The following is a 72,089-nucleotide window of genomic DNA, read 5'->3' as shown; positions in this document are numbered from 1 at the left end:
TCCATAGAACCAGCAGGTACCAAACTAGAAAAAAAAAAAAAAACACCAGCAATGGAGCCTCAATGATTCCAGTTAATGGACAAAGGCAGGATAAAACCAGCAGGTATAAAGACTCAATAATTAGTCATGGAGAAATAGGATAGAATTTCTCAGGTCTGTAGGAGATATATCCAAAGCTGATAACTATTGCCAAACAGGCAGAATGGCAGGAAAGGGAAGAAGGGAAGGAGGAAAGAAGGATGGAAGGAGGGAAGAAAGAAAGGAAGGAGGAAGGAAGGGAGGGAGAGAAGGAGGGAAAGAGGGTAATAGGAAGGGAGGGAGGGAGAGGAGGAGGAAGGGAGGGAAGGAGGAAGGCAGGAGGGAAGGGGGAGAGAGAGACTAAATTCATATACAGGGAATAGAGGAAGAAGAGATGTAGATCAGCTTTCAAAGCCATGATACTAAAACCTGTTCTTGATTTAATACATTCAGCAGGAGAAGTTGGTCATTTGAAAGATACCAGTTCTCAGCCTTCACCACTGTAGATTTTGATTGTTCGACAGCAGTCTTGGATTTGGGTGTTTTTATAAGCTCCCTGGGAGATTTTAAATTGCAGCCAGAGTTAAGAAGCACTAGTCTAAAAGAAGATACATAATAAGCAAGCCGGAATCAGAAAAGTAGCCAGAATTGTTTGCAGATTGGTTATGGCTTTTTATATTAAAAAATACACTGACAGATCCTTACTGAGAAATTTAAGATCTCTGTTAGCAGTCCAACTTGTTGGAGTCTGTGATGCTGTGATTTATAATAAGAAATCTATGTTCAGTCTTTATCCCAGTTCCTGACACAAAGCGCCTAAAACCCTTGAAATTTCCTAAGTGATAAGAGAGATAAAGGCGTCTTTTGTTTTTCATAAAAAGTTCCTCTCAGTCACACCTGAGTTTATTTTGGGACGCCATAAAGATGAAGGCTGGTTGCCAGGTTTGTTCCCCTGGCAACAAACCCTATATTTTGGGGGGTGGAACTTTCAACCCTACTCCACCCCAGCTGATCTCTGGGAAGAGAAGAGGTGTTGAGGGTTGAATCAATCATCAGTGACCAATGATTTAACCAATCATCCTGTATAGTGAAAGCTCCACAAGAACCCAAAAGGCTGGGCTTTGGAGAGCTTCAGTGTTAGTGATATGAAAGTAACCAGGTTATGCCCAAGATTGAGTCACTCGGCTAAACCCCACATCAGCACCCCAAGATTTAACTACACTCCTCTGCTCAGTTCTCCCAGAAAATGAAAGCCTAGGTCAACAGATCAGGGCTTGCCTACTCAGCATAAGGGAGATGTGGCTCTAAGGTGTCCCTTTGCTCCATATAAGGAAAGTAACCCTGTTCTAACGGATCAGCAAGTGTCCACTATGTCTCTCCCTTGTTCCCGACCACTTTGGTCTATTAAAATGTCTCCCCTGGCACACATCTCTTTGGAGTTCCTTTCTCTGCTAGGCTGTGTGCTGCCCAATTCACGAATGCTAAATAAAACTCTACTAGATCAGTCCATTTCTGTGAAAAATTTCAACCGTGAAGACACGAAATGCTGAGAGGGCGGGGTGCTTGAGGAGGGCGTGGGAGCTCCCAGCCCCTTCCCCATAACTCACCCTGTGCATCTCGTCCATCTGGCTGTTCCTGAGCCTTATCCTTTTATAACATATCCTCTATCCCCTTAAATACATGAAAGTCCATTTGTGGGATTCAGTCGTTTACCTATGGGATTTACTCGTGTGCTAAGTTTAGTGAAGCCGTGTGGTGATGCACTGACTTTCCATCAAAGTAATATAACCCTCCGAGATAACAGGCATTCTTGTTCGTGTAAGTCTTATACGCATGTTCAAACTGGACATCTCTCAGTGCCCACAGTTCTCCACACAAGCCAGTCTCCAACTGTGTTGCTTGGCCTTTGTTTCCCCTTCTCACCTTTCCCAACAAACCTCCCACTCTAATTCTCTCCTTTTCTCTTTCCTCCTCTCCAACTTCTCGTTATTCTTCTCATGATATAGCTATCTTTTTATTCCAATGTTCTGTTCAACCCAGGCCTTTGAGGATCGCAGATACCAACCCCAAGGAGCCTATGTAACTATCAAACTCCTTTAGAATCCATCTTAGGAGAGATCTTAGATCAGCTGTGAAAACTATACACATGTGTATCTAGATAATATAATTACATATAAGTATTCAGTGTGATACACCAGCAGCTTACTCCTATTGGACCAAAGAGAAGACTAAAGATCAGAGGACTAAAATAATTTGTCTAAAATTATCATACAGTAAGTGGCAAAGCCATAATTTGATGCCCAAATACCCTGCACTCCCTTAGTACAGCCCAGTAGAAGGGGGCAGTGGAGAGCACACCCTCCACCACCACCAAGCACACTCACCCACTGGACCAGGGACATAATCCATAAGGCTCAGAGCTAAATGAAATGAGGGGTCCCTTGTCCAAAAATGAAGAATTTCAAAACAGAAAGTGTAGAACGTTAAAGGAGTACAGGGATCTTCTGAGTGTGGAGCCCGGTATAACTGAGCTGGCCCCGATCTCACATCATCCATTGGAAACCCACTCTTCCTACTCAGGGGTATCGAATGTCCATGTATTTTTCAGCTACCTCTTTGGACATGTCCCATGTCTTCCTGTTAACTTCCAGTTTTACTGACTGCCCATATGCTTCCTGGTTTACGGTCAGCACTGGGATCTTCTAGCCTAGGAAACTTCTAGACAGTTTCCTATCTTGTTTGCTTCATGAATTCCCATTCATTTTCCCTCTTTCTTTACATAACCATACATCTCAAGGCCCCCATCCCGGCACTTCAACAAAATAAATGTGTCAGCTTTGCTGTATTTTATATAAAGTGAGCTAGGCCGGTCCAACTCTGAAGCCGTTACACAAGTTTTGCTCCTTCTACATGGAGCTATATAAAACTATACATTAAAATGCAAATAGTGGTGTAACCCAAACTCCTACTAATCCTGTGGAATAAGGCTATCAGTTACTTCCCCATAAATTTAATAATAGCTTTTCTGAAGGAAAAACACGTGCGTTTTTTGTTTTTTGTTTTTTTGGTAACCAACAATTCCATACTTGTTTGTCCTATGATTACATACCACTTGTCCCTTGTACCATCACGGCTAAAGTTTAAACCTAAGACAGTGTAACATTATAGAACCTCAGCACTCAGCTGAACCACGGTGGAGCTCAGTGGTCTTGCACTGCAAATTTACAAACGCAGCTTTTCATCGAGCACATGCATGATGTTGGACAGCTGTAGCTGTTTGAGGATTGAAGACATAACTTTGAGGCATTCGAAATAAAAACAGAGCTTTCCCTGCATTCCTGCTTGGAGAAATGTATAATTTTGTGCTTTTTTCCTTCACTTACGTACATTATATTGTTGAACTATTTAAGGAAACCCCCCTTTCCCCCAATGAAAAGCATCCCTTTTCCCTGAGTTCTGACACAATTGAGAAAAAATAATTTTTTTTAAATGCAACACACAATAACCCTTTATAATGAAAAAGTCTAGTCATAAGACATAGTTCTGAGCAAGTGAGAGCCCTCAGATTTGCAGATTGGTTGATACAGCTCCAGGGCAGGCCCTGATGTGGGGCCTCCCAGGTATCTAGTGTGATACAAAAATATCACCCCGAAACTTTGTACAGTACAACAATCAATTAGTACGGTCACAGATAATGGGAGACGGGCTTTGGGTCTCTTAACCCAATGGGTCTATCCATCTAGAGCTGTGGTCTACACTTCCACCTCCTGCAGAAGGAGGTAAATAAACAGTGTCATTGCCAAGTCCTGTTCCATTATGACCAGCTCCTCCATTGCCACTCGCTTTTTCTTTGGGTTTCTCCCGGGGATACGGATAGACAGATCAGTTCTGCTATCAGAAGTCTATGGGACAGGTCAGAACAGAATAAAAAACAAAAAATGAGAATTGACAAAACCAAGACACTCTACTTTATTACTTATCCCACATTTTGATAGTCCATGTAATCCAATATAATCTAGCATAAATTCTGTGGTGAGATCCAGGGTGACATTAGAATACCGCAATAATAAAATATCACCTTGATAGAGATCATCAAAATTTTCATCTACGCCTATTCCCATCATCTAATTCCATTTTCTCTAATACAGCCTCTCCCAGGCCCTTACTCTGCCCTGGAGGTAGAGAAATGAAAAGCCACAAATCGAACCTCTTTATAAGTTGAAGTCTAAAATAATTAGCAAAATCAAAATCTCTTCCCCCACGAATTCAATGTCCAAACAAATTAAAGACAGAAATACCCTCTTCAATTTCATACTTCGTGCAGTCTCAGCCAGAGATGGCTCTCACTGTTTGTGTGGGCTTATTAGGCACTCTCTCACGGGAATAAGATTTATTATAAAAGTTGTATGGCCTCACAACTTGAATTAATTGCATTCCAAATTTCTGCTGTACCTCACTTTTAAAGAACACTTAACAATGACAGCATATGCAAAATTAATATACAATCAGTTCCACACTCTCCAAATACAAAACAAGCCAACTCTTTTCCCAAAAGCAGTTTCTCGGGCAAAATTCTGTTCCTATAATTGGGGACATAGTGTTGCCAAAGACTGGCAGAAACTCAGTCATTTCTGAGAGAAGGGGGCTTGAGAGAATGAAATATCAGGTCCGTCCTCCCCAAGATGTTTTCAGACTATCATACTTGTGAATATAAATTCCACTGGGAGAAACTTCCTAGCAGAATTTTAATTCTGCCAATGCACAATAGCCATTTCCAAGATAAAAATGTCATTCTGCACAATATCCTCTTAGTGACTAAACACTGCTGACTACTCGCAAAGTTTGAAAAGCTAGAAGAATGGAAGTCCTTTTCATCAAGTTTCGGGTCAGTTTCCTTTTAAGCAGAAGCTGAGGTATGGAATCTTTCTCCCCAGCGTTACTGGGGTGTGTTCTCTGGTGAGAGAATGCAGAAACCAGGGAAGGTCGGGAGAGGAAGCTAGGTAGGCAAAGTCGTGGGTTCAGCTAAAGTGTAGATTTTGCTTGACCCAGTAGGCTGCTCTGGAGTGTCCCGGTGTAGGGGGCCACCTTAGCAGCAGACACTGGAGCATGGAGATCTGGGTGGGGCACGAAAAGCATCAACTACAAGGGATAAATGCAAGTTAGGAGCTGTGAGAACAGAGTTTCTAGCAATTGGGAAAGCCATGTTCCATCAGCAATTACCCATGAAGTAGGTGATCATTTTGATTTTGCAAATGTGTGAAAAGCTATCACCGAACACCTGAAAAATTTGATAGATTTTATTTTCTATCAAGGGAAAGTATGTGAATAAGGGATGCATGGATCCAGAATCCATTTCTTTCACCAGAAGATAATTTAAATATAACTATAACTTCACAGGACACGTGATTGAACTGGCTACTGGTCAAGGATTGGAGACAAAATTTACAAGTACTTGCATCTTTTTGATTAAAACTTAGAATGAATATCCAAGCTGCCAAAATTGCTTTAAAACTTTTTCTTCTATTCCTGTGAACCAGGTGAGACTGGTTTCTGCACTATTGGAGTTGAAAGTAAGAAAGAGGAGAAAAAAACAACGCTAAGCAAACCCATTTAGATAACATCCCCTGGAAGCCGCATCCATTCAACCTATATTAGTTACGTTCACAAGCAAAAAGCAAAAGAAGTCCATTTGTCACTCTCAACTTGGACCTGGATACCCCCTCTGATTTGCTCTGAGAATGACCTTGCATGCCGTGTATGGGGAACCCCTCGTTCACATGTAAGTTTCGTTGATTCACAATTCGGGAACAACAAAGGCTATAGGAGTGCTTGTCTATTTTAATCATGTGTACAAATATTTTCCATGAATAATACCTTCAAATGTGTCATTCTTTTTCACTATTTTCTGTTTGTTCTAATTAGATTTCTTATAGTCTTTTTTTACCTGCTGAATAGAATAACAAAAATTTGAGGTTTTTATGCTGCATGAATGTTCGTGCAATGTTTAAATAGTTGGTGTTGTATTTTCCAAAAGCATCAGTCCAAAAGGAATTCCCAGTTTTTTAAAAAATAACAAAACAAAACAAACAAAAAAAACGCTTTCACCAAAGCGAGTCTGACAAACGCTGCTCTGAGGGTGTACAAGATCAGCTGCCTTGAAGGTGAAAAACAGCTCCTGGCTCCAGTTTTGCCTGAAAGTTCAGGATGGAGCTGCCACAGCTTGTACCTTGAAGCTGTCCCCCACCCCCACCCCCAGGCAGAAAACTGACCTTTTGCTTAGGTAATGCTCCACCGAGGCAGCCAATTGAGCCCATCCACCTCCCGCACTAAAGGGGCCCCTTTCCTGCCCCCTAGTGACCTTCCTGCTTCTCCTGACTCCTACAAATCCTGGAGCCAGTACCGGAAACTGTGTAGCCTTCTTTGAAAAACATAATTTTCCATGTCTTGGCCACCGTAAACAAAGCTGCAATGAACATTGGAGTACACGTGTCTTTATAGAGAAAAGTTTTCAGATTTTTTGGGTAGATACGCAGGAGAGCGATTGCTGGGTCATATGGTAATTCTATTCGTAATTTCTTGAGGAACCTCCACACTGGATCTTGAGAGTATAATGCTAAGTGAAATAAGTCAGACAGAAAAAGCAGAGAACCCTATGATTTCACTGCTTTGTGGTATATAAACCAAAAACAACAAAAGAACAAGACAAACAAATGAGAAAGAAAAACTTATAGACACAGACAATAATTTAGTGGTTACCAGAGGATAAGGGGGGTGGGGGGTGGGAGATGAAGGTAAGGGGATCAAATATATGGTGATGGAAGGAGAACTGACTCTGGGTGGTGAACACACAATGGGATTTATAGTTGATGTAATACAGAATTGTACACCTGAAATCTATGTAAATTTACTAACAATTGTCACCCCAATAAATTTAATTTAAAAAAATTAAAAAAAGAAAAACATATTTTTCCTTTTCCCTCTCATCTCAAATGCCCACTCTTCACCCTACATGTCTTTTTCTTAGACAAAAAATGGAATGCATCAGGAAAGAGTGTCTATCTCCCCACCACATATCCACAAACCTAACTTTTTTCTTTTCCAAAAGGATGGACTCTCGAAGTCCAGCTCCCCTCGGAGGTACTGAAATTCCATCCTCTGTCTCCTCGACCACGTTCTGTCCTTTTCCTCTTGTCTTTTCAACTTTTCTCACTCTGCTGGACCGTTTACAAACATGCTGTCATACTTCCCTCCTTAATTTAGCTTCTCTCTTCTTCTCCCTCCAGCTAATGCCCATGTGGCTGCTTTAGTTTCTCTAAAACCAAATGATATCCAGCTTTTCTCTCGCCCTCTCCCAATTCCAAAGTCTCTGCTCTTGTTGAGGTGACAAATGGCCTTATTTAACTGAATTCAGTGCTTTACTCCTGGCCCTCAACTTATCTTTACTTTCTTTCTTTACTCGGAATTCAGGATTTACCAATCTTCCATTTTCCTCCTACCTCACTGACAGCTCGTTCTTAGATCCTTTGCCAGATTCTCCAGACTTCTTTCTAATGTGGAAATGCTCCGAGGTTTTGTCTCTTGCCCTTTTCTCTTGCCTAACTGTATACAATGCGTGGGTGAACTCATCTCATCCTGTAACTTTAAGTAATGTCTATTTCTTAATATCTCCTAAATTGATATCACCATCACTGATATTACCCCAAAAATCCAGACTTGTACATACAATGATCTAATTAATATCTCCACACAAATGTCTTTTAAGGATCTATCTCACAATTAATATGTGCAAATTGAACAGTTGCAGCCTTAGGCTCCAGACTTACTAAATCTCAGTCATTTCATTAACTGGCTCCTCAATCTGCCCAATTGTGCAGTCCAAACATTTGGGGAGTTACATCTGACTCTTCTCTTTCTCTCACAACCCAGTAAAACGTTAGTAGAAGCCATGAGCATGAACTACAGGCCTGGATAGTTAAAAATGAAAGCAGGATTTTTTCACTCCCTCTCTTTCTCTCTTTCCCATTGGCCAAGCGAGAGGCAACAAAGACAGCTTTGGAGTCACCTAGATCTGGTCACCGACTTGGAGGAAAACCTTTTCTGTGAGTCACCCAATAAAACGAACATTAGGTTCTTGTGTGAATGAGAAATAAACATGTATTGGCTTGAAGTACTGTCCTTTTGGAGTTGTTCATTAAGCAATGGCCTGTCCGTATGAACACAGAAGTTCCTACTTAGGACGGTATTAGTTTTGAACTAAATCAAAACCTATCATGTGCTATTGGTTTAATAGGTTAGGCAGCAAGAGACAAAGGAACTGAAAAAAGCAAGCTTGAAAGCTGGTGAGCCATAGGATTTTATGGCAAAACCCTTAGTAAAATTTTACCTACAATAATTTGAGATAAAGGCTGCATATTTACTGAGGCTCTAATGTTAAGGTACTACCTGGAAGGAGTCAGAGTGAAATTATCCATCAGCACTTATAAGTTGCTTTTTATAAGTTGCTTTTTATAAGTTGCTTTCTTATTACAAGAAAGAAGAGTGCCATGAAAGAAGTAGCTGATTTTTAGGGAGAGATCAAAGGGAATAGAGAAAGTCCACCAATCAAGGGCATGATAGGTTTGGAAAAGCTAACTGCTCTGGGCCATAAACAGTAAGAGATAAGATGGAAAAGGGAAGGGAGAGGAAGAGAGGAGGCGGGGGACGGGCAAGAGGGAAGGGAAGGCCTTGAGCAACAAAAGTCCAAGAAAGCTTTAAAATCAAGTGACTCAGTTTTGCAGGGAAAAAATCAGTTTAACAGTATTACCCAACACCCTTAGTCTCTTGAAGCCTCAAGATGGCTTCTCATTAATCAAAGAGGAGGTAGGTGGAGATAATGAAAGAAAAAGTAGAGCTTGGGAAATAATCTGAGGTACAAATTGGTGTTTATTGCCACCTGGAACTGTCTGGAAGCAAACAGATAAACAGCTTCCCCAGGTTTTGAGGAAATTGTCTTGCCAAACAAACAGCAAGCCTCATCTAAAATTAGTCTATGACTGTTTGCTGAGTCTGAAACCCTCCATGGAAATAAGCCAATCTGATGAGCCTCTGACAAGCAGCAGGTGCCACAGCGATGCTTCCCCAAGGAGGATATCGTCCTAATCATCCATGTTAGCTTTGGCTATGGAGGGTAATAGACCAAAAAAAGTAATTTCTGAAAAGGACCATCAAAAATATTGCTGAAGGGAGTATTAAGAGAGGACAAAACTAGAGGCTACAGGATCTTTTCCTCAGTAGGTCAGGAGGCTCTCGTAATGCGTGCCCAGAAGATTCTAACAACATCCAAGGAGCACTGACCTCTGTGGATGATCTATTCTGCTCTTTCTGGGCACATTTCATTACAATTACCACGTCCTGTTGTCGTGGTAGATTGAGTGCGGAGATGCATATAATTTTTACTCGCATATATTTTCAGTTCATACTACAGGCAACACCTAATGAGACAGAAATAACTGCTCACCCCTTGGAGAATGTGAACTAGTAGTTGAATGAGGATATTGGATGGGGTTTTAGGGTCACCTCTCTTAGGAAGGAGGCGATGAGTCCCAAGTTTGGAGGAGGAATGAAATGGATATTCAGTGACTAAACTGGCCTAAAGAGGCAGAGACTGGCTAGATTTTCAGTGTCCCCCTCCTCCACCCCCAGGCACCGATCTTGACTGTATTTCAGTTTTGCTTGCCGGAACAATGAGATTGAGTTCTGACCAATGGAATAAAGGTGGAAGTCATGGATACCCCTCTAGACCTGACTCCATCCCACCTCAGAAAAAACACTATGAAATCTTTCAACTCTTTCTTTCCCTGTCAGGGGTTGTAAGCAAAGGGCTCCAAGGTTCTTTGACAAGTCAAACGTTGCCAAGAACCAATAGTCCTGCTTGACAAAGAGAAACTGGGGGAAAGAAGGTCGACATGTCCAGGAAGCTCTCCCAACTGGACCAGCACTAGACGAGGCCTGGGAGGGCACATGAAATATGGTTATGTTACATGCCATAGCAATGCTGGCTTTATGTTACAGCAGTTCTCTTAGTGTGCTAATAAGATAGTGTTATTATTTGTGTTATTATTTTATACTCCTTATATTTTCAGCCAACACTTGACTAGGAGTTACTGAAAGACAACACAGAGGCTTAGTTCACACTCTGATCACTCATTAAACTATCTTCCAACATGCACTCACTAGGACTTAACCTGCTAGAGGAATAACACAGTCTATACCCCATTACACTAGAGTGGTAAATTCAGAGTCATTAGAAGATTAAAATCTGACAAAAGCGAACATTTATAGCTCTGCAATGTAGATTTTAGAAAGGTGCTACCATGAGTACTGCCTGTCCAGTATTCGGGCAAACTAGCTTTTGGTGTGATGATAGCTGGAAAAAAATTATCAAGCTCAACACAGTACCAGGTCAAGTGAAACAGAAATAAAAATACCCTGGGACTTATTTAACTGAAATGATTAGCATAATTCTTATTTCTCTAAGAAATGAAAACATTAAATCCTACTGATATATCATGAAGTTAGCTGTGAAGACTAAAAATGAAGTTAAACTCACCACTGTTTTATCTGCTGCAACAATCTTTATTCTTTTTAGTGCTACCACATACATGACAAATTCCTACGCATCATGCTATTGAATACATTTCTAGTTAAACTATCTGATTCCTATAAGAGAAGCAAATTGTCATTTACCTTTGTTTAAAGGGATATCGTATATTTTTCCAAATGTTCATGCCCATTAAAGTTTTGAACAATTTTTAAAAATATCCTGTCCTCTAGAGAAATTTTTTTTGTAACAATCTACAGCTTGAAGATACTCCATTAACTATTTTATATGAGAAAAGTGTGAATTCATTTCAAGTGATTCACTATTAATGATACACTGTTTCTCCCAATTGAGAAATCTGCCTAAAATAGCAGAATATGTTCTTGTAGTGAAAATGGAAGCTTGAAAATAAACAACTTCTGAGTCAATGATTCTGAACTACATACTTTCTTTTCAGTGTATTCTAATTCTCCATTCGAGTCAGAAGCGCAAGATGAAATAACTTTCAAATTCTTTTGTGTCATTTACTACTTCCACGAAAATGAGTTTTGGGGACACAGAATACAAGTGATCTGTGGCCTTAAGGTTAGTGTGAAAGAGAAGTGTCTGGAAACATAGTGGGCAGATTTTGAAGGCAGCAGTAATGCAGTCTATATGGTCATAACAACTGGTGACTGTTACGAATAAGTGTCCACACAGGCCACTTGGCATCATGGCACCCGGCTTACAGCCTAACCCTTGCCCAGCTGTTAGGAAACTATGAGCCACATTCCAAGTACACATCCTCCAGCCTCTCTGAGATCCTCTGAAAATGATCTTGGAAGATGCTCAAACCCTTATTCTGAAAAGTGGGAAGTGGGAGAAAACTGTCACTTAGAGGAAAGTCAAGTAGAATTGTGGGTATAAACTTCCTGTCTCTTGAAATTAACTTAAAGGTGCAACAGGGAAAATCTGTATGTACCTTTGAAGTACCCAGCGATGATGAGGTTTTCGTTCTACTCAACAGGCAGACACAGTCATGCAAACTTGGTTTTAAAACTAAGAAATAAGAAAGACATCTACTGCACAGGAGGGGTTCGACAGGACTGGATTCAGACTGCAGACTTGGTCAGCAGCGAAGGTGCTAATGACCAACAATCAGAGGAGAAAGCGAGGCTGGGCTTTAGTCTGGTGACCAGGCGTCCAGCTGGTGGTAGGGAGGAGGGTGTCTGAGAAATGCCCTTGACCAAAACAGTGCCTGGGGCTGAACATGGCATTGGCCTGAGGGCAGAAATTAAGAAGCTGAGGAAACATTAGCTGGACTCGATCAGAAAGAATACGAGCCCCAAATCAACTCCTTGACAGCAGGGCCCAGCCCTTCTTCATTTTCATATCCCTGGTGCTTTGTAAATTGCAATTATGCCTGTGAATGAATTCAGAAAAAAAAATTGGTGTTGTGCGGCAAAGATGGATCAGTTGGGACATGGCTTTCACTGGCAACCCCACTGGGGTGAGAAATCCACTTTGATCTTGCCAATAGCTCTCCTGAGAGCAGAACTGGGGTTTCAATGGAGTGGAGTCTTTAGTTCAGTCTCAAAAAACCTAGTATTTCCTTATCATGGAAAGATAAATTCATTAGGCGTGAGAAAGGACCTTTACTTGTCTTTTAAGGAAAATAAAATTGTGCCATGTGATGCTTTAAATAAAGACAAGGCCTGGGTAGTAATCACACAGGGGATTATAGGGAAAAAAAAATAGGAAGCAATGTTTCCACAACCACTGGCTTTTTGTCTCTCTCTCTGAGCTTGTGTCTGTGTAGGAATGTGTTTGTTTTTTGTTGCACAGAGGGTGTGGTGAGGCGATAAAGCAAACCCTGTTAACACAAGTAAAAAGAAAAAAAAGGTGTGTCTGGAGAACAAGTTTGGATTATTATCTGCAGGTTAATTTTCTTAAGAGAATCTACAAAGAAATTATACTAACATTGGAGTTCAATACGAGCATTTTTTGTTGTTGTTTTGCTAGAGTCCTTGAAGGATGTATCAGGTAGGGAACATAACAGATAAATAATTTAAAAATCTTATAAAATTCACAAACAAGTGCTTATCTTAGTAGCAGTGAAAGATACATAGACATTTCTACATTCAGAGCTAACAAAATTAAATTTCAAAGATTAACTTAATGTTGCCTAATCCTTGCATGTTTAGCTAGACAAAGAGAATTCACATCTTTTATTTGGAAATGTACTTGTAAGGCTTGTATAAATGTGGACAAAGCATCTGGACGAAGAGTAAAACATAGCGTGGCCATCCATCCATGTATTCCAGTTATCACAGAAATTATAATATATGCTGAAGTTCAGATATTAAAGAAAAATTTTTAAAAAGCCAAGGTAGACAGAAGAGCTCTCTAAGTGCATTATACTAGCTATCTCAAACATTTCCTTTTAGATACCCGGATTTGTAAATTTCCAGATGGAATTCTCACTCTCATCAAATATTTAGACATTAGTCAAAACTTATTAGTCCTAAAAACCAGACAGTAATGTACTCTATAAAGTCAGAAAAAAAATTCCCTGCTTGTTAGTGAACACTGCTGTACTCCTGAAAAGACACCTATAATCCTTTCTCTCTCTCTTTCAAAAACCATTCTCAATTTTTAATTCGTTTGCTGATTTTTTTAAAACAAATTCCCTTGGCTTCCATGATATCACTCTCTTTCCTCATCTCCTACTTGCACTGTTCACTCTCAGGCACCTGCTCTGCCTGTTTTTCTCTGCTTGCTTCATTTGTTTTTCCTCAGCATTTTACCCCTGGCCACATTGTTTTTTCTCCCGCTGTGTCATTTAGTCAGTAGTTCCCAGTACAAGTGGTGCATTTTGGGAATCTGTTGGGACATCAGTTGTTGTCACATGATTAGGAGCATGGTTAGCGGGCAGGGACCACTTATGACACATGTCCTGCTGTCTGGGATTGTCCTCGAAGATAGGAAATGGCTCACAGTCTGGATCTCTTTTAAAAGTTTCACCAGATTTTCATGGTAGTAACCACGCTTAAATATTCTCAGGTGAACATCGAACTCTGATTTACATGAAACCCAACAGATGTTTAACCTAGAGTACGATTGTAATTTCTTTTGTTTGAAACTTTACCAGTCAATAGCCTAACTTCTTTTATGCCTGGAATCCCTAAAGTCTCCATCCCTTTCCTCTTTTGCTCCCTGCAATGCAATTCAGATACAAACTACCCAGAATCGGGCCACACTTCACAAGTCTAAGGCACAGTCTTCCACAAAACTGCCCTCACTTCAGACGCCAGCCTTGAGCCCAGGGGATCTCAGAGCACCTGCTCTCTGACAAACTGGCAATACATTTTGGGGTTCCAACTACCCCCTAGCTTCAGTAATTCACTAAAACAACTCAAAGAAGGTAGGAACTGCTACACTTATGGTTATAGTTTATTATAGCAGAAAAGGACACACATTAGGAAGAAGAGATACAGAGGTGAGGTCTGGAAGGGTCCCAAATGCTAAGTCCCTCACCAAGTCAGGATATGTAACTCTCCTGTCACACTGATGCATGGCAATCTGCCGAATACTGTTAACCCGGGGACTCACCAACTTCCCAGGTTGGAGATTCTACTGGGACTTCATTACGCAGGCACTGAAACATCATCCTGGCAGTTGAACTCAGTCTGCTGGCCCCCGAGATCAAGTCACCCTCTCACTCACCTGGACCATTTCCAGAGCATCTTACATGCTCTCACCTCTTTACGTGGCACGTATCTGCCGAAGTTGAAGTGTTTCAAAAAGAATACGTCATTCCTCTACTTAGAACCAGGTATTTAATAAATGTTTCAAACAAATAAATCTGGATGGGAAAATTCTAAGTGAATATAGCTGAAGTGCAGCAGGTTTGGACTGGGTCAAATTTGGGCAAAACGATAAGTTCATATGCCACAACTGCTCCCTTTATGAAGCAGAAGCCATAAAATTGCACATAACCTCTTTGCAATTTTGGTCCACACAGGTGGCCTGCAATAGATACTCGATAGATGTTGAATACATATCAACATTACACTTTCCAGAGTGAGAAATCATAGATTTCAAAAAGTGTAACAGTACTAAAGATCAAGTTGGTTTTAAAAATTAAATATAGTGTCTATCTTTTTAATAATGTGAAATTCTATTATAGAAATTGAGTGATTATTCTAGTCTTGATATGAGGAAGATGAGAATTATAACACAGTTAAATCTAAAAAGATTAAACACCCCTCATGTATCACTCACACAAATTTGTAAAATATTATTACAACGTCAGCATTAAAGTCATAAGTTTTTTAAATCAATGGAGCAAGCTAGTGGACTGTGGTACATTTTCCCACAGTCACAGTGCGTCAAATTAAGGTTGTATCAAAAGGACAAAAATACTTTGAATCACATACTAACAATAAATGACACAGGTGACTTGGTTTCTCATTTATTGTTTTCTTATTAGTTTAATGTATTTCCCATTCAAACGTAGTAAAAAAAAATTTACCTCACTGAGGGGTTTTTCTTAGTGAAAAGATGCAATAAATTAAAAGAATTTCTTAAATACAGAACAGTGGAAATTAAACTTTCATGTTGTTTGTTTCATCTCAGAGATTGACTTCTCTAGAGGCGGTATGTTCCCTCTTCCTCTATGATCATATCATCATTGATTAACCTGAGAATCTCGATAAGCAAAGCTATCTAGTCCTCTATTTCTAGGTCAATTCTCTGTAATTGAGAAAAAGAAAAAAAAAAGTTCCCACTGCCTTCGTTTCCACTTGCTACTGAAATATTTTAGCACCCACTTCACGGCTAAACCAACACAGACTTATCGTACAATTCTGTAGTTCAGAAGTTTGAAAGGATCTCCCTGGGCTAAAACCAAGGTGTCTGCATGGATGTATTCTTTCTAGGAACTACAGGAGAGAGTCTGTTTCCTTGCCTTTTCCAGCTCCAAGGACACCTGCTTTCCTTGGCTCATGGTCCCCCTTCCTCCATATTCAAAGTCAGCCCCATCTGGCCAAGTGCCTGTCGTGTGCCACCTCCCAGGCTCCATCCTGTCCCCCTTTCACTGCTAAGGATCCTTGTGATTATACTGAACCTGTCTTAGTCTGTTGAGGCTGCTATAACAAAATACCACAGACTGGGGGTCTTATAAACAACAGCAATTTATTTCTCATAATTATGGAAGCTGAAAAGTTCAAGGTCAAGTCACTAGCAGATTTGGGGTCTTTTCGCTGCAACCTCACATGGCAAAAGGGGCAAGGGAGCTCTCTTGAAGCTCTTTTATGAGGGCACCGATGCCAAGCCCTCATGACCGAATCACTTCCCACAGGCCCACCTTCAGCAAAATCACGTTGGGTATTAGGGCGCAACATATGAATTGGTTGACACAAACATTCAGTCCATCCCAGGATCCAATGGGATAATCCAAGATGACCTCCTAGTTTAAAGTCAGCTGAGCAGCAATTTTAATTCCATCTGATCCCTTCATTCCCCTTTGCCACATCCACAGCCTTTGGCCTTGCCACGTGGACATCTCTGAGAAACCATCACTCTTCCTACCACATTCACCAATTGATGCACCACTCCCATAAATTGTCAGAGGATGGAGAGATGGATTTTAGAACTTAACCTTAAAAACTGAACATGACATGTTGAAAATTAATTTTCCCACTCCCTTATTAAACACACTTTTATCCATCCAACCACTCACTCAGCAAAACATTTACTAGGTCTACGTACTGAGGAGTCCTTAGGAAGCAAACTCACCCCCCACATACACAAACTTTGATGAAGTTTATAATTCTTTGGGGTAAAAGATATATTGTAATTGGTGTAAAATTACCAAGAGATATGCCCTCAATTTTGGGGTACCTTGGGGGACCCAAATAGGCAGCAGTGGTTAGTTCATTAAAAGAGGTAAAAAATTGTTTCATCTCTGCTAAAATATTAGACATTGAGATAGTTGGAGAAAATAATCTGAAGCTTTCCAGTACAGTTTGAATCACATGTAAAAATGTGTTCTGATTTTAGTACTTTCTGAGACAAAACTCAGTTCTTGAAAGAGAACTGGAATGTTTGTCTTAACCATGTCAGGTAAACACTCAGATTGTTCAAAGACACATCAACGATGTGAAGAGAAGAGTGATGTAGTTTTTACTCCAAGAACATAGCAGTATAGTTCATAGGCAATCTAGAGAGAACCGTAAGCTCTGTGCGAGCAGTGCTAGAATATGAAGCCATTTTCTTTGTTACTATAGAAACAGCAAAATGTCAACTATTTTTAGAGCTTTGTTCCAAGATTCAAGCAGCCATGCTAGTTATCAGTAGGTTTCAAGATTCCAGAAACATATGCCAAGTAACACAGCTAGAAATTTGAGTTTATAAGGTCTTTGATTTCCTCTAGAACCTTTCAACAATATACATGTCCCCTCACATTTAATGCTGTTTATGCAATATATATAACCAATGTTCTAAGAAATTAATTAAATAGTTACTATTTTTTAAACACATAGTTAATAAGTCACTTCCACATCTGGTTTCTCAAGTGTGAGCATAACATTATAGTGTGTGTACTATAAACCTCACGATGAACGTGGTACATAGAAAAGTTCAGTTAGTTGGCCTCTGTTATCACTTAGCTAATTTCTTTCACCTTCAATGAACATCTACTGAAAGCCAGACACCCCACAAGTTTATGGAAATATAAGGATGACAAAGGTGCCATATTTTTGCTCAAGTACCTATTACTAAACATGAGTTTGACCTTAACATGCATTGGATTATAAAACCTGACAAGAATTATGTAATTATTGAAAGCAATTCGAGAAGAAAGTGATCTGGCAAATTATTCTCACATTGAGACTTAGTTTCTTAGATTACTATTGACACCTCCTGAGTGTTACAGAGACAACTAAGAGAGTAACACCGTCAGAAGCTCTTTTCAGGAAAAATAGCCTATCATTCAGGGTGATTAGGAAGGGGTTAGTTTAATAAGACATGGAGACAGTGCCCGAAGAGGACGAAGAGTGTCCCAGGCAGATGTTCTAAGTAGAGGAAGTGTAGAGGTCTGGAGGTAAGAGAATATAGAGTGTAATGGGAACTCTGTGCATTTCCATTTTGTTGGTAATATTTATTACAGTGTCTCCCCGAAAATAAGACATAGCCGGACCATCAGCTCTAATGCATCTTTTGGAGCAAAACAAATATAAGACAGTCTTATTTTAATATAAGACCCAGTCTTATATAACATGAAACTGGGTCTTATTTTACTATAATATAAGACCAGGTCTTATATAAAACCGGGTCTTATATTAATTTTTGCTCCAAAAGACGCATTAGAGCTGATGGTCTGGCTAGGTCTTATTTCTGGGGAAACACAGTACGAGGAAAAGAAACCCACTCAGATCTAATCAAGGGAGAGGGATATGTGAGAAGTATCGAGGGGTGTCTACCAGAATCTAAGGGGAGAATAGCCAGGCCCTGGGAGGGACCGGAACTTGTCATGGACAAGCCTTCATGAGCTGATTCATTTTGGCCAGAGCTGAGGGCCTGTTTGTGTAGGAAGAGATTACAAAAGGAGGATGGCCCTCTGTGACTGAGGCTATAGTTTGAGGGTCAGGGTGGAGGAGAGGATGGGATCGAGTAGTGCAGAGAAATTATCTTGCAAGTTACAGTAAGGACTTTGGACTTTCTGTTAGGGGTATGAAAATTAGAGATTTGTCATTGACATACCAAGATCTTCTCTTTTAGAAAGTACACGCTGTGTGTCCGGTGCAGAAAATATTTGAATGGATCAATATTCAGTGGAGGAAGACCTGAATAGTCTAGATGAAATACAGTTCACTAGAGGCAGAAGATAAACAGTTCATAAAGACTGGAAATAATAACTGGCCACAAGGAGGCCAAAGTGTTTACATTGTCCCAGGGTTTGTTCCTATTAGGGTTTCTGTTGGGAGTGGGTCCAGAATTTGGGGATCCAAAGTACTAGAAATTTGGGGATACTCTTTAATATAAATATACACTATTATAAAAATAAAATTAAGAATAAATGCAGATATCTGTGAAGATCAGAAAAGTGCTAACAGTGAACTTAAACATTTCCCAAAATTAACCTTTCTTTAGAGAGATTCCACAAATACTTGAGACACGCCAGGGTTCTCCCACACGAGGGAAAGCATGGCAGACAAGCTCAAGTGGCCATATGAGGTCGGACAATTAAGTTTGCGCGCTCGTTCCAATGATGTTGCTAACCTGTTTTGATATCATAGGGATTATTCATTATGAACTTGTACCAAATGGACAAACACTTAACCAAGTTTACTATTTGGAAGGCTGGAAAGACAGCATGAAAAAGTTAGATGACCTAAAGTTTTCACCCACAATTCATGGCTCTTGCATCACGACAATGCAGCAGATCACACGGCACTGTCTGTGAGGGAGTTTTTAGCCAGGAAACAAATAACTGTATTGGAACACCCTCCCTACTCACCTGATCTGGCCCCAATGACTTCTTTCTTTATCAGAAGAGAAAGGAAATATTGAAAGGAAGACATTTTGATGACATTCAGGACATCAAGGGTAATACGATGACAGCTCTGATGACCATTCAAGAAAAAAGAGTTCCAAAATTGGGTGGACTAGGTGCTGGCATCAATACCTAGCTTCCCAAGGTGAGGACTTTGAAGGTGACCATAGTGATATTCAGCAGTGAGGTATTTTTCTAGGATGAGTTTGCAAACTTAATTGTCCGACCTCATACACAGTGGTGCTGAATGCAGTAAAAATACCTTACTTTGGCAAAATTTAACATACATAGGACTGTGCGAACACATTGCTGGGGCCCTTTGAAAGGTATTGAAGGGTGAAGGATGTGGAACCTTAAGCTTCATTAAGTTTCACTGCAAATCCACCTCCGGTTACTAAATGTGGCAGATGAACATCTCCAAGGAAAGCTGAAAATTCCAGGGTCGCCACAAACCTTTGGATGTGTAGGAATCAAACTAATAAATCAGTAAGAAAGTAATATCATTCCATGAGAGCTTGGGAATAGCATTAGAATTTATTTAAGTCTATTGATTTACTATTGTTCTTATATGAATAGTTAATAGAATAATATTCTAAATGCCTCTTTATGTCCAGTGACCAGTGTCCTGGAATTGACAAATATATAGTTTCTCAGAACTGTGTGTTGTTTGAAAAATTTGAGGGTTCGGGGATACTTAAAGTAATCTATTTAATTCTAAGGTATTTTTTTTTTAATTTTTAAAATGCTTAATATCCTGACTACAGTAATCTCTTTGCTATAGAATGACTGACGACGAGTGAGGGTGTCACAAGTCATTGGTTCTGTTGCTACTCTTCTAAAAGGAGAAGCATCAGCTTGAAGAATAAGTGTTTTAATGCATTTGTTGTCCTTCCAAAAGTGTTTTCTAATGGACACACCAGAAATCCTTGTGGTATAAGAATACTCAAAACAGACAACTTCTGAAAATGAGTTTGAAGTTTTGTGACACTGAGGAGGCAAGAAAGTATTTGAGGTCAAAGGAGGAAAGAGGCAAACTTCTCAGATTTTACAACAGTAGACACTAGTAAATGTTATAACGGAATTCTGAAACTCAGAGATAGATAGATTTTGTATCATCTATGACTTTTCATCCATCGAGTTACCAAAAAGTTTTCTTGTTGCTTATTTCTGAGCATATAGTATCATCACTTGGTGTTTAGAAAATGTCCTCATGCACAGCGTAATCTTTTTATTTTTTGTAACTTGGGAGTGTTTGATGCTCATGAAAAGTGCCAGACTGACATTCCTAGATACCAAAGTCCTCAATTTGTGCTTTCTTTGAGCCTTGGGGAAGCACAGCCTTCTCAGTGATCTTAGCCAACGTGGTTACAACAGAGCAGTTTAAGCGAAATCAGGACTGCTCAGGGCTTGGCCTCTTGGTGGAATCTGTCAGCCAAAGCGCCAATTAACTCAACTGCAATTTTTAGGATGTGTACCAGTTTCACTGAGAAGTGAATCCATGGCGGTAGGTTTTGCAGTTGCCTGAAGAAACAAAGACTCTAAACTAATTGCAAAAGCTGTCACTATTGTCACTGAGCCACTGAGTTGAAAAGTTTACTGAGCAATCTCACAGTTTGCTTTGCACCTAAAAATCATGATTTTACCTAAATTATTCTTTGCCTTAGAGCTGGGCACAAAACAAAGAGAAGTTAATTAAATAATTGTATAAATGCTGACTTTCAGTGTTTTATTTCTATGGTCATAAATTTCATTGTTTATGGGGAACAATCTCATTCTTCTCAGTTATAATGCTTGCTAAATCCAGTGCTAAAACTCCTTACCCAGCAACATCTGCCCCTCCTGAAAATGTACTTTTCAAAGTGCATAAACATATTCTGTGTAAGATCTGTTTTTATGGCTTGCCGATATTCCTGAAAAGACTAAATGTGTGCCTGCCCTCTTTTGGTTATGGAAATTAGATAGTCTTATGGATACATGAAACTAATATAAACATGAGAGACCTCTCAGGAAACAGAAGAGTTATGGTCTGAGGGGAATGGCGGGATAGAAGCAAAGTGGGTGGGTAGACAGTTAGGAATGGAGGACAGTCTGGTTCCTTACGCAAAGTTTAGGCTGTGGGAAGACTTGCATGCTGTTTTCTCAATTCCTTAATGCCCTAAATGGGTCACTGTCCACAAAATGGCTACTGGAGTCAGAAGAGCACCAGAGTCAACTCAGATTTGCCTGGGAGCAGTGACCAAGCTGTCTAGAATGAGAAGTAATAAAATATGCCTAGAAAGGCAGGATAAAATTTTTTTCCCACACCATCACTTGACCAGTTGGGCTCAAGATTATAATTTGGGAATTGAAGATTTTGAGAAAAGAACAATACTCAAGCATGAAGCCTGAAGAATGTCCTGAAGGGCAAGATTACCTATAAGGCAGTTATGTTCAATTGGTGGTAGAGGTCTCTTTGCCTGAAACATATTTTCCAACCTCCTCCTTTAAATTCCAAGAATAGAAGCTAAAACAACACTTTTTATGTCCCTCCCCACTATAACTACCTAAGGTAGCCAAAATGGAGCCCATGGGGAGAAAATAATTAGAAGTCTGAGGAACAAAAATGTATCCAAAAGTAAGACTACAAACTGAATAGTTTATACTACACAAAACAATTAAAATAACTGAGAGATAAAAATATTAACAAAATGGCCCAGAATACCCTAAAAGCATTAAAGGCAAATAATGGTAATCATAAGCACAAACAAATAGAAACATCAATGGAATAGATGTTATTTGAATTTTTTAAAAATTAGTAGTTTGAAGGTAGAGCAGAATGTATGTAGCAGAAAGCATCTTAAGAAATTCCTCAAAAGCAAATAAAATGGATAAAAGTAACTGGCAATACTAAGGACAAATTAAGATACGTGGGGTCCAGTAGTAGGCGTATCAATATCGTTATACCTGAATTTCTGGATACAAAAAAGTAGAGAGGAGAAAAAGTATTGAAAAAATGATAACTAAGAACATAGAGGCAAAACAACATCATTACAAGAATACTTCAAAATAAAAAATTTAAATAGGTAAGCAGGAAAAGAACATTTTAAAATGCTTCCTAAGAACGATTATATATTCTACAAAGAAAGAGAATTAAATTGACATCAAATATTCTAATATTGGGTAAAAAAAAAATCTCATTTTTGTGTTAAAGACAAAGATCAATCCTAGTATTTTATATTTCGCCACATTATCACTTAAACAGGAAGGTGAAACGGCATGTTCTCTGGGGCTGCACTGTCTATAGAAGTTTTGGCTCTATTAACCTTGAAAGATGTGTGTGTGTGTGTGTGTGTGTGTGTGTATACATACTCATACTTTACATATCAAAAAAATACATATTCATTTTGAGCATATTTGGAAAACAAACAAAATTGTGCATGTTGTTAAAAAAGGCAACAGGCCCAAAATGGAGTCAGTGTGCTAAGCCCACCTCACCAAAGTGAGACTTACTACCTTATTTATAGTTTCAACCTCTCCCAGGAAATGAATCTTAAACTAATCAATCTGGAATTACCTGGTCAGCATTAGAAAGGTTATCTGATAAACCCCTGCCATCCCCTAAAGAAAGGGTTAGTCCCGCCCCCTTCTGCCTATAAAAGTCTCTCATTTTATACAACTCGTCAGAGCTCCTTTCTATCTGATAAATGGCATGCTGCCCATTTATGAATCATTAAATAAAGCCAGTAAGATCTTTAAAACTTACTCAGTTGAATACTGTTTCTTAATAGTATAATATCCAAAAGGAAATCTCAACACATTTGACAAAATCAACAACTTACAAGATATGTTTGCTGATGACAATATGATAAAAATCACATATAAAGTATATGACATTAAAATATAAACATATTTCTATCCACCTATGTATAGACTGCTAGTAAATATGTATTATTTGTTACATAAATAAACTCATAATAATTAGTTTCAAATGCATAGAGCCAAATGAAAATAAAAACACTACATTTCAAAAATATAGGAAGTAGCTAATAAAGAATGAAAAATAAATAAGGTTACATATGTTTAGGCAGAAACAAGACAAATTCCAAAAATTTATCAAAGTATCTAATTTTAAAAGTTGGTAAGAAGATCAAGAGAGCAAACCCAAGGGAGACAGAAGAAAGAAAATAATAACTATGAGAGTAGAGGTCAGTAATATAAATAATAACAACCAGAGAAAAATCAATACAAAAGATTAACACAGTTAAACAAACAATAACCATGTTTTAGGAAAGAACACTAATTTAGCCAAATCGCTGCAAAGAGGATAAAATAAATGAGTACATGCAAATAAATTCTGAATGTAAAAGAGAAATAATTCCAAATACAACAGAAGATTAATGGCTTAATAAAAGAACACAGTGAACAAATATACACTAATAAATTTGGAAACTTATGGAACTTAAGAGAAAACAAATAGCCTTTTACAGTTTCATATTTTTTATTGTTTCATTTACTGCAAATGACTTTTCGTTTATCTCACGACGCATAATTATAATATCTGCTCTAAAGTTTTTTCTTTATCTGATAATTTCAATGTCTGGAATATCTTGCAGCTGACATCTTTTTATTGCCTTTTTGAGAATAAACTATATTTTCCTGTTTCCTTCAATATTCAGTAATTTTAGTGTTCACGTTGTGTAAGTATAATATTATGTATACTCTGGGTTCTGCTGGAAATCTCTGCAAAACATTGAGGCTTTTGTTTCAGGAGGCAGTCAATCCTGTTAGCCTTAATACTGTAAGTTCTGTGTTACTTTTCACGTGACTGAGTTCCATTCTAAATTTACTTCTTTAAGCCTTTGCTGCACGGGTTTGAGTCTGATCCATACATGTGTAGATGAGAGATTAGTCTGGCACTTGTGAGGATCCATTCACAGAATGAGGGATTTCCTTAGCTAGTTCTCTTCCTCTACCATCCTCCCCCCATTTTCCAACCAACAGGGACTCCCTTTCCTGGTTCCTCTGGCCCAAAAGATGGTATGATTTCTGTCAGTGTTTGCCCTCTGGCAGGGTGTGACTTCCTGACTGAGATCTACTTTTGGAACACAACCTTGAAAAAAAGAAAAAAAAAAAAAATTTGTCACTTTCCTCCCAAATTCATCTGCTTTTGCTCACGTTTTCAAGTGCTAAGGTAATTGTTTTTGTGTTTTGCCAGTTGATAGTTGTAATCGACTGCAGTAGACTCACCCTCAGGCTTTTCCTGGCATTTGCACTTTAAAATAGTGCTATTTTCACTGAGAAATTACCATGTGCTAATAAGACAGGGATGAAAGATGCAATCCTTGGTCTCAAGAACTTTGAAAGTCAAGAACGCAGACCAGACCGTTTAGTAAATAAACAAATGCAATGTGATAAACAGTAGAGACATGTATAGGATTCTATGAGAATCCAGAGGAAGAGCCCTTTACATGGCCTCTAGCTCCTCCTAGAAGAGGCTGTTTAAGCTGAATCTTGAAGGATGTGTAGGAATTACCCAGGTGAGGAAGTGAGGGACAGTGGCAGAAGTCTTAGGCATAGAACAAACAAACAAAAAAACATGTTGAGTGGTGTAGAGTGACTGGTGAAGAACTTAGTTATACACCATAGGCGTTAGGCAAGATATTGATGGAGAGATGAATAAAGGTTGTATACATGCTGGGGGAGGGACTTGTTCTTTGTGACATTGTGGAAAGAGGTGGAAAGGCATGGCACAAGAAAAACTAGATGGACCAGGAGGCGATGGTGCTAACCCTGGAGGGGGGAGAGGGAAGCATTCCCTGAATTGGATCAGAGGAAGTGGGAGTGGAAAGAAGTCAATGGAATAGAAGTGAGGGAGATTTTGGAACTGATGTGAGAGGGTTATGGAATTGACGCTCCAAGTAAGAAGACAAAGTCCCAAGGTATTTCTAATTCTTGCTTATTTTATAAGGCAAGTAGTTCTATCAAGAATCATTTAGGAGTTGGAGGATGGAAGGAGGCTATGTTTAGTTTAGATCATATTCCAACGTGAGATACCGACATGGCTCTGAAGTAAAGACACCAAGTGTGTCCCTGGATAAATGCAGCTGGACTCAGGAAATACGTTAGGGCTAGATGTCCCCCTTTGGGCAGCCATGAGGTAGGCGTCAGAGGCAGAAGGGACACTGCACTTCATTGACTGGATCCCTACTACTTTTCTAGAACAACCTTTCCCCTGGAGAGTGAACGTGACTGGTTCAGATCCTAAGCTCAGGCAAACCCGACGCAGACACACTGTGTTCCCCTCGGAGACATTGGCACTGGGCTGGCCTGTGCGACTGTTGCATCTCGGAGAAGCAATGCAGTTCTAGAAACTAACATCCATACGCTCAGATGCCAGATATGTGAGTGACAAGGCTGACTTTATTCTGTGAAATTTCAAAAGAGTAGCTTTCATTCTTGCGCACAAATTCTCTAAATTTCCGATGACAAAGGCAATGGATGGAGGAGAAGAATGGGAAAATTAGTAAAATGATGAAGGCACAGTTTGAGCTTGACTACACTTGACTAATTTGAAAAATAAGTACCTGAACTAGCTATCATTAAAGTACTATATACACACAGCCTAGCAGAAAATCGGGCACTATAATAAGCTCCCACTAAAGCAATTGTAGCTTTATTAGTTTAAAAACACAGCCACTGAGGTTATTCCTACAGTGTTCATTAGAATGTGACAGACTATTCTGAAACTAATGGTCTAGAAGAGAAAAAGCACTGAGCTTTCCAAGGGAGACAAGAGTTACCCAGGTGTGTAGTTATCACCTGAGGATAACTTTCTTGTTCAACAAGTTTCTTAACTTCAAATAAAACAAAATATCGCCGTTGATGAATTCACCATTTCTTCCAAAAGCATGTGTGTAATGCTTGAAAAAGTTAGAATTTCCACAGATGGAGCAAAACCAGAGGTATTCTTGCTATACTACCCCAAAGGTAATGTCAAAAAGTTGAAGATGAAGAGAAGAGATCCATTCTCATCTGTTGGTGCAATTAAATCTGTCTTTGTCTCCCAATCTTTAACTATTATAAATGCTGTGCCTATTCCAGACACTCCTGATCCAGTTTGCTACGTCAACTATGGTTAAGTAGAACTCCAGTTTTACAGTGATGCCAATGACATTACAAAAACACAAATACATGAAAAGCAGCAGTGACACATAAAACACAGTGAAGCCATTGCAGTCACTCTGTTCCACGCTCAGGTGACTGTCCAGTGATGCATGTCCCCACCACCAGGCTCCCCTAACTGACAGGCCAGCCTGCAGTGTTTCTGTAATTGTGACATATTGAGGAAAGTCTGAGCTGATTGAAAAAACTAAACCAAACAAGAGAAAAACAGTGATAGGCCTTAACCCTGGCAATTGCCACGATAAAACAGTGTGGGCATGAAAATGTTTTCTTAAGTTCCATGGGATCAAGTAGGAGTTTGGATCAAATGGCCTCTTAAGGGTGACTTTGGCCCTAAGGACCTAAGACGCTACAATTTTTTCCATGACATGTAGAGCTTCCTCGCTGGCCCTTCAGAAAATGTTCATCCCCAAAATTCCATTACAATCTAAAGATCTAGTTAAGGAGAAATATTTTTTTTTTTCTCTCCAGATCTTATAAGTTGTACACAACAAATCAGAGTTTCTTTCTACTGACTGAGAATAAAGAAAACTCTAACTGACGAACTCTCCTTGAGGAAATCTCTGGATATGTTTAATTCTTTATAATCATGACTGTTACTTTTTTAAATTCTATTTCTTTAGCAGCTAACACAATGTCTGTCACGTATGATCAATATTGTCCAATAGTAATCATAATACTGAATTACAAGCAACGAACACAAGCCCTGGCTGATTTAAGCAAGAATGAAAAGTAGTCATTGGGTTTTAAGTAGTTTACAGAATTTCTGGGAGAGCTGGGAAGTCAGGGCCCCAAGAAAGGGAAGCTATGTGGCCACAATCAGAGTCAAAATCATGCCAGAAATGATCACTCCAGTTTTACAGTGATGCCAATGACATTACAAAAACACAAATACATGAAAAGCACCACTGTCTTCTGCCATCACCAAGCACTCTGTCACCTGAAGCTGGTGTCACTGGCACGGCTGACACCAGCTCCTGTCACTGGTGGAAATGGACATTGCTGCCTCTCCAGTCATTTCCAGAGACAATTATTCACTGGAACCCATTTCTCTGGGTTGAAATTTCACGAGATAACTTCTAATCTGTCTCCTTTCGGTCATGTGCATATGCCTCAGCTCCAAAGGTATGAGAGGGCAGACATGGGATGTTCTCCCTAGACACATAAGCTAGAGACTGCCTCAGAAGTAGACAGCCAACAAGTGACAAATGTCCAATTTCATAATACACCTGAAACTCCGTTGTTGTCAAAGCACAATGCACTCTTTATCTACAGCCACGTGGGATCCTCTCCTAAGACACCAAGTCACAAGTCTTCAATAGACAGTCTGAGCAAGCTTTCTTCATCACCCTCAAGGCAAGTATATGCACTTCCTGCCTGTTCCCTTAATACCTGCTCCCCTGCTGGCAGTATGAAATGTCACACGCCCTGTCCGGTTGTCTATCTAGTCCCTGGGTTGTGAGTTCCTCAGGAGTAAAGAGTCTTCCTTCTACGGCTCAACAACCAGGATGGTGATCGCAAGGTCCATTCACTACATTGACTGAATAACTGAAAGCCCTAAGATGCCCTATGATTGCCCTAAGAAAGCCCTATGCACTTGTTACTTCCAATGACATCATAACTGGAGAGAGAGAAAGAGAGAGGTAGAAACTTGCTCATCAATTGACTGAACTCGAATGACTCCCTCATAATGAAGTGTCCAGTCACTGACATAGGTAAAAGTTTCTTACTGTATCATTTGGTTTCTTTGAGCTATGAAGTAATAATACCCTAAATTCCAGCACACCTCCCTCTCAGAAAGAACCATATTCTAAGTTTCTCTTTCTCCATCGGTGGCAATAAGACAAGACCCCACCATCACCATCACTACCAGAATCTAGGTGTTGCAAAGAGTAGAGGATGATAATGGGTTGGCAAAAGGCAAAATCCACATTCCTTATATACACCACATTTATTTTACAAATTTGGCTTTTAAAAATGATTCTGTACCAACAAAGGTTTCCAAAATTCAACCAAACTAAATCAAAAGAAAGATTAAAAATTACTAGAATAGACAAATATGTATCATGGATGGAATAAACGAATGATAAAACCAAGACTGCTGGTTAGGTCTGAATGACTTTGGAGAAGAAGCCAATATAAACAGAATAAGGAATGATGCCTCAAAATCCAGTATAAAGAAATATTATTTTCCCCTTGACAGTATATGTTCTATAAATTAATTAAATGATAAACTGCTAAAACTGAAATAACACCAAAATTCACAAAGTGCAAAACATTAGATTAATGATGGCTCTAGGTGTGGGTCTCTGGTTTCTTCTATTTAGAAAACACAGGTGTGCAAAGCCCACTTACTGCCTAGAAACCTCATTGCTCTAGTTGTCCTGCAAAGGGAGCCTCTGGGCTACCCTGTCATATGTATCAGACAGAATGAAGGAAACACTAGTGCACAGAGACACTCCATGAAAGTAATCACTAGAGCAACAAACTCAGATTCTTTCAAGGAAAGGAACAAAAATACATAAGAGTCTCATTTGGTGTGATGGCATCAGTATGTCTACAAACGACAACCACTGATCATCTTCAAAAAAATTTTCAAAAGGCTGACCCAATGATGCCTGGTTTTCTGAAATTAGTTTCCATGAGAAGCAATAAACTTGTTTTTAATCTAAAATCTTTAACATTTAAATATCGATTCATTCTAACACTGCGCAGGCAGAACAAGTCTGTAGTTCTGCCTGCAAGGCAGCCAGTTGGCCACTTCTGGTTTAGAAAAGTCCTTCCCACTCTCATTGATAACTAGAGAGACATTTGGTGCTGTTTTTACACAGGGATTTTAATTCATTGAATAGCTACCATTTCACATTATACTGTTCTGTAATGTTTGGGGGTACCTCGTGTGTAATGTTTGGGTGTACCTCTCTACCTGCTGCCTCCTTCAAGGCAGAGATAAGCTTATATTTCTTTGTTTTCTCTCTGTGATGAATGCAGAGTGGGCATACCTCCTCGTTGGTGGGGTAATATAATAAGTATCATGAGAAGCCCAGTTAGGTTGTCTCTTCTAAGCCCTCTGAATACATAACACAACTGGCAAAGATAATTCAGAAAATACCCCACTGGATACACGACATAGTCTATCATTTTACCCGTAAGTCAAAAGCAAAAACAGTAAACAAATCCTTCTCTAGCTCCACTTCTATGTTTCATATTATTATATATGAATAAAGAGTCTGAATCGTGTTCAACACAAGCTTAAGCTTTTGATTAAATTCAATTTCATTTATTCATTCAACAGCTATTTATTGAATTCCTATTAAATGTCAGACAATCTTCTAGGCACTGTAGATAAAGCAATTAATAAGGCTAAGTTCTTGCCTTTATTATTTTTGCAAGTAATATGCTTACAACAAGATCTTTTTTTTTTTTTCCGGGGGGGCGGTCTGGTCTATTTATTTTAATCTTAAACTATATCCAATATTAAAGATCTACTTTTTTGATTTATGGTCTATTCTTAAAGGAGCACCAAAAGTCCTCTTCCAAACTTTTAAGTAATTAGACTCAAGAATTAAACGATCAAGAAAGATCCATTCTATTTTGTTTAAGTGAATCAAAGGGAATTAAAAGTAATAGTCTATCTGGCAGAGTTGTGTGTAATTATTTTCAATTAATATCTACAATAGACCAGAATGTAGGCTTGGAAACATACAGTGCTATGGAGGATATTACAGAAGAGACCGCAAACTAAGGAGGCTTGTATAATGTTGTACTAAATAGCATTTTATTGTTGTTATATAAGAAAAGAACATACTGCTATTGCCATTAGCACAGCCCACATGGAGATTCAGACCTCAGGAAAAAGCCACGATGGGGTGCAGCTGATTGATGTGAACAAACAGCACAAAGAGCACAGCAGATATTTGCTATGACCTTGGGGAAACATCAGTTTCCTAAGATAAGTTGACCAACACATATAAAAGGCATGTAATTCCAGACTCATCGAAGAGAAAACAGCTTGAATAACTGGCATGCAGGAAATGAGCATCATAAAAAGGACTGCTGAATCACGTCCTTATCTTGAACCCCTTCTACAAAAGTTGCAAATGTTAGAAGGCTGTCTAGTGCCTGCACAAATACCTCCCTATTTTAGGCTCAAGCTGTTCAGAGCCAACACGTCTGCCGGGCATGCAAAGTTTGACTATTATTCCTTCTGATCCTAGCCTTCCATGTTTGTTGCTGGGTGAATGTAGGAGAGAAGTAGTAACCCATGAGGGTCCATGCTAGAGCCACAGCATCTTAGCAAGGCTGATCAATGAACGATCAGTAGACTTACCTGCCAGGCAAGATTCAAGCCCAGTGGGTGACTTTTTGATCCTTGGTTCAGTGTCTACTTCTCCGGACTGCATCTAATCCACCGACACACTCCTCTTGCTTCTTAAAGGGTCTTCCTCTTCCCAAGTCACCAGACAACACCTGTGCAAACAAGGTAGGGGTGAGTCTAACTGAGTGAAATGACCTCTCGCTGTTTTCTCTTAATACTGATAAGTTCACACAAAGAAGTAGTTGTTCATTAGTCCATGTAGAAGAAGACAGTGCTTGAAAAAGAAAGTGCATGGTATGGGAAATAAATGTGTTTACGATGGGACTTTTTAATCTCCAAAATTACAAAGAAGAAGAATGCATCTGTTGAGCAATTTGGTGATTACTTCTTGTCTCTGGCAATGAACAATCATCTCAAGGAACAATTTTTTCCTCGGGCTCAGAGAACAGATTTGGAGTTTAACAAGGTATAGTGCGGAGACTGCAAAACAGCTGCCACACAACTAAGTCCTCTTCTAAGTGTTCTGGGTATAGAACAGTCAGAAGACTCCCAAGAAATCGTATTTAGAAAAGCCCTGGAAGCAACTATATCAAGCTCCAGAAGTTTCTGTTCAGGAAACTTCCTTTCTGTGAAAACTAACTGTGAGACGCTCGGTAGTGTATTCCTGGTTCCTGTTCTCGATTGCTCTGGAACCAGTTTCATTCACCAGAACGTTTGATGCAAAACTGGCTTCTTTGAAAATCCATCCATTGAGTAGAGCTCTGCCTTTTAGAGTCCCACGCAAAGCAGGTTATGTCTCTGCATATAGACACATTGACATACACTCCCCATAGGGAATATTTAGTGCAATACAAGGTGCAACGTGAATGGGAAACTAATACACAGGGATCTCACGTTGGGAAATACTGGGGGAGACCCTTCAGTCCTGCAGTAAATTTTCATTAAGCTTTGTGCTATGCTGGGCCCTGGAAAAAGTTGTTCAAACAAAAGGTGTGAAAAATAGAATTTCTAAATGCATAAAATTGTTTTTAAAATGATCCCGTTTTTATAAACGGTATCTGTCATTTGTGCTCTTTTGTGTTTTTCAATTGTATGATGCAGGTCAATAAGCCACAACCTTTTCCACTGAGCTACACTTCCAGACCGGTCTCCAGCTACTCCCATGACCACACCATCTGCTGCAAGTGACCTGAGGTTCTCCTCTTTCTCCTGAGCACCATTCCGCATTTACTCATCTATGTCTTTGATTCCTTTCTTCTAATAGTTCCCTGTGTCCCTTGCAGAAAACGTTGAAATTCCATTCATAAGATACCCTGTGACATGACCCCCTGTGACTAGGGTCAGAGAAGAAATTTCATAGCAAACAGCTGCATTTTTAAGAACAACGGTTCTGTTTTTGGTTTTTGTTTTTAATAAACACATTTATGTACAAGTGATTTTCCATAGTGAATCATACGTTTTACCTCAACAAATGCCATTTCTATTCAATGTTAACTTCTTATGGGAAAAGGCATAAATTGGTTGTGTCTGAATTGTGCCTGACTGGAGAAATGGATGATTTGCAATGGGAATGTCCTCCTAAGAGAAGCTCCATGTTCTGCAGACCTACTGGGTGTAAAAGGAGACACAGGAAGGAAAGGGTTGGAATGTATTTCTCAAACGATGAGTTTGGGGGGAGTGAGAACTATGAAAGAGAGAGACACTTTAGAATGACGGTATGGATAGAAGTCTAAGCTCTGCTTAATACAATAGAAAGGTCAGAAATCTTAGGTCAGGAATCAAGATTGGAAGAGCTACAGAACACTAGAAACTTTGAACTTTCACATGCATATTTTTTTTAAATCTTTTAAAATACAAAAAGCAATGTTTACTTTAGCCAGGTGTCGACAAGAGGCCATCTGTTACATGTGACTCTGTCTTCTGTCATCTTTTTACCTCCTACTAATGCCCATCAAAAATATCCTATGGATGGAGAATTTTAATTTCATTTGATCAATGGAAAATTCCACCCTGGTCTCAGCCCTGATGACTGTCTTAGAACCTCACTTACATGGTTGCTCAGGTCACTAGGCACAATAAGGGAGTCTCAGTGAGACAAGTCCACCTGAAACGATTCAGCTGCAGCCAGGGCCAGCTACGAAATCTGAAATTGGCCATGTTATCTAGAAACCAGAAGACTATGTATACCCTGCAAACATGAATAGTTCATTTGGTAAAAGATTGTCCAAGGTTATCTAATTTGATACCAGAGCTCACAGCTTTCCAATATCATATGAGCTGCACCTACAAATACTGTTGTGCAATTGTAACACATGCCTTAACTAAGATTACAAAAAAATGAAAAAAGAAGAAAATGTGAAAATGTGACAGGTGCAGGGGTTTAAGAGACAGTTATTACACATCAAGGTATATTGAGTGACGCTTGGAGAAGGTTGCCTGAGAGACAATCTCTCTCACAGCATGAGACAGTCCAGAGGCTTACAGTGAGGGGGCCACCATCCAGAAGGGTAAGAGGGCAAGAGGACCTCCAGGAGAGAGGGGGGATGCCAGAAGTGGCTTACAAGTCTAGTAGATGTCACTCAGCAGTATGGCAGGCAGTCTCTGGGTCAGGCAGCCCCAAAGGGTAACAGCAGTAGCTCGGGGTCTGTATGGCCTTGGACTAGCTTATCTATTGCTAGCAGATGGGGGTGGGGGTGGGAAGGGTGTAAAAAGCAGGCCAGCTTACTATGGCTAAAAATCTGCTTACTTGAGTTATTTTTCAATGATTTTACATATATATATACACACACACACACACACACACACACACACACACACACATACACATATATATATGCAATTTTGAGTTTGGTATTGGCAGCTTGAGTCTACCAGAAATAAACATTATAGGGGCCAAAACACAGAGACCATCTTTGGCTTATTTATATAACAACAGGGAAAAGGGTAGATTGCACCTCATCTCTGGAGACCATTTTAATAAGATGCAGCCTCAGGGCTCTATCTTCGATACTAAGATAAGAATCAAGAACAGAAGGAGTCCAGTGGGATCTGAGAAACCAGCCTAAGGCTGAGCAGTAGAAAAGTCTGGAAAGGGTCTCAGGAAAGGTCTGTGGCACCCACCAACATCCAGTGACCCCAACTCCACTCCCACTGAAGAGCAAATTATTTTATGCTTTCCAAAATCCTCCCCCATTTCTTCTTACTTCACTCTCAGGTACAGCTCTTTCCCAACAAAAACAAATCATTTTGTTATCCACTCAAAGCACTGCAATTTCTTTTTACTTTCTTGAAAATGTTTTAAGCATTTCTGTAGATGAGAATCATTGTAACCAGTTCATATTGGATTTTATGCAAAATTGTAAGCATAAGTGCTATATTCTATTTTTCAAAAGACTGTAATATTTTGTTCTCCATGTAGATTATAAGATTTAAAAATGTTTATTAAAAGTACACTGTGTGTTGGGCTGCTTTATACCAGACTCTGGGAACAAGACATGAGAGGAGAGACACAGCTCCTCGCCTCATGGAGTTTGTGTGAATGGACCAACTAGGACACATGTACCCAGACTATCTTTCCAAATACCTTGAGTGGATGAAATAGTGCAGTGCCAATGCATTCTGAGAGCGCATTAGTTCAGCCTAGTTATTGTAGGAAATCCAGTGGTCCAGTGGCAGTCATTCTCTCCATTGTGTGTCTGGGATGTCTCCTAGGGTTTCATGTCTCCGGAAGGAAGTCAGCTTGGTCCAAATCACTTAAAGGTGAGTCGACCACAAGAAAAAGGAGAAGCAATACTGCATGATTCTCTTCCAAGAGAGAGCCTGGCAAAGTTCCTGGTTCCCACAAAGCCCATGTGTGCAAAATCACACTCACTCCACTCCACAGGGTAACCCTTATGGAAAGGTTCGCATGTAATTGGGGCCTTTGAGTTAAAGAGCTTTCACGTTTCTGTTGCTTCATGGGCATGACGTGGGCGACATTCAGGTTGTATGTTATCATGGCTGCTGAGGGCCAGAGAACTACTTCTGAAGTGTGAGGTGGCTCAGAAATGGGGGAGAATGTGGGGTATCCTCTATGGTAGACAATGGAGACTCCTTGGCATGCAGAGTCTGTGGCAGAGGATGGGATTGGTGAGCTAGAGCTGTGGTAACAAAGTACCACCAGCTGCGTGGCTTTGACAATGAAAATTTTTTGCCTCACAGTTTGGGAGGCTGGACGTCCAAGATCAAAGTATCAGGAAAGTTGGTTTCTCCTGAGGCTGCTCTCCTTGTCTGAAGGATTGCCTTCTTCTCTCTCTTCTTTTGTCTTTTCTGGGTCTTTTCTCTCTGCATGTCTGTGTCCTAATCTCTTACAAAGACATGGGTCAAAATGGATTAGGTCCCACCCCCAAAAAAATGATTTAGGCTTAATTACCACTTTAAAGCCCCTGTCTCCACAAGCAGACACCTTCTCAGGTACTGGGAATTAGAGCCAACGAATTTAGGGGGATACAATTCAGCCCATAACAAGGTATAATGACTGAATCCTCCACTCTATTGATATCACATTTGCTTAATGAGAACACTGTGCAGCATTCTTAATGAAAAGATCACATGCAGGCATCATTCTCAATAAAGACAACATCTCTGTCATGAGCACATTCCTTTACTGCAGCTCATTTACCACTTAAAGTCACCATAGCAGAGACTAGAAGGTCTCTATAGTGCTAAGTCATGGCAGTTAGGGCGTCTGCTCTTCAGAAAACCAATAACCCCATTTTGAAGTGGACTCATCCATTCTTCTAAAACAACTGGCACCTCTCCCCTGTAATAGGGATTCTATCTTCTCTAATGACAAAGGCTACAATTCTCCAAAAAAGCTACCTTCCCTAATTGTGTGGTGGTTATCTGTGGCTGCTTATTCCATGAGATAGTTGACAGCTACTCACATAAGAAAAGAAAATCACATATTGAATCTCTGTTAGGGTCAACTCCTTGTATGTGCACCATTTATATTTAGTTGAAGACAGTGGTAGGTATGTCCCAGGCAGAGGACAGACGTTACAAGAGGACAAACACACAGAGGAGACAGGTTACAAATAGCTGCAGGATTTGGTAACAGCAGTTTTGGGAGGTAGTATAAGGTGAGATGGAAAGATGGGAAAGTCAGTCAAGAAAAACCTGTGACATGAAACTAAAGAATTTCAAGTGTATTCAGAAGGCTTTGTCTCTGGGGTTGTTCTTTTGTTTTTAAAGGTGAAATTAACTTTTGTTCTTTCATGAACAATCCATTATTCAGCGTGTTTGCCTCTTGGAAGTTATATGGAACAACGGAAGTCACAAGTACTCAATGTCACCATAATATTTTAAAAGATTTAAGTTTCTCAAAATATGTAGGTGATCTAAACAGATGATGGATCACAATGCATGTCATAAAATTATTCAGCAATGCCACGTGTGCACTAGAGAGATTTGAGTGAAATAATTGAATTTTCCTAAGAAGAAAACACTGAAAACAGATATGATGCATAAAATATGTAATTCTCAGCTTCAAAGGTCAGGTTAAGACATGATTAATTGAGGAAGACTCCTAAATGCTTTATTAGACTTATTTTAAACAAAAATGGCCTCTGAATCCATTTGGAAGGTACTATGATACCAAGTGATAAACGATAAACTCAAATTCAGACACTGAATCAAACTCTGAAGGTTACATCTATGCCTTTAAACTATTTATGGCACTACTTTATTCTTTGTGAGTGAAACGCTGCGTTTAGTTCTTCCCTTTTGGATTTAACAGGTTTTGTAGAGAAAGCATTCCACAACAAGCCTGAAATGTCATGGTGCTGCCTTGTCACCATTCTCATCCACTGGCTCCATTCTCACTTCATTTATTTCAGTAGAATGCTGACATTTGTCAAATATTATTTCAAGATTATCCCTCCTGGGCTTTTGACCTTTATCCTCCAATCTGAAATGTCCTTTTCTCATAGGTCATCCCTGTATATTATAGAACATCTCTCTTCAGTAGAATACTCCCTTTCCCATAGTTTTCCATGTGGGCAGTGAAACTTGAAAGTTCCCTATCCATCAAATTACCTGATCATTTGTCTTCTTCACTATAATACAAAAGAATTACATGATAAAAGAGTTGTGTGTAGTGATAAAGAAAAAAATTATTCTTTGGTTGTTTCCATGTCTTGGCCACCATAAATAATGATGCAATGAATATCGGAGCACATGTATCTTGATGGATCAATGTTTTCAGATTTGGGGGGTAGATACCCAGGAGAGCGATTGCTGGGTCATATGGTAATTCTATTCGTAATTTTGGGGGGCACCTCCACACTGCCTTCCATAGCGGCTGCGCCAATCTGCATTCCCTCCAACAGTGTATGAAGGTTCTTTTTTCTTCACAGCCTCTCCAACACTTGTTATTATTTGTCTTGTTGATGATAGTTCTTCTAACAGGTGTGAGGTGATATCTCATTGTGGTTTTTATTTGCATTTCTCTTATGATTAGTGATGTTGAACTTTTTTTTTTTTCATCCAGTGGCCATTTGTATGTCCTCTTTGGAGAAATGTCTATTCAGGTCCTCTGCCCATTTTTTAATTGGATTGTTTGTTTTTCTGCTGTTGAGTTATATGAGTTTCTTATATATTTTGGATATTAGCTCCTTATTGGAGGCATTGTTTGCAAAAATCTACTACTTGGCCATAAGAAAAGACGAAATAGTTCCATTCGCGACAACATGGATGGATCTTGAGAGTATAATGCTAAGCAAAATAAGTGAGACAGAAAAATTTGAGAACCATATGATTACACTGATATGTGGGATATAAAACTGGAAACAAAAGAACAAGACAGACAAATGAAGAGACAAAAACTCAGGCAATAGTTTAGTGGTAACCAGAAAGTAGGGGTGGGAAAGGAGGGGGTAGATGAGAGTAAAAGGGATCAAATATATGGTGATGGAAGGAAAAGTGACTCTGGGTGGTGAACACACAATGTAATATATGAATGATGTATTACAGAATTGTACACCTGAAATCTATGTAGCTTTACTAACAATTGTCACCCCAAAAAACTTGAATTAAAAAAAATTATTCTGACATTTGTTAAAATAGTAAGGCAGATTTTATTCAGGACTATAGCAGTGGGTTTCAACACTACTTCAATAAAAGAGAGATAGGGTTCAACTCCAAATACAAGGAGAAGGGGGAATTTATAACCAGTAAGAAGATGGGGTGGGTGAATGGAAAATTACCAAGAAGAGACATCAAAGATAGGGACATCTTGTTAAACTGATTTAACAGGATCTTTATTGAAGGCAGGCCAGAGTGAGCAAGGGTATGGAATGAATAATTGGATCACATATTAAGGATGATCAGATATTAAGAGTGGGGTGATTCTCACTAAACTGACTTAGCAGGATTCTTGTCAAAACTGGGGTAGAAGCCAAACGCAAGGCCTTCAGACAAGGCCTATTCTAAAAGTGAACTCAGAGGAGCTTGACTAAAGTTTGGTCAAGGAGAGAGTCTGTCGGTAATCTATAATTAGTCTTCCTTTTTATGAAAAATATAAGTTACCTCACATCCTTACGTTCACTTTTTTTTTAACCTATAGTCTAATCCAAAGGGATTTGTTAGCTAAATTACCGGTGCTTTCTCTAGAAATTGCTCTTCAACTGTTGCAAAATAAAATTAGGAACAATAAATGTATGACATCTTATCCAGGTTTTTGGTGAAAACTTTTCAACCCAGCCTTCGCATATTCTTATTTTAGTGTTTGTTTCCCACTTTTAAAAATACATTCTTCTTTGTCAAAATGAGTGTAAACGTTTCTGTGACTCAAAAAACTATATCTTTACTCCCTCAATGTTTTTGAATTTTAATTTTTCTCCCATTTTAAATGTTGTTTTCTTGAACTCTCTGTCCAGATTCTCTGACACATACATAGATATTGGAATTAGTCAGATGTGCCTGAAATTCCTTGCTGACCTATTTTTATCTTCAACTAATACCATACACATGGTGGCATGTCTTTGTTTGCGAGGAGAGACTTTTGGCTCTAAATTCTGTAAGGAATCATGTTGGCAACCCATCTTCACCTCTCTCATTATTTGTTTTTTCCTCAGTCTCCTCTTGCTTAAGAATAATATCTTAAGCATAATATTGTCATTTTTCCAGAAGTTTACTTTTGGAAATACCTATTTTTGCATAATTATAAGAAAAACAATCTTGATTTACTTGACCAACAGCACTTTCTTTCCATAAAAAAATCAGAAAAATTATTCTAAGCCTCTTTCCTATTTTTATTGCGCCAAAGTTCAACATAGAGTCTGCCACTTTCTGGCCCTTCTGATAAACCACCATGCTTAGTAAATCTTGACCTCTGACATTCTTGTCAGCCTGCATAGCCGAACTTTTGTAAAAATTCCCTAAATCGATGTTGAATAATGTCAAAGGCTGCAGTTTGAATGACTTCCCTCTCCTACTATAAATGCCGCCATTAACACACCTATGTCACTGGGCTGATCATTTCATCCTCTTTTCATACATCACTAAAGTCAGCAGGGAAATTTTTCCCCCCAAAAGCCCTAAAAAATCTTATTCATAAATAATGCTATTAGACGAAGAAGCACTTTTACTCTTTAAGAGTTTGAATGTATTGCTCAATTCTTCTCTGTCTACTAATAAATGTGTTTCTTCATTTCTTGTTGCCTAACATTCACCCACATAATTTCTCCTACAGCTACTATGACATAGCCTTCCTTCACAGGCAAATATCATGAAAAATTTGTCTTCTTCTCTGTTTCCATCACTATGGAAACTACAGACTGGATTAATCATCCCAATGAAAACAATAAAATCTGTTGAATAAAAATTGTAATTCTTTTGATCAAATGATTAAGGGAAAGAAAGATTACTGGAGACAAAAAAACTACATGAAGACAAGAACATAGAGAGTTCAGCCAAGTGCTAACGTCAGCAGCTTTCACCGTAAGGAAAGTGAGTACGTGGAGATCCACCTATTCCGTGAGTAACCCCAGCTGGTATCTGCTCTGTTAATCTCTGTCTAAATTGAATATTTTGTTGTAGTCCTGACTTTTTCCCATGATAATCACTAACCCCACTGTCCTTGGTCCTGAAACCTCTCATCGGCAACTTCCTTGTCTCAACTCCAGACTTTTCCCTTCCATTCATGGTCTCAGCACTTCCGAGTACCTGTGAGGAATTCATGGTCAATTTCTCTACATCATCTAATTGGTACAGGATTCTGTAAAGTCTCCTTAGGCCTGACTGCCGTCCTCAGGAATTACAACCCTACTAACCCCATCCCACAGGAGCTCAGTTCCATGTCAAACATGAGAAGTTTCTGAGATGCTTGCCAAAAAAAGAAGGAAGGAAGGAAGGAAAGAAGGAAGGAAGGAAGGAAGGAAGGAAGGAAGGAAGGAAGGAAGGAAGGAAGGAAGGAAGAAAGGGAAAATTGCTCATAAACTGTCATTTTTAGATTCCCTCAAACCTGTTTGGATCCTTCCAGCTACCCTGTGCCTCAGTTTAGGTTCCAAAATGGGAATGAGAGGGTTGTGTGTCAAAACGTCTCTTTCTTGTTCTCCCTTTTCCTGATGTTGTTGCCCTTGCTCTTATCTTCACACTCTCTTAAACACACCTCAGTCCAACACCATATTTTCTTTCTCCTGTGAGCTTTTCTGAAATTTTCCGTCTTCTTTGATTGCACGTAGCCAATCCTGTAAGGCACTATTACTCATTTATCAAAACTATACGGAGCAGCTACCATCAGCCAGTCCTATGAAGAACATTTCAGGCAGAATGAAGACCAGAATGGCTACTTTCAGCATTCTCTTCTATCCTTTCCTCTTTCCTCTTGGCATGGCCTTAATGGTGAAATGGCCAAATAACTAAAACACTGTCTTACCTCTCTAACCAACCCCCACAACACTGGGGGTGGAGAACCCTAATGAGAAAAGAAAGCGCACTGGGTGATATTTCAAAGTATTTTTCTCTATCTATGCACAGAGTTTGCCATAGTATGTGGCTAACATATTTTGAGAATTTGCTATGTGCCAGGTACTACAATTTTAATTCTGATAGCAACCTTAAGATAAGCAATACATGTGTCTTAGTTTTATAGGTTGGGAAGCAGAGGCTCAGCAAGGTTAAGCAATTTGATGAGACCCCTCCTCCGAGAGTATGTGGCAGAGCCCAGGCACACGCTGAAGTGTCTCCGGAGAGCCTTCTCCTGCCTATGAAGCTGTACATTTCAATGAATGGGAGGGACCGTATCTATCTTACAGGTATCACTAAAATGAACGTTCTCAGTCCTTATCTTACATTCCTAAATTTATTTTTCCTGTTCATGTAGGTAAATGTTACTGTTAAAGATTTTCAATTTATTTCATTCTGGGCTCTTGACTTTCCATATTTTATGGCACTATCTTTAACCATTTGCATAGCTGCGAAAGCCTCCTTCCCACAAAACGACAAGGTTACACGCCATTACTCCTCCTTTAAGTGCAAAACCTAGAGTACTCTTAATTTTTATTCTCCTTGCTAGCTTACTCTCCACACTGCATACGATGCTCAATATTTAGAGACCTCAGTATTTTTGGCTATTTCCTACATCACCGATAGTTTCTCCCTCTAAGTGAAAAGCACCTTTCAGGTGGTTATTCTCATTTTTTCTTTGTCACAGGATGTCACCATATTTCCCTATCCAAATATGTCTGTCACTGAAAGGCTTTCACTGAAATGATGAAAATAATCACAGGATTCTTTGAAGCAATTCCATCCCTTCCTCCTCCCCACACTCATTTTCAACCTTGAGAGACAAAACACCGTGAAATACTTTGAACAGTCACATTCTCTGTTCTCCTTTTCCTTTTTGCTGGTTTCGCTTCTAAAACAAATCCATCCTTTCAGCAGATCCTAAGTGCTCACAGAACTCCTTATTTCCAGTGATTTCAAACACAATACGGTCACTGGTCCTATACTAAGTGAAATAAAAACTGGAAAGAACAATCTGGCAGCATAAATCCTCACAATTCACCCTCCAAAAGGCTTCCAGATGATCTAAGGAGGCATCTCCCCACCTCCTGCTCAATTTGCATTTTCTTTCTTGGCCTTTCCCTGTTTAATTTTTTTTTTCTTTATCACTGCCATTCTGTCACATCTACCCACATTTCTCCATGACACCCAGTGTATAATTGCGGGCGTTCTGGCTTTTAATCCTCTCTAGTGTTCCTCTACCTAGAGGTTTCCAAGTGTACCTGAGAAGAGAGGTTCCTAGGACCTCCCCACCGCCCACGGCTGGAGGTGTAGTTGGGATTCAGAATGTGGGCTGCCCAGCTCAGGTGGATCTGCCTCTGCTGCTCTCATTTTATTTCTTCACCTGGTTCTGCAGCCCTTGTAAAAGCAGTCGTTGCTATTCTCTACCCTGAATCCACTTTGAACTAATGTAAAATCCAGTTTAATTGGTTATTCTGTTTTTCCTTAATAAATACTACTTACACATTTAGGTGAAAATTGTTTACAATTTACAACACTCTGTCATTTATCATCCCATTTACCAAGGTTTAAAGAAGAGGTTATTTTCTCAAGGTCCTTAAGCCAGAAAATGACAGACAGACCTGGCAAATAAAGTCCCTCATTTAGAGAAGTACGCTGCGTCTAAGCTGTGATATAAGAAATGTTATAGTTTTAAAATATGCTACACCTACTTAAAAATCAAATCACTAAGATGTGATCTTTCTAAAGGTTTAACCGAGGAAGATGCTATTCTGTGCACACACAACACACACACACACACACACACACAAAACGCTTTAGTCTAACTCAACTACCATGATCTTTCCTTTATGTAGTTTCTTAAAATGATTTTTGCCTTGAAACGTCTTGATGAAACAAACATAGATTTTCTCTGATGACAAATATAATGATGCTATGTTGGTTCTTCATCACATCATCATAAAAGTGTTGGCACAATTAAGGTTGTTAGTAAAAGTAAACTTATAATGAATATTCATGTGATTTTTGATAAATTGCTGAAACATTTCCTGGGAGTAGTAGACTTAATTCTAGGTAAACTCATTCAAAATATGTAATTTTAACTTTCAGCACTTTAACTTACACTGCAGTTAAAATGGAGTATTTAAGCTAATCTTTCTTAACATTATAAATAGAATCACTTCCATCAACATGCAGTTTTTATGTTAATTCCAGCACCACCAACTTCCCCTTCATTTAAATATAATAATATTTAAGAGCTATTGCATAGTAGAACTTTTAATAGGATGATAACAATAATGTTTTATGAAAACAAATTTAAAATTAAATGTTAAAATTCCATTTTAAGTATCAAATTTTGAAGGATTCTAACTAACAGGGAGATCCCCTGGTATCTGTCCCTATAAGAAATGTTTGGGGTAGTAACTGAGACTTCCTTTTGGTGTCACTCAGGAAGGGTAAGGTTACATTGTGGTAACAAGTAACTCCGAAATCTCAATGATTCAAACCTAAAATGGCCTAGTTTTAGCTTGAACACATGTCTATCGAGAGGCACAATCTGGGATTCAGTTTATCACTGTCACCCTGGGTCCCACAGCAATGGAGCACCTCCCCCTACAACTGTTCCCAGTATCTGGGAAGGTTGCTTCCTGCCCACTGCCCACTGCCCGTACCCCAAGGGAATTCATTATTTTATTTTTCTTTTTGCAATTTTCTGTGTTTTTGTTTTCCTTCCTTGTTCTCCATCTCTTTTTCTATCTGCAACTCTGTAATTCCGTCATTCCCAACTTAGAATTTTCTGATTTATTTGTGACCTCTCCTTTAGATGTTTCCAATTGTATTGAGAATAAAAGTTCACCATCTTGATGTCTGGCTCTGGGAGAATAGACTTGTGAAGTGCGTTGCACCATCGGTTCAATGCTCAGCTCTAGAATGACCTGTGCCGCTTCTGCCCATGACTGGTTAACCCCTTCTATGACTGCACCCAGCAACTGTGACCTAGGAAATACAGCCCTACTGTACGCCTGGAATGCAGAGAGACAGAAATATTAATGAACAGCATTAACACTAGACAGTTCGCTCTCTGCTCATGTCCTCAGTTCTTTTTTGCTTCCAAGGCAAAGTTACCCAGCCCCTCTCAAAAGGAGATAACTCCAAGTCCCATGAGGTCAAGACCCACACCCCAAAGTCCACACTCTCCAAGGCTGAGCCGTAGGCACCACAGCAGATCTAGAGATGACCCTCCGTTGATCCACAGACATCAGAAAACCATATGCCCCACCTCCAAAACTCCTGCAGTGACTGAACAAACAGGTCCATCAAAATAAGCCCTCCCATCACATTGGGAAGAAAGGAAAGTCCACAGATGTTACTGGTGCACAGCGATTGTGAAATGCCCTGGGCTAAAGCTGCAAAAGGACCCTGTCTTGGGTACGGTCAGTGTGCCCCTTAGCCCAACTCCCTTCTCAGGAAGTGCTGGTCTTTGGCCTCTCTGATTCTCACCTCTGCCTCCCACAATGTCTGAATATCTTTGGTTATCCTGGCACATCTGACGTGGACAGTGAGAACCCTGATATCCTTACTGGCTGCTCAGTTTCCCCAACCTGATTCTGGCCTGGAGGAAGTTGGAGAGCTAACAGTTAAGTTTCAAATAATCACTCATGTTTATAGCCCAGACTCATGGTTCCTATCGCAGTATAACTCTCTCGAAAAGCCACTTTCAGATCTATTTGATTCCAGACAGTCTCACATGCCATGAGCTACGTCCAGAGCTAATTTTTAAATATGCTTCCCTCTTAACTTACAGGCACCTTGAGCCGCTCAGGCTTAATGGGAAAGTCATACCTGAGACTTTTTTCCTTCAGCCATTTTGTCCAATCAAATGGATTTACCTTCTATCACCTTAATCCATCAAGAGGTTTTAACAATGGATGTGACGGCCAAACCCTTGACTGCATTCTTGCTGCATGACTGACTTTTAATCAACCTTTGTTGTTCAAGGAATTTCTCAATATTATCTTTTACTGGTCAGGGTTGAAAAGCAATTGCTTTTTCCAATCTTACAATTCCTCACGTTTTTTAAACTCTCTCTAAGCTCTTTCATTCCTGCTTACAAACTGGCCGGTGATTTCTGAATCCATCTCTTCATCTTTGCATTTCCCAAATACAGCCAACAATAGGCAACACACATTATTAACATTCTATTGCCCACTTTCCCTAAAGTTCCAAGTTCAGAAGATAAGTAAATTATCTGCCGTGCAAATGATCACATTTGACAGTATCACGTGTTCTCCACTACATAACATGGACTAATATCCTTCTATTCTTTAACTGCAGTTTCCTCACCACTTGAGCAAATTTCTCAAAGCAATCAATGTAAAATCTATTGTTTTATTATTATAGCATTTGCCTTCGGTGATAAATCTCTATCAGTTAGGATGGGCTAGTTTAGGCTATGGGTGAAAGAGAGGAAGGAAGGAAGGAAGGAAGGAAGGAAGGAAGGAAGGAAGGAAGGAAGGAAGGAAGGAAGGAAGGAAGGAAGGAAAGAAGGAAGAAAAGAAGGAAGGAAGGAAAGAAGGAAAAGTAAAAGCTCCTTTATGAAAACAGAGTTTTCATTTTTGCCTTCTATGTGCAGTGTGGTTTGGCAAGAGTACTGTACACATATCTTCCTTTGGGGAACTACACTGTCAGAGCAATCTCTTAAATAGTACTGCTTATGTATTAGTGTTCTATTGTTTTGTAAAGAATGGCTTAAAACAAGGCACACTTATTATCTCACAGTTTTTGTGGGCCAGGGCCTGGGCACAACGTGGCTTGTCCTTTGCTCAGGGTGTCACAAGATGGGAAACAAGGTGTGAGCTGGCCTATATTTTTATGAAACTCGCCATCCTCTTCCAAACTGACATGGTTGCAGGCAGAATTCAGTCCTTTGTGGATGTGGCACAGAGTCCTCCTTTGTTGACCATTAGCCAGGGCCTGATCTCAGGTTCTAGGTGCTCTCACAGTTCTTTGCTACGTGCCCCTCACACAGACAACATGGCAGCTCAGGAGGAGAATTTCTCTTTCAAGGGATCACCTGAGCAAATCAAGCTCACCCTGAATAATTTTGATTAATTTAAAGACAACTGATCAAAAATCTTAGCTATGTCTGCAAAATCCCTTCAACTTTGCCACATAGCATGATCTAATCACAAGAGTGAAGGCCATCCCATCATGTTCACAGGTCTTGCCCACCTCAAAGGAGAGGGTATTAGATATGGAAGGTAGACCAGGAGGAGGAATCTTGAGAGACACTTTAGATTTCTGCCTACCACATAGTCTAAGAAGGAACATGAGAATCTTTGAGGGTCTTGCCCCGCCATTCAATGCCCAACGCACAGCTGATTTCTGCTCATTAGCTAGAACCAGCTTCCTGGCTCCACTAAAGCAGAGGAAGCCATGACTGCAATCCTACCATATTTCTGAGAATATTAAGTTATCTAATTCATGACTCTCACATGGCCCACAGCTAGAAAAATGTGTACAAGTCACTAACTATTCACTGTCTTGAAGGAGCCAAGTCTTCAAGACATCTATAACCCAACTTCAAAACCAATGATATGAGAAGGTGATATTTGAGGATTTTTTTTAATTGACCTTACATTTTAGTTTGAGTGTAGAGCACATATCTGGAATATGAAAGAGAGGGAGCCTCAACCTCTCTGAGGTTCGAGAACCTCCTTTGTCATAGAGAATGTTAGTAACAGAGCTGGCACCTAGCGTGCCCACGCTCTGTCCACGACACCAAGCTGTCTTCTGTGAACGTGGACTGGTAGGAACACTGTTTTGTGAATCACGACAGTGCAGGAAATTTGAAGTAGGAATTTTTTATGCTTGATAAGTAACAACCATCTAGTTATTTTTTCATTGATGCATTTATGTATCAAACAGGTATGGGTCACCTGCCACATTTCGGTCATCAGCTTTGAAGTAGAGATAAAAGAATATTAAGGCACAAAGCAGTACTTTAAATTTTTTCATTACATTTAAAGATAAATGTGTAGCATACCCTTCTGAAGTTTCATACTTAACGATAGAGACAAGGAGATAAGGACTTATCATTATCTACCGAATGTCTGTTCTCCCTTCCTTCTTAGTATGAGAACACTTCTAGTCTATTCTACAGGAGCACGACAACGTCCTGTCTGCGAGATGTCAGTGCTAGGCTTGGCCTCTCTGGTTTAACAGCCAAGTCTAATTCTGATACATCTCCCAACCAATGCCCTCATCATCATTCTTAGAGACTTCTAGACCTGGGACAATGCTTTACCCAATGTCTTGGCTTCTCAATTTCTCAGCCTTTCCAGCCCCAAAGATCTGTTTTCTCCCTGGTCTCCCCCAGCCATCCAAATCCACATGCCTATCCTGATTCATAGCACGAGTTTATTTCTTAAGCTTTTTTTTTTCCCACTTACTGTTAAAAAGTCACATAACTTTCTTCTTGTACCTCCAGGCTAATGACCTGACATGCTGACTGGGCCTCTGCACTTACTGTTCCCTGTGCATCAGTGGTTTGTACATACATGTGCATGGCTTAAGTATTGCTTTTTAAAAAAGGCACTCCATGCTTATTCAAGATAAAGTACCCCATCTCTCTGATGAAATTTCTTAACAATAGTTTTCATTATCTAAAATTATTTATGTGTTTACTTCCATTTCCCTCCTATAAAGTAAGGAAGGGTTTTTGGTTTGTTTATATTTTTTCCACTGATATGTATCAAGGGCATAGAACAGTGTCTTGTAAGTTGAAACTTAATAAATACTTCTCAGCCATAGGTCCAAAAGCCAAGAGGAAGGAATGATGTTATATCCAAAAAGAAAAGTCAAAAAACAACGCAACAGCTTTCTTACAAACTTAATGATGGTTGTAAAGTCAATGGTGGAGCTGAGAGATAAGACATAATAGCACCTTGGTCAGAAAGACAGAAAACAAGGGCCTGGAAAAGGTAGCCGACCAAGCTTCTTGCTCTCTAGCAACCAAGGTGAACTATGTGAATTCCACTACAATTATATAATGGACTGCAATGCAAATATTAAGAAGGATGTGAAAGCATATTTGTTGATATAGGAAGATGTCTGACATATCATTAATAGCAAAAATGTACAGAACTATGTATCGTATACTGTCTTTTTTTAAAATGCAAGAGAAAAATATACAGAAGCATATCCCAATATTGAACTTTAATAACTCAAAGTAGAAAATATGGGTAATTCATTTATTTTTGATGCCTGAATTTTCTATTTTGATTTAGACTAAATGCATTAATTATATAATAAGATACAATCACGTATCAGGAATCTCTAGTCTGGAATAATCATTCAAGTGATCGCCATGAATGCTCATAGATAAAAAAGACCCAGTGAGGCACGCCAGATGAGAAGGACAAATCAAAATCAAGAGTCATAATCCTCACTGAATGTGTCAGGCAAACTCTGATAGAAAATAATATCTATGTAGCCCAGCCTGAAATATAAGAAAATGACGTTCATTTTATAGAGATTCCTGGAGAGATTTACTAATACAATGACAAGAAAAAATGTATTTTCTTAAAGGCATTTAGCACCCAGTCATTTTTTTTAAGTGTTAAAGCTCCCCAAATAACTTTGATAGATCATGGCACTTATTTTAGTTCCTCCAACTACCAATTGAGAAAGAGTGCACTTATTGTGAGTTATGTTTCAGGGACACCCTTTAAATCTAAGAAAATTGTATTAGAATCATGTTTTTATCAACTCGATCTTTATTTATAGACAAAATTAATATATCCACCACTTTATAAAACTATGACTAGTTATAGGCATCCTGGAATATAGATTATTTCCAGAAAAGAACATTGTAACATGTCAGGTAGCTGGGATTTCATTCCCTGGGCTGCTTTCTTGTATAGTCACACAGGGTTCAGTGATCAGAGGGTCCCTACACTTGCTTTAATGCTCTGATGTTGCCATCTTGAAATGCTTAATAATTTTTGAACAAGCACTTACTTGTATTTTGCACTATGCTCCACAAATTGTGTCCCTGATTGTGATTAGAATACAACCTGTGGCCTGCATGGCCCTGGGGTGAGATGGGAAATGTCACACCATCACACCGAAACAACTACTTCACTGGAAGTCAATATACAGGTATTGACAAAAGTGAATATTAGTTTGAAAGCTATTTGGGAAGTTCAGGTTTAAAAAGATTAAAAGTTCAGTAGTTTAGTAAAGTCAATATTATTGCTTAGATTTATGTTCAGCAGTGTCCCAAAGCTGGGCAAACATTTATGATGAACTTCAGAGGCGTTTTGAAAATTGCTTCAATTATTTCCTGATATAAAATAACTCTTTTGTGAAGGGTTTAAGTTAACAAAATCAGGAAATAATGTAGGATTTCCAGGATTGGATGAGTCACTTGAGCATGACTTTGTCGGGTCTGGTGACCAACAGAAACTGGGAATTACAGGCAGTCACTGCTGAGAGTGGCAAGAAGCGGCTGAACAAATGTATCCTGAGTCATTATGCCCAAGGTTTCCCCTAGTACTGTTCCTGATTTTTTTATCAATTTGTACAAAGCCTTTGGAAAGGCAGGACATAAATTGACAATGGTGGTCTTTCAGGAGAGCATTTTCTTTCTTTTTTTTTCTTTTTTTTTTTTTTTCCTAAAGTGAGAAGAAGGTGGTAAGAGATTTTGTTTTCCTAATAAAAACATAGTGGAGCTTAAGTGACTCTGATACCTTCTCACAAATCCATAAAGAATGGAGAATGCAAGCAATTTTAAAATTCCCCAGGAAATGTTCATGCATATCTTTTAATTCCAAGTCATTTAACTTGCATTTAAACATGCTGGCCTAGCAAAATCATATTAGTAATTTCATTGGTACAAATGAAATAGATGTGAATGGAGTGGGATTTGGGGAAAAGAAAGAAAATTAAAATTATTGCCTTTAGGAAAATAACATTTTTACAACATTTTAAAAAATGTTAATAACTTTAACTTCATCTAAAATTTAAAAAAATATATATTTTTAAAGGAGTTTGAAGTCAAGCAATTAGTGGAGCGGGAGAGACCAGTGTGAGTGTCATCCCATCTTAGGAGCTGCCTCAGGGCACATCTGGAACCTCGCTCAAGCACGGCGCGCGTGCGCAAAGGGGCTGAGGGTAGCGCTTGCTTGCAGTGTTGTCTGAAAATTAAATGCGAACATGTATGCAAATGACTGGCATGTTGTTGATGTATCACAGATGTAGCTTCCCTTCTTGATCTCTATTTTCATTTACCAAAATAATATATACATATGCCACATGTAAATATTTGCCTATCAGGTTGTTATCTACGCACTCAGTTGGCATAAAAGAGAACCCAGGGTTGGTCAGTCTGTCTGTCTGTCTCTGTATCTCCGTCTCTCCGTCTCTCCGTCTCTCTCTCTCTCTCTCTCTCTCTCTCTCTCTCTCTCTCTCTCTCTCTCTCTCTCTCTCTCTCTCTCTCTCTCTTTCTCTTCTCTCCTCTCCTCTCTCCCTCCCTCTTTCCTTCCCTACCCCCTCTCTACTGCCCTCAGGATACCTTAAGTCTCTGAACCCCTCCAACCTTCCCCCGGGATCTCGATTGTTCTTTTTCTCAGCCTCCAGCCTCAGTCAGTTAGTCCCATCGAGTAAGGGAAGAGCACAGAGAGCTTTGAGCATTCCCGGCGTGGGGGAAAGACAAATGGTGCTCTCTTTCCAGTGCAACCTGGACATGAAACAACTACAGGCAAACCTATCTCAGCACCACTCAGGCTGTCTACCACTTTGCCCTACCTTTGCTGCGTTCATATGCTAAACAGTCCCTGATTTCCTTTTCCAACCATCCTAGAGACTCCGGTCTGATCTCCCAGGCTGAACAAGCCATGGCTGGGAGGTAAAGTGCTGGTGCCCTGCTGAGAAAGAGATCATCCAGGGGGTGAGGAATTCGAGGGGTAAAAAGTACAGAGATAATGGTGCATATAGAAATAGGGAGTGTGTTTCATATAATCAGTTGATAAGTGAACACTTATTGGATAAATGGACTTTCCTGAGGGGTGTGTATAGTTTTACTGAAGGAAGATGAGCAAAGAGAAGCGAACACTGTAAATATCGATCTGAGTGAAAATAGGCATGGACTTCAGACCAGCTAAACCTTCATGGGACCACGAATAGTACAAATTACGCGCGTCAGAATATCAGACTGAAAGCAGTAAAGCCTCTTATAAAAATGATTAAGAAAGCCTGAATGAGTCAAAGAAAATAGCAGTGGAAACAAATCGTTGGTTTTGTAGTAATTTTCCTCTTTGACGCTAAGCATGTAAATACTAAAGAATATATTATAGAAAATGTGCATTCCATTGGAAGATTTAATTTGACCAACAATGACAAAGAAAAGAGTAGCGATTATATTGTTCAACATGACTTGAAGTATTTTAGGTACGTCAGTATGTTTTTCTTCATCATCAGGACACCTGTGGTCAGACCACGAATTACATGCCTGGGAATTCATGCCTGGGAAATGCTATATATAGACCAGGGAGGGTACCACATGCCGGCATTTGCCAAAATGAGAATCTCAAGCTTTACGTACTGACCCAAACTACTTCCACTTTCCTTTTATTTTGCAACAGATTTTAATTTTTTATGTCATTGCCAAATATAAAACTTCATTCAACATATCCAAAGGGATTAAAAAAACCTTACTTTCGTAAATTCACAGAATCAAAGACGTGGACGAATTTCCACCCAAAGTTGAGAATCAAGAATAAGAAAAATTAAATCACATGCTCACGGTCCACATATTACTGGCAGAGTTAAAACTGAAATATGATTTTATAACTCTCAGGCCTTCCCAAGGGTTATCTGCAAGGGGCTGAGAGTTTTGGGCTTGGAAAATGCTCCTCATATCCCTCTCTGCTGTGACTTCACTGGTGCCTACAAGGTTCCCTCCTCTCTCCCACTGGGGAGAAAGGTCTTTCCACATATCCTGACCCCATAAGGCCCTATTCATGGATCATCTACACCTCGGCTCACCACTGGCCAGCCATTGGGGAAATCACTTTGGAACAGCTCACTGTCCATGCAAAGGGTTAACAGCCAGGGCCCATGGTTGTCACCAGCCCACTGGCTGCTGTGGTCTGGACCTTCCGAGAGGCTGCACCTGGAGGCACTCTGGGGACACTACTGCCACCTGTCGCTCTATGAGGGTACATGGGATTTCTGACCCCTTCCAGAGTTGGGACCAAAATCTTAGGACCACTCTCCTTCTGTTGTCTCTGCCACTGTGCCCAACTCATAGCTTCCAGAGTCACAGACACGTCTGACTCACGCGGTGGCCCTGCCTGGGAGAGGTTCGAGCTGTAATCTGCTTCACCAGTATCTCACCTTCTCAAAGGCGTCGGCTCCCCAGTCCCACACATGCCCTCTCTACCAGGCGATATAAGGGATGGACGCATTGTGCCAGGTGAGGAATCAAAGTCCTCCAAACCTCCAACCCCTGCAGAGGCTCACAGCTCTGTCACATTCTTGACAGTCAGACAGGCTTATGTCTTATATCAAACACAGCTTCTAGAACAACAAATGTCTTACCTCAGCAAATGACTCCCAAAACCTCACAGCCAGGTCTGGGCCTTGAATTTTCTGCCGGATCGCCGCCCGTCTTCTCCCTCATGGATGTGCCCGCAAAGCCTGCAGGGACCTACGGCAGAGGCAGGTGTTCACATGTCAACACTGTGTCACAATGTCATCGGCCCATTTTACTGACATGGGGAAAGAGAACAAGGCCAGGTGTCAGGCGACCGTCTCAGGACATATGTGGGCTGTGCAGGCAGCCTTGAGGAAGCACCCGAAATGCCCACCACTGTCCCTCCCACGTGAAGGCAAATTGTTGAAAGTCTTTAAGCTAAAGAAGAAATGATCCCAGATGGAAACTCAGGTCTGCTCAAAGGAATGAAGAGAGCTAGAAATGGTAAACATGTGAATGAACCTACAAGACTATTCCCTATTCCTTCTAATTAAAAAAAATGTATATTGACAAGATAACTGTGCCCAAAACAATGATTATTAACTGAAGTCACAATACAACATCTACTCTCTCCTCCCTTTCCTGCTTTCACCGTCCATATACACAGTGTAAATCCACATATCTCCCAATTCTCTTTCAGACCTTTGTACAGACCTTCAATGTAGTCCACTAGTGTCCGTATTTTCACAATCTCTCTCTCCATAGTTCCACCAGCTCGTGGATAGCACATCTTGCACACAATTTCTACCAATCTTAGGAAAAATAGTTCAGTGACTATGTTGTTCACCCTCCGGATATAGTAATTCTCACAAAGTCTCAGAAACTGGATGAGATCCGTGCTTATCCTCATTTATCTTCAAATCTCATATAAATATAGGGAATGCTAATAAATACTAGGGGACATCAAGGTGCAGGTGTAATCGGCAGCAGTAGCCTCTGTTTCCAACTGAACTTGCCATAAAGTGCTCTCATTTATAATATTTTTAAGTCAATTTTCAGCTAAGGTGAATTTAAAAATGTTCAAAATAAAATTCATAGGATCAGAAGGGTGTATGCATAAATACATAAATATTCTTTAATTTCAATTGTGTAAATGTTGTGAGCTCCTAGCTGGTATCCCTGATAATTGTTTTCCTGACACCAATACATCAAAAAGACTGAAAACAAAATAAGCTTTCAGATTTGTCAACTTGCTTTTGAGTACGTATAGTATTAGAGAAATTAAAGCAGTCACTATTGGGGAGCATAGGTTCTGATAATTCCAGACCATCTTCTCCACTGATCTCTGGGAATTTGTAAGAATAAATCATTTAATACCTGTACCCCTTGGTTTCTTTTTCTACAAAATGTGAGTTATGGACTAGATCGGTATGCCTCTATTAGTATTTGGGTTTCATGAAACAGTTACCTAAGTGGAGGTTGAACCAACTTGGAGCTGCCATTTCTTTTTTAATAAGGACATAAAATAAACTAACACACACACTGCCATCTCTATGTTAAATATTTCATTGAAAATAACATGATTTTAATAACAAAAAGGCAAATTACATGTCTTTTTGTTTTCCCATTTTCATCATGGCCTTGTAAAAATTTCATAAATGTCTAAAATCATTCCGTGGACCTGTGCTTAAACATGATGGAATTCTATGTTTTCTACTGTCCCTTTCAACTGTAACATTCTATGATCTATATTTTCATTTTGATACTTTATGTGAAGCAAATGTAACTGACATATGCCAATTGCATGTTAAATTACTTCATTCAGTGTCATCAAAATACGTAAATATACTTTTTTTAAGGACAAAGGAAAATAGCTTCTAAGGTTAGATGTAGTCCTTCGCCACATTTTAACACCCATTATACATAGAAAAGAACATTTCAAAGAGTTCCTGTGGGAGATGACAGTGTCATTTGGGTCTATGAATGCATCGCTCTGGTTGCACACCCTAGAAAGAGAAGTTACTGTGGTAATACTAGTCTTTATCTTACAGACCAAGCGTCATTTTGCAAATTTGTAGTCTCATTTCCCTAAACAGCTCAACACTGAGTTGTACTTCAGTTCCTCATTTCTACATTTTTCTATCTCTACAGAGGCAGAAACACAGCTCTTGGAACATTTTTTTCCCCCGAATGTTAAGCATTGCTAATAAACTTTTTTTTTGACCATGTGTATCTTTGGAATGGCATTAACAAGTGAAGAATGTAATAAATTAGACATCTCTTCATTTTAAAGAGAGATGGAAACGTCATTGATTTTCTTTCCTCAATTAAATATGTGCGAATCAAAAGAAAAAACTTTTTTCAAGTTAATACATGGTTCAGCAAAAGAAGAAACAAGCAAAGAAGCCAAAATCAGGTAAAAAAAAATCATAACTTTTAAAATCTGCTTTATACTTTGAAAACCATTGTTGATGAATGTGTGTTCGCCCTTGTTTTTAAAATATCTGGTGAAAATATATTGATTGTATTGTTACAAGTGAGAAAATAAGTCTATCAGGAATAAACAACCATTAAGTCTAAAGTGTTTTCATTTTTTTAAAAAAGGAGCAACAACATTAACCACACAGAACTAGTACTAATCATAAATACTTTGCAGTCACTGAGGAAAAACCAAATATATTTCACATATGCTATTCTAATATCCACAAACATAGTATTTAAATGAAATTCTTTAAGAAAACTGTTGTGTGTCAGGGTCGGGAGATGGGTGAAAAGGGGTGTTTAGGTGACTACCAATTCCAAACTTGACGGTCAGAAGGAGAGATTCCAACTGCCATCCAAATTTTCTTGAAGCTAATACCTTTTCATTACAGAGCTAAGGAAAAAAGAAATCGGCTAAGTCTTCTCCTGCAGAAACCTGAGTTTCATGAAGAGACCCATTCCAGTAGACCGAGACACTTCGCCAAAGAAACAAGGTGAATAACTTTTAACTATTTGGGGGGCGATATTGCTGATTCTATCAGTAAAAATTTAAGAAAGAAGAAATTAGAGTTTTCCAGTTTATTGGAAATTATACAGTCATATAAGGAAGGTAGAGATCTCATTTCAAAAGACGAGGAATATTCCGTAAAATGTAACCACTTTAATAGCTTGAACTACATAACTTTTAAAAAATTTCAAGGTGCTCTTTTAAAATTATAGACCTGACAATTCTAAATGATATATTTTACTCCTTATAAACTAATTAAATGGTCATTAAGAGTTTTCATAATGCAATATTGTCACAGAGAAGAGCTATTCCTCTTTCCTCAGTAGTTTGAAAAAAATCGCCCTACATATATCAGCAAGTAAAGCACAAAAAGGGGTGTTTGTTATTTTTAGTCATTTCTTTAATTCCAAGAGAAAATGGAGCAGCCTTATATACTTATAATACAAATTCTTCCAAATATGAAATATGACCAACAAAAGACCCAAGAAAAATATATTCAACTCTACATTATCAACGTCGCTAAAATATGTTGTATTAAAAGTGTTTTATATTTCTTATCCCTTTAAAACTCCATTAAAGAAGCTTCCTGTGTCTGTTAAAAAAAAAATGCTGCGTCTTGTGGTAAGAGTTTCAAGGAAATTGCAGTTAAAAAAAAAGTTTGACTGAAAGATACTGCCAGTTTAGGCTCTTCTGTTTGCTGAGTTAAGAAAGATAATTCAGCTGATTTTTTTCTTTGTTATTAACCAAACACATGATTAATTTTTCCTTAGAAAACAATCAAAGGCAAAATTGAAAAGAAGGTTGACCAATGTTTTTAAAGTTTCCAATGTAAATATGACTTTCATTATATAATAATCAAAACAGAAACCTTGTGAAAAATAACTGGAAAGAGCAGTATTATACCATATGTTAGAGCAGATTCAGAAACAGACTTTCTGCACACTGCATTGTAAAACATTTTGTTTCTTGAACAGAGTCTCCCTTGAAGAAGCAGTGATGTGGGCTGAATCATTTGACAAACTGCTTTCCCATAAAGGTTAGTGGCATTTTCCCCAAATACTTTAGCCTTAATGGAAAATGATACAGAGTATGCATGTAACTATACAACAGAGGCCGTCATAAAAATTTAGTCTGATTGGTAATTTACAGCAATCTGAGTTTCTGATCAACAAAATAGCTAAATAATAGAATAGCCAATTAATGGAAAAAGTTTCTGAAATACTCTCATTTTATGAAGAATTACATATTGTAGTTGAAATATTATTTCTTTGTGCTATGGTTAATAGTTTCAAATTTTTACTTTTTTAAAAATTTTTGAATGAGACCCTTGGTTTTATTAAATCTCAGATTATCCATGTTATTTGTATTCTTAAGTGAGCTAACCCTTAAAGTAATTCTTTTGATAAACATTCAGGAAAACTTCATGAAAATAGTTTTGTTTGGGTTTTTTTTTTTAATTTTTATAAATATTTTACTCTTAAAATCAATCACCTATTTTTGAAGCAGAATTTTGTAGAAGAGTTGAGACTTAAGTGGGTATTTTAAGGTGGAGCTTTGTAGAAGAGATAGACGGTGGGGACAAATGGAATCCCCATTTGACTGTCCTACACTAGGGTAAGGCATGGGTTAGAGGACAGGATTTAGGGTCACTTTATGTCAGGCAGCAGGTGAGTGAGCTTCTTTTGTCCTTTTTCATTCAGCCCATGATTTCTTTTAGGTAGTAAAACTGACAAGTTGAACTAAGTAAGCAAGGGGCAAGGTAACCACAGGGTTTTTTGTCTTCCACACTGAATCAAGTAGAGTCTGCTCAAGAAGCAATACTGTATCATTACCAAATAGCCACACACTTCCTCAAACCCACAGCTTTTATCTGTATTTTGATGTTTTCCTGTTCCATACCTCATTCTTTGAAACCAAAAGCCTTCCCCCAAGCCCCCAGACCATTCCAAGATGGTCAGCCAGACTGCTCCAACTACTGTTTACAGCATTGCTAGTGGGGTCCACAGCCTAAGGTGTTCACTGGAAGGAAAGGGCCAGTACCTGTAATTCAGCCTCAAGTCTATTCTCCATTTGATGAAACACCAACTATTCTTGTCTGTCCTCATTAGCTGTATTTTTTCTACTCCTTAATTAGCGCTCTGTAAGGTTTTGGTGACCAGTTCATGCCCCCCTTGAATTTATTGACAAAAGGACCCTATTTCTGGGGAGTATCCCTGAAATTTTTCCCTCTTACAATGAAAACAGATTCTGCCTCTGAATTGTACTATTGACTCAGAGAAGAAAAACACAGGTAGAGAAATCAAGGCTTAAACTTAGGCAAGGATGTAATCAATGAAAATGGAGTGTAATCATAAGAAAGGACATTTATGCTGAGAAAATGTAACTGGTTACTCCTTCCTCCTTATTTTACCTCCATCACTCCCTATTTTAAAGGAGAGAAATATAAACAGTTTTCTTCAATTACTCACTTTTCTTCATTACCAATATCCAATCATTACTTAACTACTATTAAAATTCTCACCTAATATACACATATGTCAAACTTGTCCCATCCTCACTAATTCTGTATTTATCAGTTCCCAAGACTAATGACAAGTGGTGTAAAACTTTCTTCCATAATTCATGCCCCGAAATTTGCTTTTTAAAAATCTCCTATTATTTCCAACATTTTGGCACAACCCAGCCCTTCAGTTTTCTTTACCAGTCAGAGCAAGAGGAAAAGGGGAGTGGAGTTCATATTTTTGCAATTTGACTGTTTATTATAAGAAAGTAGATGTCTTTTCAGCTGTGGATCCCCAAATCCAGCATATCACCTGGTCAATATGAAGTGTTCAAACAATATATAACCCAATCGGTTGCTAGGAAAGAGTTTCGGGTCTCTTGTAAAACATAATGGTTGTATAATCTTACTTAAGCTTACTAATCTCTCTGACTCTGAGATTCCTCTATCAGCTCCAATGGAGACAGACTTCTGTCAGGATTGAATGAGATGACAAAGAAACCAATGATGGTTTGACATAAGCCAACCTATAAGCTTACTGCTCTTCTGAACAGTAATTAATCAATGATAAATTTAATCATCTTTTTTTTGTTTTCCAGTCCACTCTCGACTAGATAAACATCATTTACAGGGTTAGATTTCAATGGAAAGAAATATATAAGCTGGATTTATTTCTTACCTTAATAAATAGGCATATAAATATGTCATCATACTCTCACAACCCATTCAGAGAGAAGAAAGATTTTACAAGGATAATTAGTCCCACAGAAAACCCTCCCCTGGCAGTCTGAAATTATTCTGCATTATAAGTAATCAGAAACAAACAGAAAAAAATGAATCTGTTCCTCTCCCTCTTTTCTCAACTAGTGGAAACATTAAAGAGCTATAAAACAGCAGCAATTTGAATCAAGAGGGGGTAACAGGAATAACAAAAAATCAACACTGACCCCCCTTGGGCATTATTTTCAGAGCTCATTATCAAAGCAGTAATTAAATTGAATTCACAAAAAAATATGTGACTAGTATTCTTTTAATCAATCCTCAAAAAATCCAGTTATTTTCATTGAAAAGCATATTGTAATATTAAATTATGAAGCTTAAAATAATAAGCTAAAAATGTATCTTGGTTCCAAGGGTTAAATTTAGCTCATTTCTACGGAGCTGACTTTAGGGAAAAAAATAAGGGAATGTCTTATACTTGAGTGTGTACACACATGCGTATGAGTGTGTGCGTGTGCACAGACACACACAATTCAAAAAATACCCTGCTTTAGCTATCAAGTTTTATACAATTTCCCTTTTGTTAAGTGTATTTCTCAAATTCTGTACATCATGTCTATATAAAGGAAATGGAAATTGTATTAAGTTTAGTCAAATGAGAAATGAAATGATAAATGAAACAAAATAGAATAGAAATTGAGTATTCAGTTTGACAAAAACGGTTGATATTAAAACCATTGGAGACTGATTATTAGCATCTTTAGAAATGGAGCTACAGAGAGATGGTCCTTACTCTAGATTTTAGGGGATTAATCAATGTTCACTAGCTGGACAAGGAGAAAACAAGACCATCCAGGCAGACAGCTAACATAGACAAGGGGCGTTACCAATGCAATGTATTTAGGGAACTAAAAAATAATTCTTTCTTGAGAAACAAAATTTGAAAAAGGGTGGCTTAGGGTGACAGACAACAGACAGATGAGACTAAAATAGAAAGAGGCTTTGCTGTATACTCCAGAGAAATAAAAGAATCCATGGAGTGCTTTGATATTTCCACTATTTATTCAAATTCTATTCTTAAAATGTAGTTTTACTCTTTAAAAAAAAAACAGAAGGCAAAATCCAAGAAAATCTGAGCAAGGTATGGACTTTATGTAATAATAATGTATCAACATTTAATAATGAGAGGGAACTGGACGTGAGGTATGTGGAAACTGTACTATCTTCATAACTTTTCTGTAAATCTAAATCTCTTCTAAATTTTTTTAAATGAGCTCAAACATACTTAGTAAATTTTAACACAATGAAATCCCTCAGTAATTTAATTGCTGCGCCTCATTTGTTTCTATGCAGATATTAGAATAAACTATTTCTGCCATCCCTGTTTATGGACAAATTTGTCCAAAATTGCAAAATGAATCATAAAAAGCTACAGTTTAACTACATGCACATGAATCAATTTCTAAATGCTGTTAAATAAAAACAAAAAGTATGAATAAATAAAAACCAACTATCGGACTATTATCTGTCATTCATAATATCAATATCAAATCTAGTTATTAGTGTTTTCACGGATTGGCTTTGTGAAAATAAATGTTATCAATGTGAAGGTGTCAAATCAATTAAACCCAATAAAATTATGTATATTTATATTATACGCACACATATATGTGTGTGTTTGTATACATGTGTACATGCTTCTGTGTAAGACATCTTTAAAGTAAAATAATGCTACTGAATAATGTAGCATTTGAAGACAATTGGCTAAATGCTTTTAAAAAGCTATACAACTTGCAATGTATCGTGTAGGCTTTCGAACATCATTAAAAGATACATAGATGTGCCACATTTCGACAGGCAGAAGAAAAGATAATTCCTGAGCAGAGCAAAAGGCATGAAAGGACTCGAGAAATGAGAGATTTGGGTACAACCTGGAAAAGCAGGCAGTTCACTTTTCCTGAGGCAAAAGGTAGTGAACAAACACACTGGAAAATCAAGTTGGGCCCAAACTTTGGAAGAGTTAGCAAGCTAACTCTCATGGACAGACAAGTAGGATTCTCTGAATGCAATATGGACTACCCACAAGGCTGTCACAAATATCTAAGCTAACCTCAAGGTAAGGGTTGTTGGGGAAAGAAAATGGATGAACTTGGAGACTGACTGAAGGAGGAGATGAATGAATCACCCCAGTCAGAATGGCTTTCATCCACAAGACAAATAGCAACAAGTGTTGGAGAGGCTGTGGAGAAAAAGGAACCCTCATACACTGTTGGTGGGAATGCAGACTGGTGCAGCCGTTATGGAAGGCAGTGTGGAGGTTCCTCAAAAAATTACGAATAGAATTACCATATGACCCAGCAATCCCTCTCCTGGGTATCTACCCAAAAAATCTGAAAACATTTATCCATAAAGACACGTGTGCTCCAATGTTCATTGCAGCTTTGTTTACGGTAGCCAAGACATGGAAACAACCAAAATGTACTTCGATAGATGAATGGATAAAGAAGTTGTGGTATATATACACAATGGAATACTATTCAGCAGTAAGAAAAGATGAAATAGGACCATTTGTGACAGCATGGGTGGATCTTGAGATTATAATGCTAAGCGAAATAAATCAGACAGAAAAAGGAGAGAACCCTATAATTTCACTGATATGTGGTATATAAACCAAAAACAACAAAAGAATGAGACAAATGAGAAACAAAAACTCATAGACACAGACAATAGTTTAGTGGTTACCAGAGGGTAAGGGGGGTGGGGGGAGGGAGATGAGGGTAAAGGGGGATCAAATATATGGTGATGGAAGGAGAACTGACTCTGGGTGGTGAACACACAGTGGGATTTATAGATGATGTAATACAGAATTGTACAACTGAAATCTATGTAATTTCACTAACAATTGTCACCCCAATAAATTTAAAAAAAGAGGAGATGAATGAAAAGGAAGAGCCACAGGTCCCCGGATTTTATTCCATATTAAGAGGAAGATGACAGTGGATTTTATAAATGAGAAATAGGGGCAGAAGAACAAGATTAGTGAAAAAATAGCAGGTTAGGATTTGAACATATTTAATGGTTGGAAACTTTATCAGGTTTGCAGGATTTTAGAAGCACACACCTAGAACATGGAAGAATATTAGATTACAGATATTTTTCTAACCATCTCACATAATTGATAATTGAAGATGTGAAAGAACATAGCATTTCCTATGAAGGGCGTCTATTCATGAGAACATCTGACTATTGTATCACTGTTTAATTTCCCATGCACCCTTTTTCCGAGTCATGGCAAATAATTCCAACGTTTTTAACCTTTTTATTAATGACTATTTGTTTGATCTCTCTGTATCATGAGTTGTGGTTCCATTAAGCTTAATTCTGAGAAAAATTCACAATAAGAAAAGAGTAGAATATGTAAGACTTGCACCACCTCGTTGATTTAAAAATGCGAACTGATTCTACTGTGGAAAATACTTAATACTGGCTTTGCTAAAGGCGGAAAGGAAATGTGTACTTCTCTTTTGGGGAAGGAAATGAGTACTTCTCCTTACACTTGTCCCCGAGTACCATTTCAAGTTGCTCTTCCCGATTTTCAGTTACTAATTTTCTGCCAGACAACGACATCTGGGTTTCTGCAAAGTTAAATTACGGAATCAAGCTGAGCCATGCAAGCACCCTAGGCCTTACTCTATTGAAAGACTAAAAATAAGTCACACCCAGCTTAATTTATGAGTGCATCGCACCAACAAATCATTATTGTCAAATTCACCGCAACATCCTGAGCAGGTCGAGAGCTGTGAGGCCCGAGATTACAGGGCAAACAATGCAACCTAGAATTTAGGCTGCGTTACTGTACTTGGGGTTCCAGCTTCAGAGGGGCATGACTTTGGTTTCATTTGGTTTCTGGGCATCAGAAACCTCCTCCAGCAGATGCAGACTTTGAATTGAGAAACACGCAACTACAAGCGTTTCATATTTGTAGGATGCATTGAGCCAGTTTCTTTCAGGGTGACTTCAAATCTCAGGTTCTAGAAAACCGTCTGGCAGCTGCATTCACCATGGCTGCCTTCTAAAGGCCAGCTTACATATAGTAAGTGACTGCCCCTGGGGGAGAAGTCGTTCTCTTGAGACATGACTCAATGCAGCTGCCCAAAGTAAGAGAAACAGGAAGTAAAACTAATGTGCTGGGATAACCTTGCACAGCGCTGCATATTACTTTTTCAACAGCAATTTATTGTGACTTGTAAACAAAGGAACGAACCACTTTCTCATTCACCATCACCTCCTTTCTTGAATGAGTATCTATGCTTCCCTTTTGGATCCATATTATGTCAACACACTCCACTCACTTCCATGAACTCATCGTGAATACTTTCAGCACATGCACTGTCCCCAGGATGAGTGCCGTGACTTCATCTGGAATGTCTGTCGCAAGCTCAGGACTACCATGGTGACAAAGAGCTAGTATTGTGTGACATTCCAGAGCATGATGGCCAGTACATAGTTCACATCCTCGCTTTGGGAATCAGTGAAAGACTATATTGCAAAGAATGTTTCTGTTATTTTCTGGAAGACATCTCTTTGAATTCCATGCGAGTGGAACTTCCTGTGCAGCTCCAAACAGAGTACTTCCCCCTGCGAGGGTCCAGCCTGAGCCCGTGGATTCTGCATTGCTTCCCTTACTGTTAATCCCCACATTTCTCAGTAGAAAGAACGCTGTCATTTTCTGGTAGTTTAGTGGTAAAAGTTGTATAATTCTATCCAAAACAAACCCGGGTTCCAAACCCAGTGCTATTTTTTCCCAACTATAAGATTTCAGGCAACTTAACTCTGAACCTCAACTTCTTTGTCTGTAGAAATGGGTATAACAGAACTTCCTCCCTAGGGCTGAAGTGAAAATTAAATGGACCGCCCCAGTAAAAGGGACACACCAATGTGCCAAGACCTTGCAAACACTCAAAACCTCTAACTATTGTAATTAGGATTGCATTTTCCATATATAACACGGCCCTCAGGTTCATACTGGGTGTTGCATACATTTTTTTAAAGATAGATGAAAAAAGTTATTTTTAATAAGTAAGGAATGATTTCAGTTGTCTGGCATATGGATGATCCTTTTCAGGTGTCAGTACAAAACATTTTATTATAATTAAGATTTATTAATTGGCAAAATAATGGTGCTATCCACCTAAACTTGTGATCATTATTAATTAACTCAATTTAGGAATAACTTGGCATTCAAACACTAATCAATCTGTGCACATACATGATATATGGATAGAATAAATTAAAATAAAAGTTTTCCCTTTACTAGGGTCAAAGTAACTTTGTCCCTAAACCCAATAAAACATAACTTTAGTCTCCTCTTTCCAAACCAGTTCTGACCTGGAACTGACTGTTCTCCCATTGTAAAATAGCAGGCATTTTATTTTGTCAACTTTGTTTCAATTTCCATTTAAATAATAACGGAGGAACCAACAGGAGCAAGTAAAAGTGCCTGGGACTATGGATGAGGAAGAGGCAGGAACTACATCATAAACACAGCAATAACACCCAAAATTATATTTTTTAACATGAACAGAGTGCACATTTCCACACGACCATTTTTTTTTTCTTTTTTAAATTAGGGTTACCAGAAAATGTTCTCACAATCATGTTGTTGTCTTGCTTCCAATTGTTTCCTAATATCTAGTCAAGGAATTCTCTTCAGAAATCTACTTTAGAGCAGCTGCTAAGCAAATAAGAGCAGAATTCTATTAAAAAATACAAAAATGGTATTAGTTCTGAAGATAATTATTATAGGTAAATTGAGACAATATAACTTTCTTTTTTAGAATTCAAAACAGTAAAAAGTGGATGTTAATATGGGGAGGAAAAGTGCCAAGGTTTTAAAAACTTTAAAGAGGAAGGAAGCATGGGTGTTAAGCAGTGTTTGTTTACTACACTAAAAATTTATCAAGAGGAAAGTTCTCAGTATCTTGGTTTTTGTTTTTTTTTTGTTTTGTTTTGTTTTTAAGTTCTGGCCAGAGGTTTGGGCATGACTGCTTAATTGCCTAAAGTTTGGATCAAGCCAATTGGTCTACAGATTGCTGTTTCTGGTGTGGTTTTGCTTTCATAGACCTAAATATTGCCCACATTTCAAATTCACGTTTTGAAATCGGGATTGAAAGGTTTGTTTTGCCATAGTTTCTTTTTTACTTCCACAATCATTATAGAAGGAGGAGGAAGAAAGAGAAAAAAAAGAGACAAAAGGAAAAACCAGCGATTATGCAACAAAGCCACCTTTCCAGTCACAGAAACATAATAGAAAAGGGAGCAGTTTTCAAGCTGTTGCTAATCTATGGCCGGATTAAAGGAACGTAATCTCAAATAATAAGAGAGATTCCAACTGTCTCTGCTCAAGTTCAGGTAATAAGATACAAAGGGTGAAAGGAGTTGTGGGAAAGAAAATCAAACAGGAACACACTAAAACCAATAATGCCATGAGTGCTGATGTGCTAAGAAACCCTGGTAACACTGGTGTGCCTGACTCCCCGTTCACTGTGGCAGAAAATTAGGTTTAAACATATTAAAAACAGAGATAGATCCTTAACTTTACTCTGAAGTATATACATTCTTAGGTATTTGTGGAAAATCTGGCAAAATCCTTAAAAGAATCATGATCCATGCATATTTCCTTACTACCTTCTGAGAAAAGCACATGACACAGCTTAAGAAATAAATCTTGAAAATCCAACACTGAAGTAGAGAGATAAGAAAAAGAATGGTTAAATATCACTCACATTGATCACTCTTGCTTCTTCTCTGAGATCAAAATCTGTTAACTCATTCAGGACCCGCTCCGAACTAAGGCCTCCCAAGATGGTCGTGTTTGACCAGGAATTATCTCACCAGCATCTAACGAAAGCTGACAAGTAGGCATTGCAGACCAGTCTCACGACGCCTTCTCAAATTCTTGTTGGGCCTGACCTTTGCTTGTTTTCCTGGTTTCTCCACTATCGTTCCCTTACTAACATCTGGTGCTCAGGGTCAATTTACTAAGGAAGAGAAATACAGACTCTCCCCTCACTCTGGTGAAAATGCCAGTAGAAGAAGCAGTGGGACAGACGTGACTTTCATCATGGTGGTGGTGGGAGCCATCCCATCCTCTTATACTTACAGAATGTCTGTAGATTGTCACAGCATTTCTGAGTATTGATTTCCTGCACATTAATTTCCTGGTACTCTAATATAGTCAAAAGATTGCTCACAACATAAATAATAATAACAATACTTCATGACAAACAGGACAAGTTTTACATACAGGAGAAATAAATGGTGATATGTAAAGCATAATTTGAGGTTTGTATTAGTTTCCTGTTGCTGCAGTAACAATTTATAACAACTTCCATGAGGTAATACATGGAACACAAATTTATAATGTTATAGTGTTGTAGAACAGAGTGCAGTATGGGTCTCATCAGAAATAAAACCAAGGTGTCAGCAGGCTGTTGTCTTTTCCAGAGGGTCTAGGGGAGAATCCCCTTCATACTTATTTGGGTTTTGTGGCAGAATTGAGTTCTTTGAAGTTTTGGACCAAGATTTCCATTCTCTTGCTGGTTCTAAACTTGAGCGCCATTCCCACCTTCTAGAACTCATCACATTCTTTGTCTCATGACCGTCTTCTTCCATCTTCAACCTCAGCAACGGTCCTTCTCATGTTACATCTCTCCGACCCACTAGTACATTTTCTCAGCATTAATATTTTGTCGTTAAAATATACCACTCCTTTTCTTGGTAGATGGACTGGAGACGTTTACCAGATTTCTTAGAACCGAATTCAGTGAGGAAAACATCGAATTTTGGATAGCCTGCGAAGACTTCAAGAAAAGCAGAGACCCTCAGCAAATTATCCTTAAAGCAAAAGCAATATATGAAAAATTTATCCAGAGTGATTCTCCACAAGAGGTAAAGAGAATTGCAAAAATTTACAAGTGTTTGCCAAACGTTTGAGAGACTCTGCCTTTACCAAATGCATAGCCCTATACATTTCACCAGAAAGGTAAGGATTTTATTGAAGCAGAATGGGTATTTACAGATTTCTACGAACAAACAAAATACATTGTAAGACAGTTGACATGGAAGTAATGGTATAATTGAAGTCACACCTCAGGGCTATTTTTATTCTAGACTAAGAGTGAACACAATTACTTGCAACATTTAAATTCAGTCAGTCATGCATGTTAATTACTTTAGAATAAGCAACCTCTCATAGAAACTAAAGATTTCGCTAAGTGAAGGAGGCAGGAGAAATCAAGAAATTTATATTATGTATCATTTTCATGTTAGCTCATCTACCTACACAAAGTTTTATTTGCCCTAAAATGATCATTCCTCCACCTTAAGATAGACTTAATTTTTTTTCCATAAGAGAGATATGAGGGAGATCTAACTGGGCAATGGTTCAAGTGAAAATACAATTGTGATTTTTCTTGGACGCAAAGTCTGTGTGAGATAATTGTACGATACAATTGCTCAAGTGGCTAGAAAACCAGCAAATGTTACCTGACCGTCCTCAAATATGAAAAACTAGGGTTTCTATTATATGTTCCATACATAGTATTGCTTCACTAAAGTGTTTGGTAGTTTAGCACCATTGAAGAATTCTTATTGACTTCAAATTAGTATAGTCCATGAGGAAGCACTGTGAATATCATTTCACATGAAATGATTATTGTTTTCCTCATTTTAGTACGATTCAATTTGGTCTGTGTTACCATGCATTATTCTGTTTTCCTCAAAGCCAACTTTATACACAGACAAAAAAGGGAGCTCGTCCTATGGTGTTACCCACAAGGGAAAAGGAAAGACTCCTACCTGGAAATTCACCAACATCAGAACCAAATATATCAGCAGTGCTTTGATATAAATCATTAAAGGATTTTATATCTTGAACAGATATTCCTTTTCTGCACACATTTAGTTGTAAGGCAGCATCATAATATAATGAAAAAGCACTGGGATAAAACAAAAGCCCCACATTGATTTCCCAAATATGCCCCAAACTCACTGTTTGCCATCACTAAAAATTATTTAATTTCTATGAAGCTTTATTCCCATTTTGAAAATGAGTTGGACCCAATGATCCCTATGATTCTTACTGTGATGATAGTCCACGGTTCTAAATTAGCTGAGGGTGGGAAGGCCCAGAAGTGTAGGGGAGAAGAACCAGGTGAAGTGCCACCCAGAGTGAACCATGGGACACCTGGACCCATAATAGGAACAGCATCCAGGCACCCAGGTGCGCTGTGCCAACTGCACACTGGATAGTCCTGTACTGTTTGTTTCTCAACAGTGTTTATTTCAACCGATTGACCATAATCACACTTTTTTAAAAAAAAAAAAAATTATCATCCAGGTCAACCTTGATTTTCACACCAAAGAAGTCATTACTAAGAGCCTCACCCAGCCTACCCTGCACAGTTTTGATGCTGCGCAAAGCAGAGTGTACCAGCTGATGGAGCAAGACAGTTACACACGCTTCCTGAAATCTGACATCTACTTAGACTTGATAGAAGGAAGACCTCAGAGACCAACCAATCTGAGAAGACGATCCCGCTCATTTACCTACAATGAATTCCAGGATGTAAAGTCAGATGTCTCCATCTGGTTATAAAGAAAACTAATTTTGCTCATTTTGATGGCAAGCATGTACATCTGCTTCTAAGACATAGCACATCTATGTTAACACATGGGCTCATCTTTAAAAATAAAATGCATCATGGGAAAGGACTTTAAGAATGTAAATCAAAATTTTTATTATAACAATACTGTATCTGTCAATAGTTTCTGTTAAACATTCCATTTGACTTCATTCCATTCATAATGAGAAAAACTTATTGCTTAATTAAATGGCAGTAGGGAAATAATAATAATGTTTTATAAGATTGTAAAGTTCAGGTTAAGCTTTTTCAAAACTGGTGACAGTTTAAGCAAATATCTAGTTTGGATTATTTTTCTAGATGTAAATAACGTTAATGCTTAGATAAATATTCAACAACACTTCCCATAACGATGAAGATTCTGTCTGTGTAAGGAAACTGTAGAAGTGATCCGGTTCTTACAGTGGGAGAGGATGGACATTTGTTCTTGGGTCACTAACCCTAGCTCAAAGACAGCATTATGTGACTTCTAGTTACAAGCCAGCATCAGGAACTTTAGGCACGTCCATCTTTACAGAACATCCAGGTGAAACACAACCTGGCTTGATAACTGAGAATGGGATCCACCTTTCTGCTCACTCCTGAGTGAGCCAGTTGTATGGAACACTCGTCTGCTGGTCCCAGAAACATGACCAGATGACACATAGCTCCACACTGGGATTGAGTGGACCATTTTCTCACCTGGGAAGAGAACTTGCTACTAAAATGGTGGGCAGTTAGCCATTGGAGTGATGACCAGAGGAGGTTTATTCCAGGAGTAAACAGCTTTTATTTGGGGGTCTTTAAGAACTGGGGTAGAAATTAGAAATAAGTGAATGGAAAGGAGCAAGGAGCCCAAGGCCCTAGAGATGAAAGCATCTGCTACAGTCAGAAAGTGTTCCCCCATTGATTGTGTTCTTATTCCAAATCTCATTGAACTGTTTAACATATACTATTCAAATAAGATTATGCTAATAAGTATATGTGTCTCCAGTTTACGGAAATATTTAATTTTAGATGTGTATTGCATGGTCTGTGAATGTCTATATTTAAAGATGCCATACATTTGGCTTTGGGAAATTATATTTTAATCGAAATGTAAAATATGATAACTATAGATCTGCTATACTAATAAATATTTTAATATTCTTCATCCATACAGTTAATGATTATTTGGAAACTAAATGTTTTCAGTGGTTATTGATTGTCTTTCCTGTTATCAAATCAGACACAGACATTTTTTCTGATTTTAGAAAGATATTGGGATAGAAAGTATCATTTGAGGCATTTTATCACTCTTCTTAATGCTAAATCAATGCCTTATATGGTTGTGAATAACAAAACAAGGTATTATGCATTTCAAATATCAACTAAGAAAGCGAATTTTAACATTTCTTTGGCTGATATGTATTTTCTTTTCCTGTGGCAGTCTCTTTGCAAAGAGCATGATTGCTTTATACATGGAGTTAGGACAATACAAGCTTTCTGAGCTCATCAGAAAAAGGATGGGCTGATTTTTTTTACAGCATTGTTCTAGGACCACAGCTATACAGCATTATGTAGCTCTTTCATTTGTCAAACTTTTCAGAAGTGTCCAATTTTGTTTAACTTAGGAAACATTCAATGAGACCCTTCCAACAATACCAGGACTTCTTGATGAAGTCAGGGCCTCACTTCAAGGAGCGTGTATATGTGGAGGAGAGAACACGGCCAAATATAGAAAACAAACTAAACAATCGGAGAAGTGAACAAAACAAGTAAAAATGGGCAGACAGCCCTGAACAAGGGCCGAAAGACAGCAGAAATACATAATCAGAGTTGTAACTCGAGGGCATCAGTGCCTGAGAGCCCTAAACCGATGTTTGATCCTCAGAAATTCATTTAAGTTCTAAGCACCCTTATCCTACACATTTCTTTTTAAGATCAGGACTCAGGACCTCTATTTTTAAATCTTCTTTAGAGTCTCTATACGTGTGGGTTCTAAGTAGATAACCAGATATTCTCCACAGCACCTCTTGATGGATGCCTGAGCAAGGAAATGTGTCAAATAAGTAGGATTAATGAGGGAACGTTTTAGACTAAAAATTAATAGGGGCTATTGGTCTAAGAATAAGGAACACTTTTGTAGAAATAATAGAAATACAGGGAAGAAAAGAAATCACAGGAAATGTAGTTTACATTTTTTCAGTCAGTCATATGAATCAAAACAAAACGTCTTTAAAGAGAGAGTTGGGTTGAATTAGATCATGTGAGTTGTCGTGAAGCCCACCGACAAAAGTCAGTATTATGAGCATAATAGAAGCTCATAAAAGACTGTGGAATCATGTGGAAGCAAGAGGAAGAATTACTGCAAAGCAGTGCAGTATTTTAGCAGAGAGTAAAGGCTTTCAAATGTGGGGTGTTTTTATTTCAATCCTGGCTCTATCACTTATCAAGTACAGTATGTTAGGAAAGTTATTGAAATATTCAGAACTTCAATTTTCCATTTGTAATATTTAATTAAAAACCTTTATGGCATTCTTAAGATGACTGAACTTAAAAAAAATATTTGTAAAGTGCCAAGTAGATGAATTATAGATTAATTGACTTTAGTGCATGTGTAAGACTACGAAAAAGACTCCCTGTATTGAAGTATCTTGTTTTGGTTATAATATAAACTTTCCTAATAATATTTGTTATTTGAGAATAATGAAATTTTCTTATATAAATATGGGAACACCTATTGCTATCACCAAATCTTTTATAATTTTACACTGCATAGAAAAGTAAATAATGTCATGTTAGCTAAATGAAAAACATTAGAACATTAGCTGAAAAAAATAAGAAATGTATACATGTTTTAGTCACAGAAAATTCCTTAACATAGAGGCTTTGGAAGTAAATTTTTGATAGGAAAGTGAAAAGTAGATGTCAACAAACACTGATAAATGAACATCAACGAACAACAACAACAAAAAAGCCTGATATAGGATACCCAATATTATTAAGTAAATTCTCTAAAAGATCAAGATACAACTCACAAAATTTTATTTATCAATACTATCATTAAGACTTCTGTGAAATATAATAAATACCTTCTCTGAATAAAATCACATGATCCTGAAGGAAACAACCTTGCCATTGAGTCCATTTACTTACTTTTTACTAACTTAGGGCATATTTTCTTCTCTATTTTTTTGTTTATTTGTTTTGTTTTTTTTTCTGCAGGTGTCTATTTTGCCAAGATTTTTAGATAAAAGAAGTTTTCAGGGGGTTATACATACATATATGTAGATAAATATCAATGGTTTGATCTTTGAGACAAATAGTAATTATAATTATGTGAAGTAATAGTTTCTTGAGATTATTCTAAAATCTATAAACTCTCTCTTTATAGGTCTGTTCCCTTTAAACCTGGCTTACACACATAACTATTCCTGGGTGTGAAAATAAACACCAATACTTGTTTTTGATTCCATGCATGACATTACATTCAAAAACACTTTAATATGAAAATTAAACAGGATGTTTAGATAAAAGAAGTAAAGTCCACATAATATATTTCAGAGTTTTGAAATAAGATACACTGTGAATAAAATAAATGGAGCATGGGAAGCCCAGAGCTTTTCTCCTTCTTTGGTATACAAGACATCAGTACCTCCAGGCATCATAAGGTTGCGGAAAATTTTAGGAGGCAACTGAGATTTCGTGAACAGAAAATTCACAACCTGCAGTTTTATTTTCCTCAGAAATCATCAGAGATTAAAAAGCTACCGGAAGACACTCAGAGAAAACAAAAATAGTCTATGCTTCGTGGTAACTACATGCAAGACAATTATCATTTATGTTTCTAGGTATTTAACATTTTTTTTTGTTTCTTAATATTTGAATATGTTATTGCAAGTACACACCAGGGATTTTCAGATATTTACAGAGTCGGAATGTCTTTGTTTCAATGTGTCTCACCAATTTGAAGTAGCCTGAAGAAAATGTCAAGTATGCCAGTATATAGTATGAAAAGCACCCCCAAACCCTGAAATATTAAGAGCTAATTGTTTCAGGCACTTTTTTTCAGCAGTATGCCAACATTTTAAACAGTGTTATTTCATTTTCATTCTGAGC

At 38.5% G+C, this 72,089-nt stretch overlaps 1 protein-coding gene across 1 annotated transcript; it reads left to right on the top strand.

The window, feature by feature from the left end:
* Positions 1 to 54,216: 54,216 nt before the first annotated feature.
* Positions 54,217 to 71,094, top strand: RGS18 (regulator of G protein signaling 18). The gene is made up of 5 exons (XM_081039183.1): positions 54,217 to 54,512; positions 54,970 to 55,071; positions 56,060 to 56,121; positions 66,089 to 66,255; positions 67,706 to 71,094. The coding sequence occupies exons 1-5, from the start codon at positions 54,394 to 54,396 to the stop codon at positions 67,961 to 67,963; spliced, it is 708 nt and encodes a 235-aa protein (XP_080895309.1). The 5' UTR covers positions 54,217 to 54,393; the 3' UTR covers positions 67,964 to 71,094.
* The last annotated feature ends 995 nt before the right edge of the window (positions 71,095 to 72,089 follow it).

This window comes from Rhinolophus hipposideros, assembly GCF_964194185.1.
Source record: "Rhinolophus hipposideros genome assembly, chromosome: 26".
NCBI lineage: Eukaryota > Metazoa > Chordata > Mammalia > Chiroptera > Rhinolophidae > Rhinolophus > Rhinolophus hipposideros.
Note: the sequence above shows the minus strand (reverse complement) of the source record. Positions and strands in the feature narration are given on the sequence as shown.

Bases quoted from the DNA above. Each gene is read 5' to 3' on its own strand.
- RGS18 (XM_081039183.1), top strand. From the start codon at position 54,394: ATGGAAACGTCATTGATTTTCTTTCCTCAATTAAATATGTGCGAATCA. The intron at 54,513-54,969 runs GTAAAAAAAAAT...TTTTCATTACAG, and splicing joins AGCAAAGAAGCCAAAATCAG to AGCTAAGGAAAAAAGAAATC. The intron at 56,122-66,088 runs GTTAGTGGCATT...TTTTCTTGGTAG, and splicing joins CAAACTGCTTTCCCATAAAG to ATGGACTGGAGACGTTTACC.